This window comes from Dermacentor andersoni, chromosome 1, assembly GCF_023375885.2.
Source record: "Dermacentor andersoni chromosome 1, qqDerAnde1_hic_scaffold, whole genome shotgun sequence".
NCBI lineage: Eukaryota > Metazoa > Arthropoda > Arachnida > Ixodida > Ixodidae > Dermacentor > Dermacentor andersoni.
This window is the reverse complement of record NC_092814.1, coordinates 154,318,100-154,390,188: the sequence shown is the minus strand read 5'-3', so window position 1 is coordinate 154,390,188 and position 72,089 is coordinate 154,318,100. Positions and strand designations below refer to the sequence as shown.

Sequence of the window (72,089 nt, the reverse complement as noted above, 5' to 3'; positions counted from 1 at the left end):
TCTATCAGTCAGGAGTGTCTAAAGGTCCGTTGTGCGGCCCTGGGAGATGGTCGCCATTGGAACCGCCCCTACGCCGATTGGAATAGGGTAGCCATGCAACACGCGGACTTCCTATGGAGGATGAAACTACCGGAGCTTCAACAAAGTAAGAGGAAACACCTTTCTAATTATTCACCGTCAAATAGCGTACTGGTTCTTGGAGACGCCATCGTAAGTGATACCCATAGAAAAACCTTTCTTTTAGGTCCTAAGCACTGTTTTAAGCCTAACGTAAAGCCCGTTGACGTTTTAAGCGTACCGCGCTGCATAACCAGGTTCGCCCCGGAAGAAGAACGTTCGCGCTGTATTTCACATTGCACTGCAAGCATTAAACAATCAAATTCTCATTTTAAGACGTCTGACCCTGTACCACCGTTGATTAATTACCTTGTGGAGCTTAAACTTAGACCAGTAATATCTGACAAGGAAGGTTATTTCGTAATTATGCCAGATGACATGTTTTCAGAAAAAGCGATTTCAGCCATAGAAAAGAATTTACAGCCAGTAAAACTCAAGCCCTCGGCAGTTAAGCAACGTGCGGTTGACCTCCTGTCAAGACATAATCTTGATAGGGTTGTCTCTAATGTCAAGAAAGCAAAATCCCTCACCTTAGAACTATTTTTCTCGGCGAAGACCCATAAGCAAGAAATTCCTTTTCGTGCTATTGTGTCAGAGAAAGGGACGTGGCAGGTCTGTGTCGCTAGTTACCTACAGAACTGCTTAGCTTCACTAGCTTTTTCAGACCCCTTTTGCTTGCGTAATTCTCAGGCGCTAGTTCAGTATTTGAGAGAGGAGAATCCTGGTGATTGTACAGCTTTTAGTATGGATATCGAAGAACTGTATTATTCCTTGCCGCATGACGGGTTGCTAAATTCCGTAAATGAGTGCATTAAAGAACAAGTGCAAGAGTCGGCTTTAATGACAGATGCGGTGTTTCAACCGGAGCTTTTCTAGAAATCATTTCAATGTACCTGAAGTCGACGCTGATTGGGTGGAGAAATGGCGTTTTTCTGCAGAAATCAGGCATTTGTATTGGCTCAAAGTTTGCCCCTATTCTTAGCAATATTTACCTGAGTAAGGTTGACAGCTGCTTAGAGAAAGCCTTAGGTGATAGCGTTATCAAGATATCTCGTTACGTTGATGATTACCTGATTTTCTGCAATAGGGACGAATTCGATTCCGCTGCTACCTCAGTAAGTGACCAATTTAATCTTTATGGAGGAGGATTAAAGGTTACCAAGGAATTTCTTCAGTGACGCGTAATTCAGTTTCTTGACATTTCCTTGATCTTCGAACAAAATCACATTTGTTGGCAGTACTCTCCAAGATCTTCGAAGCCGTTGCTAAACTTTCAATCCAAGCATTCCAAAGTAGTAAAAAAACGGAATTGCCGTGGCGTGCCTTAAGTCTTCCTTCACCAGATCCTGCATGCACAAAATGAGCGCAAGTTTTAATGCGCAGGTCCGGCGCTTATTAGAAGTAGGTTATGCTAGTGTAGCAGTGGCCACTGTGGCTGAGCGCCTAAAGAAGTCGGTTTCGAGGGGGACGGACGTGATTACAGAAGCCAGTAATAGTAAAAAAAAGAGTAATGGCTATTCCGTACATTCATTCAGTGTCGCACAGGCTTAAAAAAAGAAGGTTGCAAGTAGATATGATGTTGCTTTCACTGCTCCCAATAAGCTAGGTAAGATATGCGCTGTCGTATAGAGGAAAGAGGAGCAGGTAAAAGGCAAGAAAAGAACAGATATTTGTCCAGTGAAGTACAATAAGAACAACAGTTTTACTGACTGTCGTATGGGTGTGGTTTATAATATTCCCCTTAGCTGGGGTCAGTTCTACGTAGGACAAACGGGAAGGTGTATCAATCAGAGGCTAATGGAACATAAAAGGTCGTTGACCGGTGGATCGCCTTCTAATATTTCCCCACATTGCCAAGATTGTAACTGCACGCCAGAGTTAGATGAATGCGCGATATTGTACAGACAAAAGAATGAAGATACGCGTCTTGTGGTAGAGACATGGCATATCTATAATGGTGGAAGTGCATGCATGAGTCAGGCTTCGATTACTTTACATAAAGAAGAGATTAAGTGCCCTAACAGTTATCACTCACGTAGACCGGCACATCTACCCGACCGACACGTGGTGATACCATTCCTGAGCTTGCGCAGATGAGTTTTGTGTCTTCTTTCTTTTTTCGCCTCAGTGCTCCCTTCAGTTGATAGTCGGCGTTCGTGTTGTCCACTTGTCTACTCTTGTGTCCTGTCTGCACGCCTCACCTCTTTTTTGCATTATGTATAAACTGTGTCGCGGTAGATAACCCGCGACGAAATCCAGGTTGAGCTTCAGAAAAAAAATTATTGTCTTCCAAGAATGAGGCAATGTGTTTAAAAAGAAAGTGTTCCATCACTTCCATCACACAACAAGCTAATTGGCCTGTAATTAGCAACATGAAACTTGGTACCATATTTGTTCACCGGAATAACCTCAGCCAGTTTACAATCACTGGGGACGTCACCTTCTCGTAAACTAGAACGGAAGTTAAAAGAATGCAATGTTGATTGACCAATGTTGTTGAACCAAAATGTGTTTCGTAATAACTTCTTAGGTGTGGTGCTTACTTTATAACCTATAAAATATATCTATTCCTGAGTGACTCCTGGAAGAAAGGCGTTCACGTTGTATGAGTAGCAATGCTGTGCACTCTTGTTGTCTTCGCAAAGGCACGCTCGGAAACTTCGTCCACTACAATATGCCGCCTCGGATGTTTTCGTGTTTTGGTGCTCCATGTGTTCTCTGAATTCTGGTGGTGCCAGTTTAACAATTGAGAAGTGCAACAACTGAGCTGGTGTCTGCGAGGGTGGTTTCATTGCGGTCCACGAGTTCAGTTAAGGCTAATGAGGTATGAAAGTCGAACAAATGTCCACTTTAACTTCATTCGTGCGGCTGCGTTGTTGTCGACAAGCTGAGTGTCCCTCGTGGCGATACGCCCAGAACCAAACACGGAATACTTTCGTCGTTACTGAATGAAGCGGTGCTTTAGAGAAGGATGTGATAGGATGCCACACGCGTACGCTTGGTGTTTCGAGGCACCGCTTTTCCTGCTAAACAAGTGATCTCTACTCAACCGCTCATCAAATAGTGCGCGCAGTTACCATGCACTGCCTTGTGGAAAGCCTAATCGCGTCGAGTTGCCGGACATATTAAATATACTGCCTTAATCGCAATCCTATATGACGCCATTGAAAACAAAAAGTGACGTATCATTTTTAAACTTTTTTTGGCATTGCTCTTGACGCCGAACGCCCCATCGTTAAGGAGCCATGATAGCGCAAACAACACACATCCTTCCTTGTAGCTTCGCATTTATGGTCGTTAAGGCTTCACGCTTTGAAGTTGTGCCGCTTGCCGCTTTGAAGCTTTGCCACTTCACAAACGCCTGATTTCTTATTTTATCATTCTTTATTGAAGTACTGCAGGCCTTTAGTTCAAGCCTTAGGCAGGAGTGGGTATTAACTACAATTCACAGTAGTGGTTCAGAACATGCGCCAAACTACGTAATAGAACATGTGTGAAAATCCAATACAAGCATAAGCATACAAGAATTTCCCGTCACGTAAACTGTGAATAATATACATGTTATATACAAAGAAGAGGAGCACAACCTTTAAATTACTATCTTTAAAGAAGGATGACCACACATTTGAGTACAAGTTTTACAACACAAAACCTGAAAAAATGCTAATTGCTGTAATACTATTGATTGGACTATGTAGGTAAAATAAAAGTAGAGGTATGAAGAACGTGAGTACCACATATAGGAATGATCAAATGAAGTAATGCAAGAACATTTGGAAGACCACGAAGATGTGTAGCAATAGATTTTACTTGATGTCATGTGAAAAAGTATTAGCAGAAAGTTCACAGTGAAACTCTTCTAAGTGCTTTCAAAAATACGGTAATTGTTCGACTCGTGACCACATTTGCAGGCAGTGCATACTAGTCGGAGATAGTGCGAAGGAGGAATGAGTTTTCAACAGTTCTTGTTTTGCATGGTACTCGGCAATTTTTTCGGGTTGGTAAGAACGCGTAGTGTGACAAGTTACACGTTGGATGAGCGTGTTCTGGTCAATTTGTAACATGTCATTGTATAACAAGTGGAGAAGTTTTAGCCTCTCGGGATACCGCCGCGTTTTCCGTTTCTCTATATAGCTGGGCAGTTTGCAAAAGCGCGGATGGTGATATCTGCCAGCTGTAGCGATTGAATATAAACCTTTCTGACTTCCTTTCCACTTTCGCTATGTTACTGTCTGTCCAAGGGTCCCATACAGATGTCGCATATTCTAAAATTGGTCGGATAAATGTTCTTTACGCTATAAGTCTTATCTCAGGCGTAGAATTGCCCCATGATTGTCTAGGAAAACCTAATTGTTTCAATGCCCATTTTTCGACATAGGCTACATACTCGTTCCAACGCGTCGGACGTGATAATTACTCCTAAATACTTATAGCTGTGTACAAGACTCAAGGCTTGACCGGCTAGGTTGTATGCGAACTTGAGGGGTTATTTTCTTCGGGTTACTGTCATCGCCACAGATTTTTGCTTATTCAGAGATATTTGTTACGCGGAGCACCACTCTTTTATTTTGGTCAACGTAACGTTCAACAAGGTCTGACCCTGTTCGCAAGGAATCTCTTGGTATAATACGCAGTCATCTGCGAAAAGCCGGATCTTAACAGGGATGTTCTCGGCAATGTCATTTATGAAAAGCAAAAACAAAAGAGGCCCCTGAACACCCTTGAGGAATACTGGACTGCACTGGAGTGGAATCAGAGCTAGTTGGTTGGTAAATTTATAGTCCTGCAGAGCTTTCGCTGACGGGGCCCTAGATCTCCCACGTGGGCGCGTCGAGATGTGGCCTCGCCGCCGCCTCGCGGGCCTACTGGACGGCCCAAAGTTGGTCCCCGAGGCTGGGGCTGCGCAAGGCAGCGGCCCACCGTGGCGGAAGGGTTTCGGAGTTAGCACAGTGCGGGTTTTTGTTACAGTCCCAGAGCATATTAGTTAAAGTGGCTATATCAGTGTGGCAGACCTTTCACATATTTGTCGGGTATGTACCGGGGGTATACCAGTCGGAGATAGTGCGAAGGAGGAATGAGTTTTTAACAGTTTTTGTTTTGCATGGTACTCGGGGGAGCCTGTGGTATTGTGCCGGGTTGGGGTACGTGAGCGTCTGCAGTTGCCTGAGGGCCGCCGCCTGCGCCCTGTCCAGCTTGTCACTGGGCGAAGGGAAAGTTCGGCGGGCCAGGCAGAGGGCCTTGGCAATTTCGTTGGAGCTCGCCAATCAGTCTTTGGTGCTGTCCCATGAACGACGGTAGCCGGCGCGGTTCGCGAGATCATGCGGCTTGGTGTGTGGCGTCTCGTTTCGGTTGCGATGTGTCTGCGATACTTTTCCCATGTGCGCCGGTAACCACTGAATTTTGGTTTGAAATTTTCCTCCCATTGGTCTTGGCGATTGCTCAGGACTCCGGCCGCTCTCCGTGAGACCCATCCTTTGGCGAAGTTTCTGACCGCTTGTGTCGAGTCCCATACAACCGTCGTGCATGTCGGATCCGTGAGGGCGAGTGCCACCGCCGCTTTCTCCGCTTCTTCTGCGCGCTCGCACGCTGCACTTGCCGATATGCGTGTTTGGCCTCTCGAATCGACGACCACAACCGCGAATCGCGAGCGTTCGGCGTATTACGCGACGTCAAGAACCGTGTCCCCGTTTCGTCTCCGTGGGTGTGGAGAAGAGCTCTGGCCCTGGCCACTCTTCTTCCACGGTTGTGCTCCGGGCGGACGTTCCGTGGAATCGGGTCGACTCTTAGCGTTTGTCTCATGCGTCCGCAACGGCTACTTTCTAGCCTTGTTGTGTGGGGTAACGGATGCCGAGACCTTCCATGATCTGGCATCCCGCTCTCGTGCCCGCTAATTTTTCCATAGTTGTGGAGTGCGCTGTGCCTCGCCGACTTCGCTCAGCGTGTTGTGAAGCCCGAGCTGGAGCAAGCGGTGCGTGCTGGTGGACTCGGGTAGACCCAGAGTGCTATCTTGTACACCCTGCGGATGAGGAAGTTGATCTTGGCTTCTCCCTTGTACCAGTTGTGGAATGCAGCGACGTACGCATTAACGCACATGAAGAAAGAGTATGAGTCGTGTGGGACTCACCTCCCTAATTCCGTTTCTTCTGCTAGTGACCCTCTTGAGGATTGTCGTAGCGTTAGCCGTCTTGCGCTTTAGTTTAGTAATCGCTTTGCCGTTGGCGCCGAGGTCCCTAATTCTCTGCACTATCGGGATGGTTGCTCCGTTGCTCGTGCGTAGTCTGATCTCTTCGTATTCTCGCCTGGTCGTCGCCGCATTCCTGCTACCCCCAGGATTTCTACCACTTTGCGTGGGGCGGTAGAGTAGGAGTTCCGACTTTTTCGGCGAACATCGTAACTCCGTACCCGCGAGGTATTCCTCTATTGTGTCGATTTCTAGTTGCAGTGCTGTTTCAATGTGACCGTCACTGTCTGCGTACACCCAGATGGTAATGTAGTCGGCGTATATGGTGTGCCGAACGTCTTCGAGTTCTGGCAGTTTTTTCCGCTCGCCCGATCATGACCAGGCTTAAGAGCGTGGGCGAGATGACCGAGCCCTGCGGGGTGCTGATACTTTCCAGCGTTTGCTCTTCTAGCTGGAGGTCCCCTGCCACTAAAACAGTTCGTCTGTCCGTCAAGAAATCTTTTACGTAGTTATACATGCGTACACTGAGGTTTTGCCGTGATGTCTGAGGTAAGATAGCCGAGTGCGCGATTCTATCGAGCGCGCTCCGAAGGTCCAGGCCCAGAATTGCCCTGGTGCCTCTCGTCTTGCCGTCGAGCAACTGATATTTCAGTTGTATCATCGCGTCTTGTACGGGCAGGTGTGGGCAAAATCCTATGATGGTGCTGAGTATGGCCCTTTCTGCTATAAGTGGGCTTGCCAGCGGTTAAGCAGTGCGTGCTCCATGGTGTTGCCGACGCATGACGTTAGCGATATGGGGCGAAGGTTGTAGAGGCTCGGCGCTTTTGCGGGTTTTGAGATTAGTATCGCTCTCGCAGTTTTCCACTGTTGTGGGAGGCTGCCGCGCTGCCAGCAGTCATTGATGAATTCCGTCACCTGTTCCACGGATCGGTCGTCGAGATTCTTCCGGGCTCGATAAGACACCCCGCGGGGCTCGGCGCCGATCTGCTAAGGAGGTTGTGCAGCGCCGTCCTGATCTATTCTGCGCTAAAGTCCTTATCCCATTCTGCGTTCGTATCCCCCTCATACGGGCCGCGTTGTACGGTCGAAGTTTCCGGCAGGTGCTTCGCTCGTAACCGGGCGGTCACTGCATCTTCACCGTGCTTCTCGAGCTCCCTGTGTAACAGACGTGCGAGGCAATTCCTCTGGTGGGAGTTGCTCTTCGTTTCGTCCAACAGGTACCTGAGCAGGTTACACGATTTCCCGTTGTGTAGTTGGCCGCCAACTACATTGCATAACGCGTCCCATTGCTGGCGGTTGAGCGTTCGGCAGTGTTCCTCGATGTTGCGGTTGATCTCCACTATTTAATTTCTTTCTAAGTCTCCGATTGAGTCTCTGTCCCAATCCATCTGGCCAGGACCGAATTCTTTGCCTCGATGAGATGCGCCAGGCGGCTGTCGGTATTTTCCGTTTCGACATCGGTTTGGAGAGCCTTGGTTGACGCTTTGGCGTCCGCGACCAGCGAGTGGGTCCAGGCTTCGATGTCCGTGATCGTGTCTCCTGAAGACTGTTGTTGATCTCGCTTCTTTTTGAAATCTTCACAGTCGGTCCATTTGAATTTGCACTTACTGCCCTGCGCCTTGTCCGGCGTCGGGACGCGTATTTCGACCATCATGTGGTCGTTCCCTAGGACGGTCGACGTGTTTTTCCACGTGGTGGCTGTCGCCCAGACATTTGTAACGAATGTCCGGTCCGGGGTCGTGTCCCTGGTGGTGGAGTTGCCGATTCTCATCGGGTGCGGTGATCCGTAATTAACACGAAGTCGAGTTCCTGCGCGTCTGCCCGAGTTGTCTTCCTTTGGCCGTGCTGAATTCGTAACCCCACGCCGTGTCTGCCGCGTTGAAATCGCTCCCTGCAATCAGTGTCCACGACCCGGCAATCTTGAGCGTCTTGTGAAACAGCAATCGGAAGCGTTGGCGGTGTTTGGACGGGCTGCTGTATACGTTCAGTATGAATACGCTTTGTTTCCTCCACTTGGTGGGTATCAGTTCGATGAGAGCGTGTTCCATCTGGACGCCGGTTAGTTCGTGGTCAACGAATGTGAGACGCTTCCTAACAAGCGTGCATACACCCCTCCCCTCGATTTGGCTGACGTGCGTTTTGTAGCCTGTTAAAGTAGCCGCGTTGGTGAGTGTTTCTTGGAGCATTATTACGTCCGGTTTGCGTGTTGCATGCCTTATGTGTTGCTGTAGAACCTCCTTTTTGCCGGCGAAGTCACGGCAGTTCCGCTGCCGTATTACTATCTGTTTGATTATCGTTGGCCATGTTGATGCGGATGTGAGTTACCCGGCTGCCCTTTATGGTTGTTCGGTCCCGCGTCGCTGGTCGCCGGTACGTGTCCGTATTGCGTGAATAGGGGTGATTCATTATTATCTGCCTGTTTCCATCGAGGTTAGTGGTCCGGTTTGCGAGCCCGAGGACTGTTGCGTGTAGGGTCTCAATTGTGCTTTGCATGGTGCAGAGCATTTTCTCGATGTCTGTAATTTCCACTCGTACCTGGCTCTCGAAACCGCCCTCGTTCGGTTGTTGTGTCGCCCGTTTTTTCGGGGCCGGCGCGTCTGCGTCAAGAACGTTCGCCGGCGCCTGCTGTTGTACGTTCTGTTCGTTTTGTTACGCCGTGGCGCGTTCGCGTCTTTGTTCTCGCATCTCTTGCATAAGCTCTTGGACTAGTTCGCCCATTACCGCATTCTCTTTCCTTAGCGCCCCTAAGATACCATTATCGGCCTTTTGATTTTGCGCTGGGACTTCAAGTGCTTTTTCGACCCCCTCGCGCGCGGTGCTGCGGACAGTGTCCGCCCAGCTCACCTTGTCTCCGGGAGCTGCAGGGTGTCCTGGATGTAGATCTCGTCGGAGAGCGGCTGTGCCTTTGCCTGCTGCGGGACCGGGACCGGCCATGCGATCGCGACCTGGATCTGGGTCTGGGCGGCTAGATGGACGGGAACTCTTGATGTGTCAGTTGGTCATTTGCATTTTGGCGTTCCCATCGTCGTCTGCGAATCACGTACGGAGTCTTGTACCTTGCTTTGCAGGCCTTGTCGGCGGTCATGTGAGCGCCGCCGCACAGGTTACACTTTACACTTGAGTGAGCATTCGTGTCCTTGGTCGGGGTTGCGGAGGACGCTATACCGACAAATGCGGTTGGCGGGATTTGGGCGAATGTCAGTGCGGTGGCCGAGGCGTCCGCACTGGTAACGGATGTCAATTTTCTTACGATACAAGGTGCGAGGGACGAGTTTTGCGCCGTACCTGACGAGCTTGGGTACCTTGAGTCCGTCGAACGCAATGACTACTGTGGTCGTAGTGCCTATGCGTTTGGCCGCCAGTACCAGCGGGTTTCTCGGGTTTACGATGTTCTCCTCCATCGCTCGGGGTTTGTCCTCAATGTGGATGCCTCGAATCACTCCCTTAGTGTTATTATCTGGTGCCGTTTCGTGCGTGTTGACTTCATAAGTTTCCCTTGGATGTGAATTTGCCGCATTTTGGTGGCATAGCGGCCCGCGTTCGTTCGTTTCGGAGTGCTAACGACGACGATGTTCTGATGTGAATTCGTACAGACCGTTTCTTCCGCACTTTCTTCTCCCGTTATGCCGGCGGCCGCGAAGATGGCGGCGGTGACCGTCGGGGCGCCGACCTTAACGATGTCGAGGCAGCCCTGCGGTCGAACCACGATTTTGATTTCCTCCTTCGGTAGTCTGGGCATGCGTCCCGCCTTCATAACCTTTCCTTTGACATGCTTGGGTTTCTACCTTGCTGGCCGTTGCCGGGCGCGTTCGTTCTTGCATCGATGTCGTGCGTCGGGTTCGCACCGCGGTCTCGGGGTCTCGCATGCCGCGCTCCGACTATCTTCCATCCGTGGATATTTACACTTTGGCATCTGCACGAAAGGTATGACTCAATCCATGAAACTAAAGACGTTTTACTATTGCATATAGTTTAATCAATAGTTTTGTGTGAGATACCCCGTCAAACACTTTTTCGTCGTCGAGAAAAATAACATCAACTTGATTATTTCTGTCTAAGGCTGCAGCGAGATCATGAATTGTTAGAAGGAGTTGCGTTACTGTAGATTTACTGCGACGGAAACCATGTTGCAGGTTGTTACTTCTTCCCACGAACTTTGATATACGCTTGGATACGATATGCTCTAGCATTTTTACTGAACTGCTGAGAATAGATATCGACCTGTAAGACGATGGAGCTGAACGCTTAACTGCTTTAGGTATTGGTGTGATTGTTGCATGTTTCCAATTGCTTGCGATCTCGGCGCGAGACAGTGACTTAGTAAATAATAAACAGAGGGATCTTGAACACCATCATGCGTACCTTACTAAAAAAGCACTTGGTATTTTACCAATTCCCGCTGACTTCTTTACATTAAGGTTCAACAAAAGTGCTGTTACACCTTCTCCATGAACATGTATATCGTCAATGGGCGGTAATCCATCCAAGGAGGCAAAACCAGGGGTAATAAGGTCATCTTGAGTAAACACCGAGCTAAAATACTCGTCTAGCGCCTGCGCGACTACGAAGTTGTCATCTATGAGTGAATCGTTTATGCAAAGACGAGGCACTGATTTTTTTCTGTGGTTTTAGATAACGCCAAAATTTATCTGGTGATGACATCAAACATTTTTTCATGCGCACATTTCGAAAGTGGTCTTTTGCTTGGTTTATGCCCATGGACCTCATATAGGTTGACTTGTTCCAATTGCATTGTGTGAAATGCAAATTGCCAATCTGATGTCGCGTGGAACGGTGCGAAGAATTATATGTGCCGCCCATCTAACAAGAAAAGAATAAAATACGAAGGCGAACATGGAAAGGGAATACAAGTTAGTATAGGGTGAAAGAACATATTTATTATCTTAATCATCAAAAAAGTAGAAATCTTAGAATTTCTTTATATGTAACGATCAAATAAAGGACAAAATACACACAAAACACGTAATCTGGCCGCACGCGAAGCGTAGCGACCCACATCTGGGGGTGTCGCGTCCACGTGTCTGCAATCAGTCTCTGCTCATGTGGCCTTCCTCGCCACACCTGAGGCATCCTCGTCGTCCTCCACAGTGAGCAGTGGGACAGTCTCGGCTCATGTGGCCTTCTTGGTTGCACTCGTCTGTTCGGCCGGTGGTGCTTCTCGCTGATCTGCCACGCTCCCTATGGCCGACGTCCCCGTAGATGGTAGGGAGCTCCCCCTCATGTGGGTTTGCCTCACGCAAGCAGACCGCCCCAGCCACCAAGGCGCCTCCGTTGAGAAACTCCTTGCGCCAGGCAAATCCCACGGCGCCCCAACCTGCGCCTTTATAGTCGCCGTTGTCAGAGCAGCCATCCGCACAGCAGCCCAGCAAGAGACACCAGAAATTGTGATGGTAATGGAGGCCCATCTGTTGCCTGACTACTTACTACAAGGCCGCCGGGCGGTTGCTGCTTCCATTCCAACGTTGGCACCGCGCCCACAGCTTAGTCCCGAGAAACCGGCTGTGAAACTGATCCGAATGTCAGCCATGACCAAGTGTTCTTCACGTCGAAGGCTTCTTCTTCTTCTTTCCCTACTTGCGAGCACCACGTGCTTCTATAACTGCTCTAGTTTCTCCTGCAAGTATTACGAAATTAACGCCTAGAGCTGTGGAATTTTGTGAGCTATTGGTGGCCATTTTCCGTGTTGGAAGTTTCTGAAGCTGATGGTGAACGCTATTCTGTTCGTATGTGGTCTCTAAAAGAAATATATCTACTTATATTTTTGGTACTTAGCTCGTCCGGTTACCTTCAAAATGCAACAGAAGTAGCGATTTACTGCTGAAGGCCGAAGGTTCTTGTTACCACGCATAATTTACGAGATAATTTTGAATAACCAACCCTTCCTTAGCCGGAAGTTACGTTGCGCATCAAATTATTGACTTTCCTCAGCAACGACGAAGAAAAAGAAACTTGAGACGAGAGGGAGCTGTAAATGTGCAAAAAATGTGTAAAAATGTGTAAAAAGAAAAAGCGGCGCGTGCAAGAGAGAAGCAAAGCGGAATACGCAAGTATCTCAGCACGAGGCACGTGCTGCCCTCACGCGCTTGGCGAACGCCAACCAAAGGCGGTGCACTTGCTGAAATTAGACGAAAACGTAAATGCACGCTGTGGAATCGGCGTGGCATACCGCCCACTTAATTTATCACTTGATCAGGAAACAACGATGCCTGTGTTCAATACCATTGTGAAGATGTTATCATCCACGACTGTAAATGCGCGAGTCCTCGTAACAAAATTGCCAGGCTTCAGTGAATCCTTCATCCACCTGAATGAATTACTGCGAGTAACAGTTAAAGCCCCGACTTCTGGATGCGTTCATCGAATATGACGTGCTATCTACAAAGAGAGGAAGTCTCAGTAATTATAGAAAGCGTTCAGGGAACTCCAACTTGACATGAATTCCGAGAAATCACTTCAGAATGCTAATAGGCACTGTCACTGGTTAGAAGGCGCATATTCAGAAACACGACGCCACATGCAGAAATATACGGGGTGATCATATTCATATCTTACGGAATTTTTTTTAAAAATTGCCTGATGCAGAAACAAATACATTTCAAATGTAATTCAAACATAAATGCAGTCGTTCAGCTGGATTATTCAAAGGCGGGCATTGCTTGCAAGAGAAATCGAAGCACATATACAACTAATTAACAAAAAAATTATCAATTAACTTCTTAATTAATTTCTTTATTGGACAGGTAACTTCTATGCAAGTGAGAAGGGGGGGGGGGCACTTTTACTAGTACATATTGGACAGGTAACTTCTATGCAAATGAGAAGGGGGGGGGCACTTTTACTAGTACATATGTGAATAACGTCCACCATTTGCCATAAAATTGGTAAACCCACAAAAGAAATGAAATAAGGTGTATTTTACAGGTACGCCTGTGCGATACATCTCTTTACTTGGCAAACAAGGAACTACGCCAAATGGACTTGCGCAGGAAAGAAGCGCAGGAAGAACACTCCAAGAACAAGTAAAGAAGCCAAAGTGTAAAAGTAGTAGAATACAGTAGTAGAGTAGTAGAATATGGTAGTAGTAGCAGTTAGTAGAATACAACTTAAAAAGAACAGCAGTTGGCAACTAAGGCACACAAACTGCGCGGAGTGGTGTTACTTCCCCAGCCAATCACAGAAGCTAACAAAATCTTCGTCATGCGGCCCTTTCAAAATGGCTTCGTACTTGATACCTCTGGAGCGTCTGGTGTTCTTGAAGGGTCTTTTCATCGGCGGAAGCAATGAGGTGTTCAACAGACATGGACAAAATGTATGGAGTCTGAGCATTTCACTCTTCAAAAGTCTGCGGTGCCGTTCATTTCACTGCTGAACCCGTTTTACTCATGAAACTTCAGTGCGAACTTAAGTGAAACTTTACAATAAATAGTTGCAGCAAAGCAAGCATGTTATTTCAGTTCAATAAAGAGTTAGGCTTTGGCTATTCCACTATAATAGGCGAGGGAAAAGGTATAAAATAACGCGCTAATAGTTTTATTTTTGTGGTTACCGCCTTATTTGGGTAACAGGAAAAGCTTGAAGTACCAATTACTTGCAGCCTCGCGGAAGAACAGTGGCTGGCGGTTATGAGTGCGTGGACGAGGCTTCACTGCAGACTTAATTTGTATCCGACTATAGCAGCGTTTTTTTTTTAATTAGCTCTGGAAGAATTATACAGAAAGATATATTTGCGGGACATCACAGTTTTTTTGGATCCCTCGTTTATGCTCTACCAAGTGCCAGAACCTACTCGTATTGTTATTTGGGAAGTTACATAACGATGCGTGGCTGCCAGTCCCGTACAACCGCGTAGGGCGTAGTACGCTGCGATTCTAGACGTACTACGCCCACCGCGGAAGGTTAGAAGAATATCTACATAAGCACAGCATAGAAGTGGCTACGTTAGACGGCTCGCCGCAAGCCGTTAATTCGAGGAAATAATGAAGCAAAAGGAAAAGTTAAACGCAATGGGCGTTTCCTTCGGCCTCAACTCGTTCTACGTGCATACAGACCAGCTGACAACGAACCGAATCCCTTTCCTGGTCCCTGGGTCAATCTAAACAAACAAGGTTGGACTAACGAAGCAACGGCGATGCGCGTCGAAAAGACGGTGGCAACTGAATGCATCTCGAGTTAATCGCGCGGGCATCGAATCGATGAGAAAACTGGCCTTCACACCCCAGGAGATGCCGATATAACTACCGCCATCTAAAAGGAGTGAAAAAGGCAGCAAAATGTTGACCGCCGAATAGCTGTTAAGTTTCAACATCGATTTGGCCGTGCTTTATGAATGTGTGTGAGAAGCGGTGGCGTGGGCGGGGAGGTAGGGGCGATGCATGCGTCTTAATTTCGAGGGGGAGCCGGGGCCCCCGTTGGGTGCCTGCTACAATATATATACAGGATGAGTCAGAATAGCTAAGATGGCTGACCACCAACAACACGCAACAGCCAGCGTCGCCAATCTTCTTCCTCTCTCTTCTCTCGTCCTTCCGTAACAGGACCCCCGAGTGGCGAAGCACCGTGTCGGTGCATGACAGGCGAAGAATTGCCAGCGAAGTATGGCTTCAGCCGCGAAACGTACATGACGTCCACAGGCGTCTGACGTGAGGATGCATCAAAGTGTAGCGGCGAAATCTCGTAATTGACGTCGTTAATTTGGCGTAGGACTTCATAAGGCCCTGTGTAGCGAGAGAGAAGCTTCAGTGAGAGGCCAACCCTACGATATGGTGACCAGAGGAGCACCCAAGCACCTGGTGCGAACTTAACATCGCGATGGCAGCGGTCGTAACGCTCTTTCTGTAAATTCTGTGAGGCGAACAAATGAGATTGGGCGACTTGACGTGCCATGCGAGCGCGATCGCTGACTTCATGAGTGTACTCAGTTGCAACACGTGGCACAGAAGGGAGGATGGTATCAAACGGTAGTGTGGGGTCGCGACCACACAAGAGATAAAAGAGTGAACATCCTGGGAAGTCATGTCGGGACGAGTTATACGCGAACGTCACCTAAGCCAGCGTGGCGTTCCGGTCGCGGTGATCGTTGGAGACGTACATCTACAGCATCTCTGTGATTGTTTGGTTGAGACGGTTCGTTTGTGGGTAGGTAGGCGGTGGACAGCTTGTGCTCAGTGGCACACGAGCGGAGGAGGTCGTCCACAACTCGAGATAAGAACGAACGGCCGTGGTCTGTAAGTAACTGTCGAGGTGCACCGTGTTGGAGGATGAAGTCGTGAAGGAGAAAATGGCGACGTCAGTTGCGCAACTAGTCCGCAACGCCTTTGTTATCGCGTAGCGTGTCGCGTAATCAGAAGCGACGGCGATCCACTTGTTCCCTCCAGTCGTTGTCGGAAAAAGGCATAGCAGGTCAAGGGCAACGCGAATGGAATGGAATGGAAAACTTTATTGACTCTTTTGAGGTTTTAGCGGGTCGAGGCCGAAGTCTTCATTCTTGAAGCTTGGGTCCTCTTCAGCCATGGATGGGCCCCTAGTCCAGGGCTCCACTGAGCCGGGCCGCCTCGCACGCGTGCGCTATTAGAGCTCTTTGAGTCTCTAGCTCGCGGCTGGTGAGCCAGCTCTCCCATTGCTCCGCACTTGGTGTTTTGTGTTTGTGGAATGCCTGGTTTCTTGTACACTCCCATGTAATGTGGTATAATGTTGGTTTAGCTCCACACCACGGACAGGTTGCGCTATACTGCGTGGGGAACATCCTACTTAGTATGTGTAAGTTTGGGAAGGAGCCCGTTTGCAGTCTCCGCCATCCTGCGGCCTCCTCCTTTGTTAATGCTTTATGTGGTGGGGGATATTGATATCTTAGCCCCTTATAGAGGTTTAATAGCTCCGAATAGCTGTTCCCGCAGTTGATCTGTGGCCCCTCTGGGGCGGTTGACGTTCCTGCTCGGCTGGTCATCCCTCGAGCTAGGCTGCCTGCCCCTTCGTTGCCCCTGATCCCTGCGTGGCTTGGTATCCAGATAATGTTATGTGTGGGTTGTCCCTCAGCGATTGGAACTCTGCTGAGGATCACAAGCACACAAAAACAACGCAGCGGCGGTAGTAGTAAATAATCAAGGAGAATTAATCACAGGACTCACGGCCGAGGTGGCTAACATAACCGAGGCAGAGGAAATTGCTGTCGCACTGGCAGCGGAAGAAGGTTGTAGAACAGGAATATCCCTCAATATTCTAACAGATTCACAAGAGGTGTGCCGGAGCTATATAAGAGGCAGAATTAGTAACAAGGCCTACGCGAAAGAACGTTTCAGAGGGAACTTCAATGGGATGGAGTCGCCCGACAGGTGCCAGGGGAGGTTTCTTCCGGCGCTGACACAATTCGCAAGTTGCGACATAGCGACGCATAGAGCGGTAGAGACCCGGTCAGAAGAACCAGTGTCGTACGCGGTCGTATGTACGCCAAACTCCAAGGTGTCCCGCCGTCGGTGCATCGTGAACTTATTCGACAACGTCGGGTCGCAGATGAAGAGAGAGGACAAGCAACAACTCAGGGCCGTCAGGGTTGATATTGCGGCGGTAGACGATGCCGTCATGCAGCACGAACAAGCGGCACGTCCCGTCGGTGCGGCCAGATTTCACTACGGCGATGATGGACTGTAAGGATGCGTCGCGTTGTTGTTCAGCGCGCATGTCGGTCATGTCAGTCAACGCCATCACGCAGGTCACCAGATCATGCGCTACAGGATCGGGAGGATCCACGGAGTGACGCGAGAGGCAGTCAGCATCCTTGTGGAGGCGTCCAGTCTTGTAATGGACACTAAATGAAAATTCCTGGAGGCGCAAAGTCCAGCGACCAAGCCGTCCAGTCGGTTCCCGAAGGGAAGACAGCCAGCAGAGTGCGTGGTGGTCTTTGACAACCGAAAACGTGCGGCCGTACAAATATGACCGGAACTTGGCGACAGCCCAAACTAAAGCCAAGCACTCCGGCTCACTGATGGAGTAATTTCTCTCGGCAGGTGACAGCAGGCGGTTGCCGTAAGCTATCACGCACTCGGTAGCATGCTGGTGTTGGGCGAGAACAGCGCCGATGCCCTAGCTGCTTGCGTCAGTGTGGACTTCGGTCGGTGCAGACGGATCAAAGCTGGCAAGTATGGGAGGGGTGGTGAGCAACCCGATGAGAGCGGCGAACACGTGAGCCTGCTCCGAGCCCCATGAAAATGGCGTGTTCTTCTTTAGAAGATCTGTCAAAGGCCGAGCAACGTCGGCGAAGTTTTTGAAGAAACGACGAAAGCAAGAACACAGGCCGACGAAGCAGCGTATGCCAGAGGCAGAACGCGGCACAGGGAAACTGCGTACGGCGGGACATTTTTCCGGATCTGGTGGGACACCGGATGCGTCAACGAGGTGTCCCAACACGCTGATCTGACGGCGCCCGAATTGACACTTCGTGGAGTTCAGTTGAAGGCCGGCTTTTGGGAAGACCGCAAGAATTACAGCGAGTCGGGTAAGGTGGCTGCCGAACGTCGGAGAAAAAACAATGACGTCGTCAAGGTAACAAAGACAGGTGGTCCATTGTAGCCCCGTAGAAGAGAGTCCATCATACATTCAAATGTCGCAGGAGCATTGCATAGTCCAAAGGGCATGACTTTGAACTGATATAAGCCATCCGGCGTGATGAAGGCCGTCTTCTTGCGGTACATTTCATCAACTGAAATTTGCCAGTAGCCGGATCGAAGATCGATGGACGAGAAGTATTTAGCTCCGTGCAAGCAGTCCGAGGCGTCATCGATGCGTGGTAGTGGGTAGACGTCTTTTCGCGTGATCTTGTTTAAGTGGCGATAATCGACGCAAAAACGCCAGGTACCATCTTTATTTTTCACAAGGACGACAGGCGAAGGCCAACGACTGGCTGATGGCTAGATGACGCCTTTGCAGAGCGTTTTGTCCACTTCTAATTGGATGACTCGACGTTCAGCATGCGATACACGATTGGGACGCCGACGAATAGGATACGTATCTCCAGTGTTTATACGGTGGTGAACAACAGATGTTTGGCCTAATGGCCTGTCGCCGAAATCAAAGACGTCTCTGTACGATTCAAGCAGGAGTTGTATGTCCGTGGCCTGCGCAGGGGTGAGGTCAGATGCAATCATTTTCACGAAGTCATCCGTTAAGGAAACAGAGCTGTCAGCAGCAATTCGCCTTAAAAGTGCAGTGTTGGTCCACTTCTTTTTAACAAACGGCTCTTTAATGCCCAATATCTCGGAAGTAACTGAATGCTCATGTATGTTGGCTCACACTATGGAACATGATATCTCGAACATGGTGTCCTGGAAACGTGTTTCCAATCGATGCGTCTTGCAATCCCACCAGCTAAAATCGACAAACTGCAATATGTTCGGTAAAGTAAAAATTAAGAAAATAATTAGCGATTCTTTTGTTAATAATTTGAATATGTGTTTCGATTTCCCATACTAGTTATGTCCGCCTTGTCGAGAAATCCAACTCAAGGAGAAGAATTGTGCTACTTGCCACAGGTGATTGTTAAAAATTCCGTGGAACTAGATATACGTAGACATAGGCTACTTACGGTAAACACCGAATTACCCGCCGTGGTTGCTCTGTGGCTATGGTGTTGGGCTGCTAAGCACGAGGTCACGGGATCGAATCCCGGCCACGGCAGCCACATTTCGATGGGGGCGGAATGCGAAAACACCCGCGTACTTAGATTTAGGTGCACGTTAAAGGACCCCAGGTGGTCGAAATTTACAGAGTCCTCCACTACGGCGTGCCTCATAATCAGAAAGTGGTTTTGGCAGGTAAAACCCCATAATTAAGAAAAAAACGCTGCGACCCAAGCGCCATTTGCAGAGTGCATGACAGGGTTTTTGCAAGCAAGCGCAGCTTACGCAGCGAGCCATCATTTGCTTCTGGCAATCGTGACATTCACAATAGATTCACATGGGTCGCGAGGAAAGCGATCCAGAACCAATTGTCATCGACATCCACAAGGAGGGTGGTCGGCGTTTTGATTAAAGCATGACTAAGGCGAGAGTAGTTAAGAGAGCCAGTTTAAGGGCGGAGAAGAAGGAAGGAAAGGAAAGTCCCTGAAGCAAAATTGCAGCGCCGTGGTTTTAAAGCGCACCCGTGGTAGAGAAACGGAAGGCGATATATAAGCGTGCGTGGCCATGATACGCACACGACAAACTGCCTTAAAATATTTAGACTTTACGGAAAGCTTCGTTAACAAACGATAACATGGCAATCAGCACTCGAATATAATTATAACCCTAATAATAATTGTAAATATTCATCTCATCTATGGGATCTAATGCGCGCGCTGTTGCTTTGTCTCTGCGTGTAGTAGTTAAGAGAGCCACTTTAAGGGCGGAGAAGAAGGAAGGAAAGGAAAGTCTCTGAAGCAAAATTGCAGCGCCGTGGTTTTAAAGGGCACCCGTGGTAGAGAAACGGAAGGCGATATATAAGCGTGCGTGGCCGTGATACGCACACGACAAACTGCCTTAAAATATTTAGACTTGAGGGAAAGCTTCGTTAGCAAACTATAACATGGCAATCAGCACTCCAATACGACGAGAGAAATTATTGAGACGTGGAAAATTCCCTTAAAATAAGTATGGTTTGCGAGACAAATGCTTGTAAGTATTGAACCTCTTAAAAGATGAGGGGGAATATGCGCTCACCGAGAGGGCATCGTCCACACGAGACCACCACCAGGCACCTTACTGAGACGTAGAGGGCTCTGCGGCCGGAACAAAGCCTCCCTTCTCCGCCGGCCAAGAGGAGAAAACGCGCTTTCCGATCGCTCAAGGTTGCGCGGACATAGTATAACTCTAGCGTCTAGGAAAAGCTTAAACAGGTGCGAGGGCAGCACGCATAGCGTGGGAAGCTAGCCGTCAGAATAACTATCTCAAGGACTGCTGCTGACGAGGTCGAAATACCTTCGTGTAATTATAATAACCTTAATAGGACTACTTTCGAAAGAAAAAAAATGCAAGCGGCCCAGAGGGCTATACTACGAGAGCTATGACTGATAATTTTCAATATATATATATATATATATATATATATATATATATATATATATATATATATATATATATATATATATATATATATATATATATATATATATATATATATATATATGTATATATATATATGCCTCATAATCAGAAAGTGGTTTTGTCACGTAAAACCCCATCATTTAATTTTTAATTTAACTGCTGCGGGGACGGTAGAGTATCCGCCTCCCGTGCAAGAGAACCGTGATTCAAATCCCGGTGCCGCACAATTCTCCAACGGAAAATACCAAAAAAAAAAACCGTGTGTTGAGAAAATTGCACAAACAGGCCTGGAGTGCGGCCTGATCCCGGTGACCAGAACCGGTAACGCACTCTCTCACCAGAGCAGGATTGGCCACCCTGGTGCAGTACTTGGCCACAACCTCCTATATGAATACAACAATCAAACCCCGGCCCTCAGTCTCCAGCAGCCGCGAAGCAACTGACCACGGCGGCGGTCAGATCTGTGACGCAGCAGAGGGTGCTAAGAATACCTGGCTCAGGACAGGCCGCCATTGGAATCTGAACCTGGCAGCGTTTAACGTTAGAACGTTATCTAGTGAGGCGAGTCTAGCAGTGTTATTGGAGGAATTAGAGGGTAGTAAATGGGATATAATAGGGCTCAGTGAGGTTAGGAGGACAAAAGAAGCATATACAGTGCTAAAAAGCGGGCACGTACTGTGCTACCGGGGCTTAGCGGAGAGACGAGAACTAGGAGTCGGATTCCTGATTAATAAGGAAATAGCTGGTAACATACAGGAATTCTATAGCATTAACGAGAGGGTGGCAGGTCTTGTTATGAAACTTAATAACAGGTACAAATTGAAGGTAGTACAATTCTACGCCCCTACACCCAGTCATGATGACCAGGAAGTCGAAAGCTTTTATGAAGACGTGGAATCGGCGATGGGTAAAGTCAAAACAAAATACACTATACTGATGGGCGACTTCAATGCCAGGGTAGGCAAGAAGCAGGCCGGAGACAAGTCAGTGGGGGAATATGGCATAGGCTCTAGGAATAGCAGAGGTGAGTTATTAGTAGAGTTTGCAGAACAGAATAATATGCGGATAATGAATACCTTTTTCCGCAAGCGGGTTAGCCGAAAGTGGACGTGGAGGAGCCCGAATGGTGAGACTAGAAATGAAATCGACTTCATACTCTGCGCGAACCCTGGCATCATACAAGATGTAGACGTGCTCGGCAAGGTGCGCTGCAGTGACCACAGGATGGTAAGAACTCGAATTAGCCTTGACTTGAGGAGGGAACGGAAGAAACTGGTACATAAGAAGCCAATCAATGAGTTAGCGGTAAGAGGGAAACTAGAGGAATTCCGGATCAAGCTACAGAACAGGTATTTGGCTTTAACCCAGGAAGAGCACCATAGTGTTGAAGCAATGAACGACAATCTTATGGGCATCATTAAGGAGTGCGCAATAGAAGTCGGTGGTAACGCCGCTAAACAGGAAACCAGTAAGCTATCGCAGGAGACGAGAGATCTGATCAAGAAACGCCAATGTATGAAAGCCTCTAACCCTACAGCTGGAATAGAACTGGCAGAACTTTCTAAGTTAATCAACAAGCGTAAGACAGCGGACATAAGGAACTTTAATATGGATAGAATTGAACAGGCTCTCAGGAACGGAGGAAGCCTAAAAGCAGTGAAGAAGAAACTAGGAATAGGCAAGAATCAGATGTGTGCGTTAAGAGACAAAGCCGGCAATATCGTTACTAATATGGATGAGATAGTTCAAGTGGCTGAAGAGTTTTATAGAGATTTATACAGTACCAGTAACACCCACGACGATAAGGTGAGAGAGAATAGTCTAGAGGAACTTGAAATCCCACAAGTAACGCCGGAAGAGGTAAAGAACACCTTGGGAGCTATGCAAAGGGGGAAGGCAGCTGGGGAGGATCAGGTAACAGCAGATTTGTTGAAGGATGATGGGAACATTGTCCAAGAAAGATTGGCCGCCCTATATACACAATGCCTCATGATCTCGAACGTACCGGAATCTTGGAAGAACGCTAACATAATCCTAATCCATAAGAAAGGGGACGCCAAAGACTTGAAAAATTATAGACCGATCAGCTTACTGTCCGTTGCCTACAAAGTATTTACTAAGGTAATCGCAAATAGAATCAGGAATTCATTAGACTTCTGTCAACCAAAGGACCAGGCAGGATTCCGTAATGGCTACTCAACAATAGACCATATTCACACTATCAATCAGGTGATAGAGAAATGTGCGGAATATAACCAACCCTTATATATAGCCTTCATTGATTACGAAAAAGCATTTGATTCAGTCGAAACCTCAGCAGTCATGAAGGCACTACGGAATCAGGTTCTAGATGAGCCATATGTAAAGATACTGGAAGATATCTATAGCGGTTCCACAGCCACCGTAGTCCTCCACAAAGAAAGCGACAAAATCCCAATAAAGTAAGGCGTCAGACAGGGAGATACGATCTCTCCAATGCTATTCACAGCATGTTTACAGGAGGTATTCAGAGACCTGGAGTGGGAAGAATTGGGGATAAAAGTTGATGGAGAATACCTTAGCAACTTGCGATTCGCTGATGATATTGCCTTGCTTAGTAACTCAGGAGACCAATTGCAATGCATGCTCACTGACCTGGAGAGGCAAAGCACAAGGGTGGGTCTGAAAATTAATCTACAGAAAACTAAAGTAATGTTTAACAGTCTCGGAAGAGAACAGCAGTTTACGATAGGTAGCGAGGCACTGGAAGTGGTAAGGGAATACATCTACTTAGGGCAGGTAGTGACCACGGATCCGGATCATGAGACTCAAATAACCAGAAGAATAAGAATGGGCTGGGGTGCGTTTGGCAGGCATTCTCAAATCATGAACAGCAGGTTGCCACTATCCCTCAAGAGGAAAGTGTATAACAGCTGTGTCTTACCAGTACTCACCTATGGGGCAGAAACCTGAAGGCTTACGAAAAGGGTTCTGCTGAAATTGAGGACGACGCAACGAGCTATGGAAAGAAGAATGATAGGTGTAACGTTAAGGGATAAGAAAAGAGCAGATTGGGTGAGGGAACAAACGCGGGTAAATGACATCTTAGTTGAAATCAAGAAAAAGAAATGGGCATTGGCCGGACATGTAATGATGAGGGAAGATAACCGATGGTCATTAAGGGTTACGGATTGGATTCCAAGGGAAGGGAAGCCTAGTAGGGGGCGGCAGAAAGTTAGGTGGGCGGATGACATTAAGACGTTTGCAGGGACAACATGGCCACAATTAGTACATGACCGGGGTAGTTGGAGAAGTATGGGAGAGGCCTTTGCCCTGCAGTGGGCGTAAATAGGCTGATGATGATGAAGGCGAGAACAAACACTGTCAATAAAAATACGTTTTAATTAAAAGAAAGCAATGTTGATTTCATGCAAACAAAATGTGTTTCGTAATCAGTTCTCTTAGGTCAGGTGCTGAATTTATCAGTTATAAAATGCATCTATTCGTTAGTGCGTCCTGGATAAAAGGCGTTTGTGTTGTATGAGTAGCAATGCTGTGCACTCTTGTGGTGTTCGCAAAGGCACGCTCGCAAACTTCGTCTACTACAATATGCCGCCTCCCATGTTTTCGTGTTCTGGTCCTCCATGTGCTCTGTCAATTCTGGTTGTGCCAGTCTACCGATTGATAAGTGGAAAATTTGAGGTGGTGTTTGCGAGGTTGCTTTCATTGCTCTTCACTTGTTGGGTTAAGGCTAACGAGGTGTGGAGGCTGAACAAGTGTCCACTTTCGCTTCCTTCGTGCGGCAGCGCTGGTCGACGGGCTAAGCGGCCCTTGCGGCGATGCGGCCAAACCCAAACACCGAATGCTCTCATCCTTACGGAAAGAAGTGGTGCTTTGTAGAAGGACGCGATAGGATGCGACAACCGTATGGTCGGTGTTTCGATGCATCGATTTTTCTGTTCAACAGGGGCTCTCCACTCAATCGTTAATCACAATGAGGATGCAGTTACCATGCACTGCCTAGTGGAAAGCCAAATCGCGTCGACTTCTATGACATATTGATTAAACTGCGTTAATCGCAGGCCTATATCGCGCCATTGACAACAAAATGTGACGTCATATTTTTCTACTTTTCTTCTTGCGTTGCTCTTGACGCCCAGTGCTCCATTCTTAACGACCAATAATTCTGGGAACAAAGCACAAACTTTCTTGTAACTTCGCATTTGTGTGCTCAGGCGCTTGACAAGCATAAGATTTCTTGCTGTATCCCAAGTACTTTCATTTGTTGTGATTGCGTGTCGTGCAATGTAAAATACCCATTTGATGTCGCATGGAACGATGCGAAGTATTATATGTACCGCACATCGACACACGAGAACAATAACACTACGAAGGCTTAGGCGCACAAGGAATACAAGTTAGTAGAAGGTGGAAGAATTTATTTATTATCTTAATCATCAAAAAAGTGGAAATTTTTGAATTTCTTTATATGTAACGATCTAATAAACGACAAAATACACACAAAACACGTAATCTGGCCGCACGCGAAGCGTAGCGACCCACATCTGGGGGTGTCGCGCCCACGTGTCTGCAATCAGTCTCTGCTCATGTGGCCTTCCTCGCCACACCTGAGGCATCCTCGTCGTCCTCCACAGTGAGCAGTGGGACAGTCTCGGCTCATGTGGCCTTCTCGGTTGCACTCGTCTGTTCGGCCGGTGGTGCTTCTCGCTGATCTGCCATGCTCCCTATGGCCGACGTCCCCGTAGATGGTAGGGAGCTCCCCCTCATGTGGGTTTGCCTCACGCAAGCAGACCGCCCCAGCCACCAAGGCGCCTCCGCTGGGAAGCTCCTTGCGCCAGGAAAATCCCACGGCGCCCCAACCTGCGCCTTTATAGTCGCCGTTGTCAGAGCAGCCATCCGCACAGCAGCCCAGCAAGAGACACCAGAAATTGTGATGGTAATGGAGGCCCATCCGTTGGCTGACTACTTACCGCAAGGCCGCCGGGCGGTTGCTGCTTTCATTCCAACGTTGGCACCGCGCCCACAGCTTAGTCCCGAGAAACCGGCTGTGAAACTGATCCGAATGTCAGCCATGACCAAGTGTTCTTCACGTGGAAGCCTTCTTCTTCTTCTTTCCCTACTTGCGAGCACCACATGCTTCTATAACTGCTCTAGTTTCTCCTGCAAGTATTACGAAATTAACGCCTAGAGTTGTGGAATTTTGTGAGCTTTTTGTGGCCATTTTCTGTGTTGGAAGTTTCTGAAGCTGATGGTGAACGCTATTCTGGTCGTATGTGGTCTCTAAAACAAATATATCTACTTAGATTTTTGGTACTTAGCTTGTCCGGTTACTTTCAAAATGCAACAGAAGTAGTGATTTACTGCTGAAGGCCGAAGGTTCTTGTTACCACGCATAATTTACGAGATAATTCTTGAATAACCAACCCTTCCTTAGCCGAAAGTTACGTTGCGCATCAAATTATTGACTTTCCTCAGCAACGACGACGAAAAAGAAACTTGAGACGAGCGGGAGCTGCAAATGCGTAAAAAATAGAAATAAAAAGCTGCGCGTGCAGGAGAAAAGCAAAGCGCAATACGCTAATATCTCAGCACGAGGCACGTGCTGCCCTCACGCGCTTGGCGAACGCCAACCAAAGGCGGTGCACTCGCTCAAATGTGTGTGATAACTTTATTTGGAATCCGGCGATTGGGAGGACCGGGCCTGGGGCCGCCTAGATGGCGACTGGGAGATGCTGCTCCCGTGCGGCCTCCATGGCTCGCTGGACGGCCCAAAGTTGGTCTGTGAGTTCGTAGATCAGCAGCGCGGTCGACCACCGCGGCCGTAGATTTTCCGGGGAGACTTCCCTTTTATCTTAATATATTTCACATCCCCACAACATGTGTTGAAGGGCGGCTCTAACAGACTTGCATAGCTTGCACATATCGCTCGCGTATATATCGGGGTAGAAAGTTTTAGGTTGCGTGGGACTCGTATAAGTTTCTGTTTGTATCCGCATCCAAATAATGGACTCAGCTCTGTTCAGTTTAGTGTGAGGCGGTAGTAATACTCGCCTCCGATTTTGATAGAATTTGGTAATATCGCTAAATCTTGTTATTGTATCTTTTTCTCTCCAGATCTCCTCTTCCGCGTTCTCCTGACCGATGGAAGTCACTCTTTTCTCAGCTCGGGGAGTAAGACCTCGAGCTTCGCGGTGTGCTACCTCGTTAAGGTTAATTGCGGGAATGCCTGGAGTCGTTTGCATTGGGAACCAGAGCAATATCCTGCCGTTCTTCTCTGCGTTGGAGAATTTAGCTTCATTGATTCTGATTAGGTGTTATGCCTCAGAAGAGATCCTGCCTTTTGCATAATTTCTAATGGTCGCTTGAGAATCGTTAATGATGTACTGAGCATTCATGGAGACCAATGATAGTACAATGGCTACCTCCTCTGCTGTCTCGAAATGTTTGGTGTTAACTGATGCGCCTGTAAGGGGTTTTTGGGTGCGATCTACGATTACTGCTACATAGCTATTTCTATGTGGATATTCAGCCGCGTCTACGAAGTTTGCTCTGTCGTCTGACCCAAAGCTGCGGATCATTTTCTCTCCTCTACTCTTGCCTCTGCCATCGTTGTAACCTGGATGGATGTTGTAGGGTATATTTGATAATAGGAGTTTGTCACGAATTTCTCTTGTTATCGTCCTCTTTTCCCCGTAAAGATTGTGGTAATTCATTCCTAGTTTGCTTAGTATGTGGCGTCCCGTTTTTTTTTCGTTAGTCGTTCTGCCTGAGATGTTTTTGTGCTTGTATGAGTTCGTCCAGTGTGTTGTGGAGTCCTAACTTTAGCAAGAGATCCGTGCTTGTACTGAGGGGAATCCCTAGTGCTAGTTTGTATGCCTTTTTATCAAGTTGTTAATTTTAGTACTTTCAGCTGCAAACCAATTGTGGGAGGCTGCTATGTATGTTATCTGACTGATTACGAATGATTGTATCAGCCGTAGGATACTTTCTTCCTTCTTACCCTGGTGCTTGTTAGTAATTCGTTTTTTAACCTCATGGTCTTTGTCACCTTTGTGTCTACCTTCTTTATGGTTTCCCCATTTCTGCCTTTGTTCTCTATTACTAGACCTAGTAGCGTGAGTTGGTTTACTATTGGGATATTCCGCGCGTTGTTGGCGTGTAGCTTGATTTCCTCATGAGCCTTGTTTCTGTCGTATCCGTTGGGAGGCCTGTCCCTAAGTGTGGGGCGGTACAAGAGAAGTTCAGATTTATCCGCAGAGCATGTGAGGCCTGTTCCTATGAGGTGTTCCTCTACTGGGTGAATTGCAGTCTGGAGTCGTTGTTCTATTGATCCGTCGCTGCCATCAAAGGTCCAGATACTAATATCGTCCGCATAGATTTTGTCATTGAGGGACTATATGTGATTTCATTTTTCGGGGAGTCCCATCAAGACGAAACTAAACAGCATCGGGGAGATGACAGCGCCTTGCGGGGTGCCACCCCCCCCCCCACCCCCCCTATGTCGATTTCGTGCGACGTGAGCCCTCCGAAGGGGATGACTGCTTTCCTATCTGATAGGAAGCTCTTGATGTACTTATACGTCCGTTGCACTAGTCCTATTCGTTCGATGTTTTTCAATATGTTTGCATCCTTGGCATTACCGTCAGCCTTTTTAAGATCAACGCCCACGATGGCCCTTGTAGAGCGCGTTTTATAATCGATTATCTGATGCTTAAGTTGAAGCATCGCATCTTGTGTCGAAAGGTTCTTGCGAAATCCTATCATTGTATATGGGTATGTGTTATTATCCTCTAAGAAGTTATCTACTCTGCTTAAAATTACTTGCTCCATTAATTTTCCGACGCAGGATGCTAGGGAGATTGGTCTGAGGTTGTCGATCTAAAGCTTCTTACCAGGTTTTGGAATGAGCGTTATCGTCGCTTTCATCCATTGAGCCGACACTTCTCCCTTTACCCAACACTCGTTTATGTATTCTGTTAGTTTGCGATCGATTCATCATCGAAGTTCCTGACAGACTTTTGGTCATACCATCCGGGCCTGGGGTAAATTCGACGAAAACATAAATGCACGGGGTGGAATCGGCGTTGCATACCGCCCACTTAATTTATGACTTGATTAGGAAACATAGATGCATGTGATCAATACCGTTGTGATGCTGTTATAAAACCACGACTGTGAATGCGCGAGTTCTCGAAACGAAATTGCCAGGCTTTCATTCCTTCATTCACCTGAATGAATTACTGCGAGTAAAAGTTTGAGCCCCGACTTCTGGATGCGTTCATCGAATATGATGCGCTATCTGCAAAAAGCGCAAGCCTCGGTAATTGTAGAAAGAGTTGACGGAACTCCAACTCCACATGAATTCCGAGAAATCACCTCAGAATGCTAATAGGCACTGTCACTGGTTAGAAGGCGAATTTTCGGAAACGCGACCCCACATACCGAAATATACGGGGTGATGATTTTCATATTCTACGGAATTTTCTTTAATTGCCTTTTGCAGAAACAATTACATTTGAAATGTAATTCAGACATAATTGTATTCGTTCAGCTGGATTATTCAGAGAGGCGGACATTGCTTGCAAGAAAAATCGAAGCACATATACAACTAATTAACGAAAAGTCATCAATTAACTTCTTAATTAATTTCTTTATTGGACATAATGCAATCTACAAATTGTAGCCGGTGAGCTTGCAAGGCGTCAACCTGAAATGAAATTCGAGAGTGTCACCAGTGGGGAAATAGGCGCGCTAAAGTTCGCCTTAAAAGTGCACTGTTGGTCCACTTCTTTTTAACAAACTACTCTTTTATGCGCAAAATCTCGGAAGTGACCGAACGCTGGAGATGCACTTATCCACCACCCCATCCACAACTCGGTAGATCGCAAGCGGTCCAGTGGCGACAACTACAAACCAAATCATACAAGAGTGCGATACTAATGCACGCTATTTATCCAGACATATACACAGCAGATAGAGGCAAAAGTGTGTGGCACCAGGGCCACGCTAGAACACATGGTATGGGAATGCCAGGGACTAATACAGGACAATGAGAGCGAAGCCTCTATCGATAGCCTCCGCGCGCGATGGCAGTCCGCACTGCTCAGCTCGAACTTGGAAGACCAACTCTGGGCAGTCCAGCGGGCCAAGGAAGCCGCCGAGAGGCAAGAACACTTCGCCATAATCTCAGCCGGTGCCCCAGCCCACTAAGTCGCCGCACGCGAATCGTTCGGATTCGAAATAAACTTTTCTCACTCACTCGATCATGTATGTTGTTTCACACTTTGGAACATAATATCTCGGAACTGGTGCCCTGAAAATTTATTTCGAATCGGTGGGTCTTGCAATCCCACCGGCTACCATTCTCAAATTGTAATATGTGGGCTAAAGTAAAAATAAGAAAATAATTAGCGCTATTTTTGTATATAATTTAATATGTGTTTCGATTTCCCGTACTAGTTATGTCCGCCTCTTCGAGTAATCCAACTCAAGGAGAAGAATTGTGCTACTTCTCAGAGGCGATTTTTAAATATTCCCTGGAATTAGATATAGGTAGACATATACGCTACTTACGGTAAACACTGAATTGTAGCTGTTGCCATAGTATACACACATACACGCAATACCGCTAGATTTTGAAGTTTTTATTGCGCATTTCATCTTGCACATGTGCAGCAGATTTATCTCCATACAAACCAACCCTAAAATTCAGAACGCAAACGCACGCATATAAAAAGTCAACGCTGTGACCCAAGCGCCATTTGCAGAGTGCAGGACAGGGCTTTTGCAAGCAAGCGCAGCTTACGCCGCGAGCCATCATTTGCTTCTGGCAATCGCCCCATTCAAGATAGTTTCACGTGGGTCGCGAAGAAAGCGGTCCAGAACCAATTGTCATCGACATCCACAAGGAGGGTGGTCGGCGTTTTGATTAAAGCATGACTAAGGCGAGAACGAACACTGTCAATAAAAAGACATTCTTTAATTAAAAGAATGCAATGTTGATTTCATGCAAACAAAATGTGTTTCGTAATCATTTTTCTTATGTGAGGTGCTTAATTTATCATTTATCAAATGTACCTATGTCAATGCATCCTGGAAAGAAGGCCTTTACGTCTTATGAGTAGCAATGCTCTGCACTCTTGTGACGTTCGCAAAGGCACGCTCGCAAACTTCGTCTACTACAATACGCCGCCTCCCATGTTTTCGTGTTTTTGGTCCTCCATGTGTTCTGTGAATTGTGGTGGTGCCAGTTTTCCTTATGAGAAGTGCAACATTTCAGGTAGAGTTTGCGACGTTGCTTTCATTGCTCTTCTCGTGTTCAGTTAAAGCTAATCAGGTATGAAGGCCGGACAAATGTCCACTTTCGCTTCCTTCGTGCGGCAGCGCTGGTCGATGGGCTGAGCGGCCCTTGCGACGATGCGGCCAAACCCAAACACCGAATGCTCTCGTCCATACGGAAAGAAGCGGTGCTTTGTAGAAGGACGCGATAGGATGCGACAGCCTTAGGGTCTGTGTTTCGATGCATCGATTTTCCTGTTGAACAGGTGATCTCCACTCAACCGTTCATCACAATGAGTATGCATTTACCATGCACTGCTTAGTGGAAAGCCTAATCGTGTCGTGTTGTCGGACCTGTTAAATATATTGCAATTATTGTAGAGTCTAAATCGCGTCGTTGACAACAAAAAGTGACCTCACATTTTTCAACTTTTTTTTTTTTTTGGTGTTGCTCATGACGCCCTTATTCAAGAAAAGGTGAGGCGTGCAGACAGGACACAAGAGAAGTGGACAACACGAACGCCGACTATCAACTGAAGAGAGCACAGGGGCGAAAAAAAGAAAGAAGGCACAAAACTAATCTGCGCAAGCTCTGGAATGATATCACCGCGTGTCAATTGGGTACACAGTTAACAGTTATCTCTCACGTAGGCCGGCACATGTACCCGATTGACACGTGGTAATGCCATTCAAGAGCTTGCACAGATGAGTTCTCTTGTGTCCTGTCTGCACGCCTCACGTTTTTTTGCATAATGAATTCTTACCAACTAGTTCAGCTTTCTGTCGTTCTAAGCTTCATGACGCCCAATGCCCCATTGTTAACGAGCCATAAATGTGCGTACAAGACAAATACTTCTGTTTAAATTCGCATTTGTGGGCTTTGACGCTTGACGCTTTCAAGCTTTGACGCTTGACAAGCGCACGATTTCTTGTTGGATCCCATGTACTTTCACTTGTTCCGACTGCGTTCCATGAAATGTAAATTACCCCTTCGATACCGTACGGAACGGTGCTAAGAATTATACGTGCCGCACATATACGCACGAAAATAATAAAACCAGAAAAGTGAACACAGCAAAGGAATACAAGTTAGTAGGAGGAATCACAATATATTTATCATCCTCAATAGGGGGAAAAACGTACAAATTTAAATTCTTTTTTTTAAATTTAGCGAGCTATTAAAGCACAAAATATACACAAAGCACCTAATTTTCCCACACACGAAGCGTAGCGGCCCACATCTGGGTGTGTCCAGCCCAAGTGTCTGCAAATCAATCTCTGCTCGTGTGGCCGTCCATGAGGCATCCTCGTCATCCTCCACAGTGAGCAGTGGGACAGTCTCGGCTCATGTGCCCTTCTTGGTTGCACTCGTCTGTCCGGCGGGTGATGCTTCTCGCTGATTTGCCACGCGCCCAATGGCCGACGTCCCCGCAGATGATAGGGAGCTCCCTCTTCTGTGGGGTTGCCTCACCCCAGCAGTCCGCTCCTTCCTCCAAGACACCTCCACTGTTAAGGTTCTTGCGCCAGGTAAATCCCATGGCGCCCTAACCTGCACCTTTATAGTCACCATTGTCAGAGCAGCAATCCGCACGGCACCTGAGGAGGAGACACCTGAAATTGGGATTGTAACGCAGGCCCATCTCTTGCCTGGCTACTTACCACAAGGCCGCCGGGGAGTTGCTGCTTCTATTCTCACTTTGGCTCCTCGCCCACGATCTAGCCCAAAGAAACTGGCCGTGAAACTACTCGGGACTTCAGCCGTGATCAAGCTTGTTTCCATGATTCCTATACCTCGGCGTGTACGCACTACGGGGAATTGGCCAAGAAGCCGGCAGTTACACGGAAAATGGTTATAGGTAAACGTGTGTTTTTGAAAGGAGAGCAAACTGGATGGCAATAAATTTTAATCAATTTAATTAAAATTATGTGAAATAATAAGTAATAAATCAGTAAAAGTCAAGGAACTCGCCTACGGCCATGCATACGTTCCTGTGGCTGAATCCCAGTGTGAATTCCCCAAACGAGAGAATGTTTTCAGTGTTTATTGCAATGTCTAATCTTTTTAATGGAATCTTGAAGTAGTTCTTTTTCTGTATTGCGAATCGGCGGCAGGTTAATAAAAATGATCAATTGTTTCAGGTTCTTTGCAGAAATGACATAGAGGGGACAGCGCCAGACCAGACCTGTGTATACAGATATCTAGTGGTGGAATTCGGCATCGTAATTTTGTGAGAGATATTTACACTTTACGTGTGGGACACCGTTGATTGTCGCAAGGGTACAGCAAATGGTTTAAGTTCTTTATTTGGAGTGTCTGTTTTGCAGAGTATCTTAAAAGAGATAATTTTATCATTCTAACCGCGGTGATATAAACAGAAGCCGGCAGAACACACATGGCTAGTCCATCTAGGGATGTACGTCAAAGTGTGTCGGCCATTTTATTTAAGAACAAACGACAGTTATCTGAGGGGGGGGGGGGGGGGGGGGGCATTCTGTCACAGTCCATCTAGTGGACTGTGCATTTCGGCCGCTGCTGATTGGATGCAACTGTTCGAGTGAGGAGTATACGAGCGGCCTTAACCAATCAGGCACGGCCGCAATGGACAATCCACTAGGTGGACTCTTACAGAATACCTCCCCTGGTACCCATATCAAGCGTACCAGACGTCAGGTCGACGGGATTACTGCTTCTAGTTCATTCAAAACATTACTGCCTGAGGGTGAGGTGGGTGCTGTTGCACACTGACAACGAATCGGTCAATATTACAGCTGTAGAAGAACTTACAGGAAGTTTTCAAAGGGCTATAGTAATTGCTAATAATTCTGCTTGAAATATGTGTGTTCTTCTCATAAAAGTCTTGTTCTTTCCCTACTTGCGAACCCCACGTGCTTCTATGATTGCGCTAGTTTCTCCTACAAGGATTACAAAAATAATGCCTAGAGTTGTGGAATTCTATGGGCTTTTGGTGGCCATTTTCGATGCTATGTTCGTTACCGAAAGGAAACGATGCCGAGAAATTAGGAAAGCGAATAATAATTGGTTGGCACCACATACGAGCTGTATGCAAAACCTAATGCTGAATTGTGGGGTTTTACGTGCCAAAACTACGATTTCATTATGAGGCATGCCGAAGTGGGGGACTCCGGATTATTTTTGACCACCAGGGGATATTCAGCGTGCCCCCAATGCACGGGACATGGGTGTTTTTGCCTTTCGACCCCTTCGAAATGCGGTTGCCTCGGCCGTGATTTTATCCCGCAACCTCGTGCATAGCTGCGCAAGGCCACAGCCGCTAAGCCACCACGGCGGGTGCAAAACCAAGTGTGCGTCTTTCTTGGCCATCCATTGGGTGCTGTTTACAGTAGAATCCATAATTAGGCATTGCATGCTCGAGCAGCTATTTTAAGCATGCTTGTTGAACAAACCTCGACTGCTACCTCATCTGTCTCCGTTGTCACTGTTGGGAATACCCCGTCTCATGGACGCTCTCTCTCTCTCTCTCTCTCTCTCTCTCTATATATATATATATATATATATATATATGGAGCTGCAGGCTGTCCATGGGCCCCTCTCCGACCGCATGAAGCCGGCCCTCCGTCAGAATTCTTTCGTCTGCTTGGGGCTGCAGCGTCTGCCGAGTCACACCCGTCCGTTGTGGTCGCCACCTGCACCCATGCATTTTCAGGAAGACATTGCGGCGCCGTCGGTGGTTCCCTATCCTAAAGCCTGTCACCGCACTGTGGAGCGCCCCCTGTTCCCCAGCTGAAATGGTGGTGTTTTTGCTGACCCAACCGCTGCTCGAAAACTCTGCAGCAGGACTACAGCCGCTGGGTACACTCTTCTTATACTGAGAATATCAATTATGAGCTATAGGAGATATGTGACGAATTTGTCCGTGCGTTCCGAAGAACTTCGAGCGATTCACGTACAATGCGAAAAAATTCTATGGTGGTGTGGGAAACCGAACCAGCGCTTATCGGTCTTTAAGTCGAGCGCTCTAAGGACCGCTCTACGTCCTCCTTCTGCTATCAACCGTTAAAGCTAGGAAATGGGCTAACCGTGTCCGTCCCCGGCTGATAATGTTTTCCGGGATGCGTAGAACGCACCGTTCTACCCAGTAAAGGGCTTCGGCATGGTGGGTACGAACACAGAGGGAATTGAAAAATAAAACGAAAAGCTTCACCCTGGCTCTCGCTATCCCTAATGCTGCCGCGGAAAAAGAAGGCGCTCGCCATCGGACCGAAGGATGGAAATCCGCATCTGGAGCCTTCGCACGGATTTACCGAGGCCGAAAAGGCAGAACCCCGAGAAGAAGCAACCGGGGAGCGGAAATGCGTGCTCTTCGAAAACGCCAGGTAGATGGTGCAATAGCTGGAAAAGAAGCACACCGAGAAAGAAAGGGGCGTGAGAGATCGCCTCATAACGCAGCACTCAGTTAAAGGAGTCGAAAAGTGACTGAAGTCTGCTTTTCTTGAGGAAGTGTTCTTTTTTTTTTCTTAGAAAGGCTTGTCATAAAGCTTTATGTTGGGTGTTACAGGGAAATGTCATAAAAATTCAGTTCAGTATTTCCACATTGCAGGATGACCATGCAGACCGGAATAAGGTGTCAAAATATTCGTTCAATTTACCTGATTACGCACATGGCACAGCCAACGTCACTTCCATGTTCCTACAAGTGAATACCGATTGAAACTTTGTGTGGCCCTTGATTGAACGCATAGTTACCTCAGCAGCAGGAACGAGACCGGCTTCTTTATAACACGGAACGGCGAAGGCCCATATAATTGAGCGGTAGTCGAATATACGAACTTTTGAATACGAATCAAATATTACACACTGATCATTCGTATTCGCAAACTATTAGATATTCACTAAGTGGGATAGGCCATTCGAGAAAACAAACATAAATACCAGTACTATTCAATGGTTTTTACTAAAACGGAGACATACTTCTATCGGAAGCCACGTTTGTTCGGCCTCTAATTTCCTAGTCCTCATTCTTCGAATGTGCTCCTTCTCCTCTTCTGATGGTGGGATGGTTACATCTTCTCCGGCCTTATTACAGCCCTCCTGGGATGAAAATTTCCAATTGTTGTCATTTCTGTTTCTCCATTGCTCCTTTGATAGTAGATGGTTTTTAGAATTCCTGGTTGTCCTGATGTCTTGGTGACCGTGTAAGGGCCTTTAAAGGCTGCTTTGTATCCTTCCATCCTTTTTCGCACAAGTATCATGGCCCCTGCTTGAATATCTGGCATAGGACTTCCGTGACGTACGTCGAAACCGTTCTTCACTGCATTGCGGTATCGATGCTGCTGGTTTGGTTATCTTGCTTTTTCTTGAAGGACTATAAGTTCAGGTAACCCCAGTGCAACATCAACTGGACGGCACTGGTTTTTTCCATAGGCTGCAAAGTGTGTACAACAGCCTAGAATGGCAGTATGAGAAGTGGTGTCATGCGTTACGACGTCTTCTGAAGTGCATCTCCACCCACCCTTGTTTTCGGGGTACATCGACTTGGAACGCTGTTGAAATAAGGAGTCACATAAAAGAAGGCGTCATTTTGCTGGCGGCATGCTTTCGTTATAAATAAGCCGCGCGCTTAACGATGTCTCGCCCATGGGTACTCTGCGACCGCTGAAGTTACGTGCAGCACCAGTGCTAGTTAGAAACTTTGCCGCAGGCATTAAGCTGCATGCTGTAAAAGGTCAATTGGGCGCGTTATCTTGAACTTTCTGAAAACGCATGAGGAATCCATGTTTTATGCTGAATAAAGTATAAACCCCATATAAGCGATCTCGCGCGCCAGCTACAAGCGATGCGATGGAGATGGGTGTCGCGTTTGCTCGTCGCCTACAAGTCGTACTCCGTGCGAGCGACGATTTTGAGCGACGCCTCCCCGTTGTTGCCGCTATGAGGGCTGCAAATACGTGTCGAAACTAGCGTGACGTGTGCTTTAGGAACCTAATTTGATGTATTTTACTGTAAAAAGTAGCATAAAATATTTCCGAAGGTCTTGCAGTAGGTTCCTATCCTTGCAGGTATAAAAATTGAATCGTTTGCTCGTTTCGCGCGACAATCGGTAGTATTTGAGTGATGTACATACATCCAGTTCCGGCTTCGCGCTATTAGCTAGTCGCTCATAGCACTTCCGGAAGACGAGCGACGATTTCTAAATTTCCAGAACCGAACGAGCTGTTCAAGCGACGGCCCGTTTTGTCGCTCGAAGCCGTCGCTCGTAGCCATCGCGCACTAAATCGCTCTCATGGTATTGAGCCCTAAGACTGAACTGTTTTTGCTCATGTATGGAAATGGTGTGATTATATGTCTGATTTTATGTCTCCTGTTACGGTTATCGAGCCCGGTGCGAATCTTAAAGGGTGCTTATGCCCACAAACTCGGCGAATTGTCAAGCAGCGAGCTATGCATCGGCATCGAATATAACGGCTACTGTGTGGAATTACAATTGCAGTGGCGCTTTGCATACGCTTATTGTTTTGGACATGCCTGTGCATTTGTTAATGTGAGTTGGTGTTTCAGTTATGTCATATGAACAGCTAAAGCACCCTTCATCTGGGGGTTACAAGCGTAATGTGTGCATCTTGCTACTGCATGGCAGATCAAACTATGTTTATCGCTTTAATATTTTTAGTAGAGAAATAAAGTATCAAAATAAGACGTTGCTTTAATTCCGTGTTACCAGTCGTGTGTCGTGCACAAAACAAAGAGTTTGTCTAATAAACTAACAACTGCGGTCTAACTGCAACTTTTACGTGCATTCAAGAATGTAAAATGCTAAATTTCAAACTGCAGCAGTAGTCGAGTGTGTCAAAAATGAACTCCACTGCGCACCTCATAAATGAAAATAAGTTCATGCCTTTTAGTAAGCTTAGATGCAGGCCGCAGTGAACTTTCAAGTTATTATTCAAATGTGGGTAAGCTTGCCATAACAAGCCTTGTTGTCCTTTCTTATAGGCACATCCAGTCATATTCATTGAACTCGAGGACCATAATTTCATCCCTATTGAGCATCATGTTTGCGAATATGATCCTCAAATTATGGCTTGAGCAGTGGCACAACCAGAGAAGGTGCGGGGGGCACACTGGGCACGTGCTTAGGATGCGTCACAAGTGGTGTTTGCGACACACCAGACTAATGACAGAATTATGACATCTGACAATGACCAATATTTTATTTATTACCAGGAGTATTTTAACATTGGTGCCGAACGAGGATGAACTGTCGGTTATTTCTTTTTTGTTTAAATCTAAAAATTGAAGTTAATTTAGCAGTTGTCTGTTGCAGTCATTTAGATGTTTCACATGCATTTCAGTAGAGAGACAAAGAGCTAATGCGTTCTTTTCGTGCCATGACCGTGACTGTCTTGATGTTGTTTTACACCATGTCCTCGTGTTGACTTTTTCACTCGATATTTTTCAGGCGCCCGCTTTATATAACGCAAGAAGGCAGCTGCAAGGACACAAGGATGTCAAAGAGCCAGCCCAGCGCGACTTCACGTAGTGCAGAGGAGCGCACGCCAAAGCATCAAAATACATTGCCATGCAATTTGGACAAGAAAACTAGAATGCGGGTATATTGGGTGTACCATTTGCCTAAATGTCAACAAAATCAATATACAGTATGCCACACCAAGATGAAAGTTCTCACGTGCTCTAGGCAGTCGTCTTAACATGATATATTTATGTAATGTCTCTGATGGGAAAGTCAAAATCAAGTATATGCTCTCTGCAGACAAACACATAGCAGCAAGTATCATTGAAAAGTTAGAAATGTGTTTAAAAAGAAGCTGATTAGTTGTGAGAAGTGACTGCTTTTTTTTTCTTGCTTCTCAACGGATATATCCATGTGATAAAGAAATAGTGGTACAATGAAATTTCATATTTGTTGAGTGACATGATACATACTTGCAATGAGCCTGGTGCCTGTGTTCACTATAAAAAGCAACAGCTCATGCTTGGTAAGGTGCTTACATACATCTAACAGCTTTAATAGCTTACATTTAACAGCGCGTGAATGCAAGGGTCCATATACAAGCCACTGTAATTCTGTATTTTAAATGCTGACATGAAGCAGGCAGATTTTCATGTCTTCTTTTCATCTATTTTTTACATCAAATTTTAAAATTATGGCTTCCTTTTAGGTTCCAGAAAGGGGAAGCATTGGGGGAAGAGAATCACATGTTTAAGAAGTCATTATCGTTTACGTGCATGCTCACGAAACCAGTTCATTAGAACCGCTCGTGCCTCCCGATGCGAAAGCAAGGAGCAATTAAAACATCTGTGTACACAGTGGTGCAAACCTTACGTCTTAGAAGCCGGAGAGTCACTTATAATTGAAAATTATTTTAAAAATGTAAGATTGTTGTTTCTCCAATCTACTTGCCAACCAAGTATGCTAGTGGAGGTAGAGATGCATTCAATTCAAAGAACTGAGAGCATCTGAGTAGAACACTTGTTTATCAATTGGCGGATGTGAACATATAGTGTTAAGCAAAAGCCCCTTAGTTTCACGCCTTTTGCAGACATATTTCTTGTGGACTTAAGATAGAGTGCACAATGAGGTGATGTATCAATCTTCCTAGACACATATGTACTTGTTTTGAGATGAAGATTCTGCGAAGTGCAATAATTTTTCTTACTTTAGCGCATCTTAACCACTTCAGTAGGAAAAAAGCTTTGGTTTCAGGTAGTTGGTTCATTGTGCAAGTATATATGCATAGTCGCATGCAAAATCCACGTGCATGGAAGGGATATGTGAAGCAGGATGCTGCCATTATCAATTCATGTTTTGCTTCTTTGTTTATCTTTTTCATGCACTTCCCTGTCTGTATTTATGATTACGTCGCCTATGATGCATCATATTCATCACATATGATTTTTGGTTCACATCTGAAGCCATGGTACGCTTTAGTTAGATTGCATATTCAACGGGTCACAATAATTGATCATGTAATTATGCAAGCTGCTCCTCAGAAGTATGGCATTCTTACCCTAACGGGAATGAAAAGCTACCATATATGACAAGAAATTTGATGCGCAAGATTTTAATGCCGATGCTCCTCGCAGTTTTATACTCATCTGCTACACACTAGGTATTATTGCAAATTTAATTAAATTTTTTTGTGAGAACGTGTAACGGATGAATCCCAATAGCCCCAGGAAACTACTTTAGTCAGGAGGCCAACCGAATAGGAAATTTAATACGCCACTGTACCGGTTTGATACCAAGCAGGATATTGCTGCAGAACCACGACAGGACACACTTAGAAACAACGGGGTGCAGCCCATACATGAATAACTTTGTGCTAAATATAAGCAAAGCTAGCTAGACCTGCGGCCTCACATGAGAATATACAACACATTTCTAAATGCATTGTACTCTCAGTCAGAAACATCCATACGCTGTACAACATGTTATCAGGTTAGCTGCTGTCTTAGAATATGGCACACAAAAACGTTTCTTGCACAATATGTCAAAATTATCAGCTCCATGCTTAGCAGCTCAATTGGTAACCTCTGCCATATAAGTGCACGCGTTTTGTGCCAGAAATGCGTTTGCTGGCCAGTAATGTGGCGCATATCTCTCTTCCATCATAGTGTCAATACTTTGCGAGCTTGCACACTTTTGTTCTGTGTTTAAATTTCCATTGTATACATTATTTTTGAAAAGAAGGAGCCAATTGAGATTAAAGAATATTTCTATACTGTAATACTGATGAAACTTTGAAGAATATACTTATGTTTTACTACAAGATGTGTTCTAAAGTTCATGGGAATCATTTTATTCTGATTTTATGTGTTTGTCAGTATGTTTGTCAAATTATTATTCAGTTTGTCTTGTGACTGACCAATAAAGATTTTGACCTTTTAAGAGAGAAAATGTTTCATTTGAGTAACTCGGCGACAACATATCTCACCAAGCATAAGTGCAGCAGCTGCTTATGAAGGAATAAAATATTCCCCACATGTGAGTATTGCGAATCCCTTCAAACGTGACCATGGATCTACATCGTGCTTTCACACGATTGGGAAGAGTACTAGCACTTTGTTCGGAAGGAGTACAAGCACTCTGTGGGAGTAGAAGCACTCGGTATGAGGGAGTACTATTACCCCTGTAGGGAGAGTATTAGCACTCTGCGGAAGAGTATTAGCACTCTCTTGCGGTGGAGTAACAAAACTCTGTCGGGAGGATTTGACCTACTCTCTCTCAAAGAGGGTCAATCTACTCTCGAAAAGAGAGTGAAATATGGGACAAGCAGATACTCCCTCAAAGAGAGTGCCCGGAACTCTGTTTTTAGAGTGTAAGGTCTTGCAATACTGCGCACATCTGATTCAGTAGCATGAAGTTTCCCATTCCGCGGCTGCATTTCTTCAGTGCCTTCCCCAAAAGCCAAGTGATTTATGCTCTCGTGCCGGTCTTTTACCTGTTTGTGGAGTCTCGAGAGGGCGTGTGCATCTGGGAGTTTTTCCCCAGGACGGTGAGCGACGTCGAAAGTTTATTGCTGTATTTCAGCTATCGATCTAGCAAGTCGTCCTTTCAGTTGTGCTTAAATGAAGAGGTAGCTCAGTGCTTGATTGTCGGTGAATAACTTGAATCGACGCCCTTCCAAATAGGAGCGGAAATAACCAAGAGCCATTACCACAACTAGGGCGTTTATTTTTTTCCGGTAGGCTAATATTCTTCAGCCTTGGAAAATGTTTAAGGATTATGTCCGATAGCTTTCAGTTTACGATGAGATGGCTCTGTCAGATCTCTCTGGCACAGTACAGCGCCGGTTCCAATTTGTGAAGCATCCCTGCAGAGTCGGAACGGAAGGGTAAAATCAGAGAGAACGAGAACAGGATCCGATGAAATGGTTTGTACCAAGTAATTATAGGTCTCATCGCATTTCCTTGACTATACGAAGGGCACTTCCTTCTTCAGTAGGACTATCAGGCATTAGTATTTGTGGCATACCCTGGAATGAAACTTCTGAAATGTTCCGCTAATCACTGCGTGAGTGCACGTCATGGGGTTTCACCAGCTGACTTATGTGTTCAAGAGACTCGTCTTTTGTACTCTTGGTGCGACCGTAAAACATTATTCCTAAGAATACAACGTTTCTTCGCAAAAAAAAAAATAACTTTTCCTTGTGTTTAACTTTGCCTTGCTCAGACCCGTGATTACCTTCGTGAGGAGCTTCTCATGATGTTGTTTTGTTCGTTAATAAATGGGCATGCCGTCTATACACGCTGCAAAATAAGTCTAGGAATTTATGTAATATTTCATTCATGCTTTTCTGAAACCAGCCTCCGGAGTTTTTCCAACCGAAATGGAGCCTATTATATTCGTAGACTCTGAAGAGCGTCGTAAAATAGGAGAACTGTTTCGTCTCTTCTGTAAGAGGCACCTGCCAATACCCGTTGCATAGATCAATTCTTGAGAACCATGTACGTCCATCGGTTTCATTAATGGTCTCGTCGATACGGGGCATGGGAAATGAAAAAAGTTCTGTTTGTCGATTTACCAAACGACACTCAGTACAAAGACGAAATAGCCCGTCTTCTTCTGGAGCTATTGTTATGGGAGACGCGGAAGCTGATGTCAATGACCTCGTTATCTCGGCGTCTAACATTTTTTGCAGTTATTTTTTTAGACCTGTCTTGTTCTCACTTATTATGCTGTATGATTTTCTTCTGACCGGCGTCTGACGTCTCGAAGAAAAAATGGCACTTTCATGGAAATAGTTGCGGATGCGTACTCATCGATGCAAAGAAGTTCAGGATACAAATATGGTATATTACTTGGTTCCGTAACCGTTCTGGGCAACTGAGAAACAGCGTCCTTAAGCTCAGTTGTCACTTTCTCTTTCCACTTCCCATGTAAAGGTTCTTGCGGAAACGCTTCAGGTCTGTTCGGGATAATACAAACATAAATTCCGCTCCTTCCATGATCAAAGCGTACATCTCAATGCTTCTCGTCCGAAACATCACATTTACGCCGAACCCATTTCCGCATCATTCTAACAGTTCCAGCATAACTGTGAATTTGTAGAATAGTACCGATACGAACATCTTCGCTCTTTACCAAACACTTCTTTACTATGGTAACATAAGCTCCTGTGTCTTTTAATGCTTTGACGCTCTGTCCGTTGATCATCAGCGTTGCGTGCAGTATATCGGAGATTATCAAATGCAAAGTCACACATATTATCGAAAAGTCTTGTTGCTTACCCTGGCTCGTTTAACTCTTAGTGATATCCGTTGGGGAGTAGGGAGCCAAGGATTGTGTCAGCTGAGGTGTGGCCAAAAGTTGTTGTATGCTCATCACTGAATGACGCTTGACTTGTTCTTGTGTCCCGGTATGGTCATTTCAACGTTGATTCTCTGCATAAACATACCATAACATACCATACACTACCTCTTAGACTAAATCCAGTGCTCTCGCTTGAACTTACTTTCGCTCTTCTCGCGTGATGCCATAGAGAATTAAGGTCGCGACCGGTGGTTCTGGACGATCGGAATCTGCAATTTCTAATAGTCTTCTCTTTTCGAGGAAGTACTCTAGCAAACTGCCTGATTAGTGTTTATAGAAGGCCTCGTCCCGGTGCTCTACAGCGTCGGTTTCAAATGCCTTCGTGAAACTTAGGCGCCTTGCATTCCAAGGATCGTCTGCGTGGTCAACTGTAACCGGACCGCTTCCCTGCATTTCCTTCTAAGTACAATCGCAACTTTTCCACGCGATCTTTGTCATTGTTTGATGCATTATTTTCTCAAGCATACTCGTAAAGCCTTATCGAAGATATGGCCGAGGTCGACTCTCCATCAATAAAGATATACGCCACTAAAGCAACAGTAATGCGTAATCGAACTAAATCTAAACAAAGGAAAGATGGTTAAAGAAACAGAGAACTGTCGCTTTCAATGACTCGGAGTAAAAAGGTGTTGAAACGTTGTTTTCTACCAGTCTCTGCTCTGCGTATCTTTAACCCTTATACAGTCAACGCGGCATATATTATATCCATAAGAAAAGATACGAGCTATGAAATTTCTGGAAAGTAAAGGTCAGCGTGAGGCCAGCGTTCGATTCATTACGCGATAATCCTTGCCACGTTGCTCACATGTGGGACGAAATAGAAAAAATTATAAGGTTTAACGTGCCAAAACCACTTTCTGATTATGAGGCACGCCGTAAGGGAGCACTCCGGAATGGGACGAATTGCTGCTACTGCTAACGAAGACGAGGCCGCGGGCTCAATTCCCAGCAGCGGCGGCCACACTCTAGTGGGGATAACAAGCTAGAGCGCCCGTGCAACAAGTTTTTTTAAATAGAGCTAGTTGATAATTCGAAACTTCGAATGCGAATAAACTATTACACATTAACTATTTGTAGTCGTACTTGAAAATAAACTATGTGGTGTTGTATATTCGCACATTCCAAACTGTCCAAGTATTTCGTAATAACCGTCTGTTAACGTCTTGTTACTGTTATCTGTCTGCAAATAAAAGTATCGCAATTTATCAGAAGTGAAATGAGGAAACAAGTCTCCGGAGAAATGCGGAAACAGAAGGGATAATGAAAGTGTTGTTTTTGGTTTCACGGCAAGAGCCTACATGACAACCCGTTAGCTTTGCTTGTTGTCTGTCATTTAGTGCTTTGGCAGTCTAGTCACGTAGCATTCTTATCCTTTACACTACAGCCAGTGATGTTCTTTTTTTTTTCTGGAAACCGGCCCTTTTAGTTGTGTTTATAGCTGACAAGTCCTTAAGCAGCTTTTTTTTCCCACAACATCTGATTGTTTTTCGGCAACCATTTCTTTAGCGTTCTTGTAGAGCTACATTACACACGTTAGGCCTTAATTCCTGAGAAGCTTGTTTGCAACCAGGTTCTAATAATGCTGATAGACCCTTCGCGCAGCTTTTAATGAGAATTCGTGATCTTATGTTTAAAATAGACATTTTTTGTCGTAGATAGGTAGCTGCCTCATTTGGACAAGCCAGCACAGGCGCGGTACCTAATTATAGAAAAATACTAATTCTTCCTGTGTGTACGTATATGCGTCTGCGTTTGACTATTCGATATTCCTTTCGATATTTGATATTTAGTATTCCTATTCTATTCGTATTCGGAAAACTTAGTATTCGCCCACTTCTTGTTTAAATGCCGGTGTTAATCAACCCCTGGTGGCGGAAATTAATTGGACACACTTTACTAGCAAAAAGCAGTGCAGCTGTCACTGCGCTCGTATTTGACGTCGGCATATATTTCTCTAGCGAGCCATTCCACAGTAACGGTGTCGGAACACTCTTTATTTTACCGCAAAGGTGATTTGTCTTCCTTCGATAAACAAGAGGCTTGAATTTCATGAAAAGGGTGTGCGCCTTTATGAAATCCTCATCGCGAGCAGTATGAAACAACTGCCAAGGTAAGCGCCCTGGTTTGGAAAAAGCACAACCTTAACCGTGATTGCACTCGCTCATTGTTGGAAAGCACATTGACCGGATCTCTTATAGTATAAGGATTATACCCAGAACTTTCATCAGCATTTGGATTGCATGTTCTCCTCCAAAAGGTCGACGCTGATGAGAAATTATTCGGACACATATTAATCACTCTTGACATTAGAAGATGATACGTTGGAAAATTCGCGCACGTCGGTTTGCTTGTATTTTTTTTTCTTCCTCTATGTATATTTGTCTTTCCGTATCTCTCACTCTCTCTCTTTCTTCTCTGCGTGTTGATAAGCGTGCCTGGGCGCAATGTGCACGCAATGTGTTAAAACTCACTAAGCCGACTCTTTAACCACCCTGTGATGAAAAAGGGCAGCTTATTACCACTAAGAATTCGCATTACAATTGTGTACGTCCTCTAGTACTGATCACATAGCTTTGGAATATGGAAACTCATTCGATTCTAACAAGTCCGCGTAAGAGAATAAAATAGTTCCATATCTCTCAAAGTACTCTCATATGTCTTTCAATTCCTTAGTCAGGTAAGACGCTCAGATTTTCTTTCGATGTATAATATATTTTTCTTTGCAGCTACACTAATTTAACCCAGCAGAAAAATGGAAGTCTCCATCTAGCCAGAAAAACGATCTGGAAACTAAGGTGTTGTGGCTGATGCGGTTCAACGCCCCGAAGCGATACAAAGGCTATAAGAGACACCGCATGTATAGCGGAAGCCTTCGGAGTCATTATGATTTGATTTGATTCATGGGGTTTAACGCCTTCAAGCAAACCTGGGATTATGAGAGACGCCGTAGGGAAGGCCTGCGGAATTTTTTCGACCACCTGGGATTCTTTAACGTGCACGCACTGCTCGTTACAACAGCGTGTTTGCATTCCATCCCCATTGAAATAGGCAGCGCTTTAGCAGGCAACTTCAGTCGCAAGGTCCTGGCCAACAGCAAAATGCGGTGGCCAATGCGCCACTGCGGCAGGTGAATCAAGTTTAATTGAGACTACGATAAAAAAAAAAAAAAACCTTCTGGGGTTTGCACGCCAAAACCATGATGTGATTACGAGGCACATCGTATCGGGAAACTCCGGATTAATTTTGACCACCTGTGGTTGGTTGTTTAGCGTGCAGCCAATGCACGGTACACGGGCGTTTTTTTTTTTTTTTTTTTTTTTTTCATTTAACCCCCATCGAAATGCGGCCGCAGTGGCGGGGATTTCATCCGGCGATCGCGGGCTCAGCAGCGCAACGCCAAAGCCACTAAGCCACCTCGGTGGGTGCGACTATGTAGCAGACTCGCATTTGAGTAGTGTAAAACAAAAGATTAGAGCATGCTTTACATCGCGTAGCACTTCGATTTCTTTCTTATCAAAACCAGCAGACCCGACTTGTGCGCGCTACAACATGCGAGTGTCCAGCTGCTGCTAAGCATTGTAATCCTGCGCCTATGAACACTTTCTCAGAAAGTTTAATTAGTAACTCTGTACATTGCAACAACAAAACTTCGCTATTCCAACTGCTACGAATCACTCGAAGTTATTCGACACTACCGGCGGAAGACTCAGCAACAGTCCGGCTTTCCCCAACGCATCATCGTCGGTCCAGATCACTTGAACTTGCGCTTTCCACACTCATTAGGACTTCAGATGCTTGGTCTTGACCACCACTCCATTTCCGACGCCGCCGAGTCCACCCCCGAGTCCGCCTCCATAACCCAGACCCCCAGCACCGTATCCGAGGCCTCCGAGGCCTGCGCCTCCGAGACCGACGCCACCGAGACCGACGCCTCCGAGGCCGGCACCCCCGAAGCCTGAGCCCGCTAGGCCCACGCCTCCAAGGCCCCCGGGGCCACCAAATCCGCCGACGAACGCTGGTCCGCCGAACCCGCCTAGCACGAGCGGTGCAGCAGCCACAGCTGGGGTGGCCGCGATGGCCGGTGCAGCCACGGCGTGCGTGACGTGCACCACAGGTCTGATGGCGTGGTGGACGGTGGCCACCGGATGGCGTACGTAGCTCACCACTGGCTTGGTGACGTACTTAAGGTGTATCACGGGCTGCTTCAGGAAAGATACAGTAGCCACGGGTGTCGCCACTGGCGCTGGAATGGACACGGTCTGGCTTACGGCAACTGGGGCGCCTACGGACACCGGACCTGTGGCTACTGCAGGGCCTGCTAAGCCGCCCACGCCACCACCCAGTGCGGCGCCAAGAACTCCCGCAAGGCCGCCTCCGAGACCTCCTCCGAGACCATCACCGAGGCCGCCGCCGGCACCGCCAAGGCCAGGACCCAGACCACCACCGCCTCCATTGAGCCCTGGGCCGCCAGGCCCTGCTGCACCCGGTCCCAGGCCACCGGCACCACCGCCTAAGTTACCGGCGTAGGCGCTGGCGACCAGGAAGGCCATTAAAACCACCTGCACCAGAATCGAACATTAGTGATAAATTGCGAATAATCATCCCGGATTCTCATGTGTGCTCTTTAGCAGTGGAAAAAAAAAAGGAATTTGTGTGCCTGAAAGTTAGTCTTCGCAAGAGGTATGTCCTAAAAAGGCAGCCAATCAGGCACAAAATATTCTGTAGATCCTGCACTTTTATATCTAATTTGGATCTGCTTGTTCTTTTTTCGACACATGACTTCGTCGATATCAGCGAGGCGGCAAAGCTGCTTTTCAGCACTATCACAGCAATGTCACACACACCCACACGCACACAGACACACCGAGATTTTAAATATTACCATGTTGGTGAGTAATCACTTAGCGTACTAGAAAAATGTCCATAGTATTATGGCATGTGTATCGCTGAACATACGAATTGCTCACACATTGGTGCTTATGTGCCCGCCACGTTACCTTCGAGGGTAATTTCGGAAAATGAGTTGTTTTACATGACCGCACCTTCCTGTTGTTTTGCGCAAAAAAAAAAGAGATAGTTAATGGGTTAGTGAGACAACATCGCAGTCCTGAAGGCGGCAAAAAGAAAGGGTCAGCTCCTGTTTTACTGCCTTCGGACGCCGACTTCGTTACGGGGTTGGCAGTAGCCCTGGAAAGAAGTGTAAGTACTATACGAGATCGTATAGACAACAAAGCAGCATGTTCGCATTGTCTGCTTACGAGTGCATTCATGGCTGGTGACTCCTTGTAGCCACAGCTGTCGACTGACTCGTGCTCCCGCGCTTGTCGACTACATATTTATACTGTCGCCTGGTGAGGAGAAATTCTCTCGCCTGCACCCAAGTCCCGAGCCACATCTGACGACAGTTCTACGGTAGTATTTTTTTTTTTTTTCAATTTCTTGCTTCGAACGTTTTCGACAGGGGCAGCGCAGAGGTTCCGATAGCGTACGGAGACAAGTGTTTTACGTGTTTTGAATAACAGTCGCCGTGGCCCGGGCTAGTTCCTGCAAAGTGAAACGCTTTGTGCGCCGCTCAAAGCCTATAGTGGCCGACGCTTGCCCAGCGGCACTGACGGTGTCGATATCCGATGACTTCGGCGTGGCTCCCCGCTTGTATACAGCTATAAACTCTGCCGGGCAGGAGAAACAAGAGAGGGTGAATTACACGAAGGCGGGGGAGAGGAGCACACGGAACGAGGAAGGTCCACTGGCCGCGCTCCTCTTCGAGACGTCCCGGCACTTCTCCGCGCGGGCATGCGATTTCATCGGCGCTCAGGGAAGCGCTGGGAGGCCGCCGCAGGCGCGAAGCCTCAAGCTGTGGCAGTGGCACGAGCTCGGCTGGGTACAAGGCACTTGCCACGTCGTTTCTGCGATTTTAGCCGACAAATCTGGCGCCTGGCGGAAGGTACCCGCACTCAAACGAGCGCCGGTGTTACAAAAATAAAACCTCCTGTTACCCTGGATGGTGTTGAACAGTGCACCGAGTGCGTCCGCCATGCTGTGCAGCGGTTCGTTTTGATAAGACTAGAGAGTGAACGCGTCCTCCCTGTCTGCTCTTGAATATCAGTACTGCGAGTGTTTTAAATGCGCAGCGGATAAAAGAAATATGAGACAGAATGCAGGGCCCCAAATACGCCAGAACGTGGGAAAAGAAAGAGTCGCAGCGTTGGGGGACTGAGATTGTGTTTCGTGGTATCAAGCCCTTGACGTGTGTCTGTCTCTGTTTGCTTTTATGCCCGGAACGTAGACGAAACGGGACAGGAACCACACTAGGTACTATCACGGAAATTCCGAAGCGGTCGCCTTCCTGGGACGATTGTTCCGTCGCCATATAATCGGCCCTTTTCAGTTTTGTGTGTTACTTATGCGTCCAAAGGTCTAGGTAGACTGCTCTCACGGGTGTTCGCTTCGGTACTCAGCGAAAACAGATGGCGCGGGCTGATAGACAAACACGAAACTTTTACTTCCGCATCCTGCGTCGTTTGACGGTCTGTGTCCCAAAACCGCGTTGAATTCGCACAGAATTGAGGCCCCAGTAGTAATATAATTATTTAGTCTTCGACCAAGCGAAGAAAAGGAATGTTGGCCGTTTTGTGAAAGCCATTGCGCTACCCGCCGTGGTGGTGCAGTGGTTTTGGCGTTGCGCTGCTAAGCCAGAGGGCGCGGTTTCAAATCCCGGCCATGGCGGCCGCGTTTTGATGGGGGGCGAAATGCAAAAACGCTGGTCTAGCGTGAATTGCGTGCACGTTAAAGAACCCCAGGTGATTCAAATTAATCCGGGGTCTCTCACTATGGCGCGTTTCATAATGAAATCGTTGTTTTAGCACATAAAATACCAGGATTAGATGGAGTCATGATGATCGACAATACATCCTTCCTGGTAGGACATACCATGTTTGCCTTCCGCCCAAACAATTTCTGGCCTCCGCCCAAATAATGAGGTTCAAGATTCATGCGCAGTCACAAATTATTCCGCCTATTTCTATGCAGGCGTCACTAACCCACATCGAGAATTACTGTTATTTTAACTAGTAACTTCTTTCATAATTTCTCTTAAATACTTATAGAGAGAGCAGTGTAATCTTATAGAAGCAAAGAAATATTGAGGACATAAATCTCGCCCATTAATATTGAAATGCCAGCTGACTAATATGCAGATGCTGTGAAATTTCGGTCCATCATTGTTCCAAATAATATCACAGCAACTGTGCGTGACTGGAACATTTATCATCACTTTGTGGGCCGCTTGTTGGCAAGTCTCGTTTCCTTGCTGATAATGTAGGGATTAGCAACAGAATGCGATTTTTCACTTCAAGTGCTAATCCTCTCTTTGCGGGAGGCCCAATAGATCGGTATCGTTTTCCACCACGTACTACCGGAACACTCCCTGCACACTTACACGACTGAGCTATCAGCAAATGAAAGATAAAAAGATGTGCTACTGGCACACTGCCTCGCTCAGCTAGACTGTAAAGCAGCGAGAAGAATTTTCTGGATTACTTGTCCCACTTACATACCACACGCCGCTGGTGTTTACATCTCCGAAATAGATTTTCGCATCTTCACAAATAAACAACGAGCGAAAGCCGACGGAAAACGAAGCTTATCAGCATATACTCGTAGTTTTCCAACTTTCTTAATGTTCATGCATACTCTTAACTAGAGTACTCCTGTCTTAGGAGAACGACATCCAGTCCCTTGAGTCTGACCGTGCACATGTGTGACCCCGAATTTATTTTTTGCATCGAAAGTATCAGACAGTGACTCCTTCATGCTTGTTGTTATCTCAATAACATTGTTCAGGACTATTGAATAAGCAACTGTTGCAATGTTGACATACACGCCTATTTCGAAAACTTCAATTTATGAGGACGTTCTCAGGAGGAAGGCATGGGAGGTAGCTGGCACTGCATGGTGGGCGATGTACAGCGCTATCAGGACAGGCAACGCGACAATCGAAATAAATGACAGTTCGATGGGTCTTCGACATTTGTTTCCTCGCGTGCCTTGTTTGAAGTGCACTGTACACAATCTAATATGTGGTTCGCAAAGATCTTTAGCTTGTAGCACGTTTGCGCAGTTTCACATAACATTAGGTCAAGAAACTCTTAGTGATGAATTAAATAGCAGCTACTGTTCATTTATTAGTTCTGTAAGTGATTGTTCAAACTTCATCCGCGGATGGCAACAAATTGCGGATTAATTAGTGGAGGTTTTCTTTCCACGTCAGCATTCATTCTACATCGAACAGCAGTTAAGAGCCAGGAAATGAGCTGATCATCTTTCGTTCTTTTGTTTTTTCATCACGATTTCGTTCAGGCACCAGCATAGCTTAGAATTTACAACAAAAAAAAAGAAAAAGAAAACATACGAGCAAGTATGCCTGTGGTCGAACCAACGATCTTGGGAATTCCAGGCCGACATGATAACCACAGCATTAAAACACGTTTCGCAGTCGCTGAGCTAAGGGGGTCACCGGAGTCAGGTTTTAGAGTGAAGCTGTTAAGGTGGGTTGCGCAACGGCTTTTGTGTGGCGAAAACCGCCGGGCGACGTTGTGATCAATGTAAACGCAATGCAACGTGCATCAGAGCCCTAAATTTGCTTTGAAGCGTAATGATCAATTATTGTAAAATAAAAGTTACAAGTTACAACACATTCTTTGCGCGTTTTTCTAGCGAGTAATCCGTATTCTAGCGTCGCGTTGTACCGACTCCACGTTGGACGTCAGCTACGAGCTCGTACTGCTGCGGCAGTGAAAGCGCTGATGGCGTGTGAGAGTCGTCACTAAGAAGAGTGAGACAACCCGACCGCTTATATACATTCACTGTCTTTGCTGTATCAGATTGACATGCATCTGTGAACGATTTTTAAAGCGAATATCTTTGTTTGGCTCTTTCACTTGTTTTCGTGGTTGGTCACCGTTGTTCGCCGTGGTGCTGCACCGCCGCCTGCATGGGGGGCCTTCACTAAGAACAGCCATTCATGACCGCACTCGAACGCAGCTGCTGTGGGCCAGCAAACAGACCCTTGGTACATAGTATCCGAAGGGTGTGAAAAGTCGCTTATACCGCTTCGCGGTCTTTGATGTATCTGTTGCTCAGATTGACATACGTCTGTGAAGGATTTTTTCTGTGTGCCAAAAACTCGACCTCACTACGGAAATATGCAACAACTGAAAATCCCACAGAACATAATCTAATGCAGCGTAGAAAAGTGACGGCAACACGTGCCTAATTGACTTGAATTCCTATTTAGTATAAACAGTTTAGTTTCATTATCCTATTGTGGAAGGTGTAAATCTGTACGTTGGGGCATGCAGCCGTGACGAAAACTTTTGTTTACCTATGCCGCTGTAAGTACTAAGCTTAAGAATAATTTTGCTTAAATAGGCTTCAGCAGAACTATCTTTAAAAACATGATGTACATGGACGTTTCCCATGGGGTTTTCATTCATGCGATGACGTTTTTTAATGGCGTCTCATCTTTCCTATCGACTTGCAAATTGATTTATTTGCACTTATCGGGTGACGTTACAGACAACTGCGTATGCGACGTAAGAGGATATGATGTGAGAAATCATCTAAAAGTACTTGATTGCATACTTCAAGCCCTACTGTAAATTGGAAGTGTACATAATAATTATATAATGATAATAACATAACAGACTGGGAGGGCAGTCGCGGGTTGCCCGCTCCTGGAACAGGCGACTGCCCTCCCTGAAACGCTACTTTCTACAGATGACGACAGGTGGCGACACAAGTTTATGCCTGCGCCGTCGCGGCCTCAGCTCGCATCCCCATAAGTGCAGTTAAATTCGTACATAAAAAAAAAAAAAAACATGGGCAATTAACTGTGCCAAGTGTTGTACTAAACGGCGTAGAACCAAAAATGCGATCTTTCTGCTGAATTTGAGCAAGAACAGTGCCGCGGTGAGCGCAAAATAGTTTTTCGAACAGGCGCAGCGACATATGCAGGACCCTTATAGTTAATTCCACGCACGTCAAGGGCTACTTGTGATGCGCCACAGATACGCATGCTCGCACTCCACGAGGGAACACGCCGCAGTATGAATGCATGGTTCATTAATTTCTCCGCACCAGTAGCCGAAGAATTAAAATCGGTCAAGGGAAGCAGGCTGCTAGGATATACCACAGTGATCACCAACATACTCGAAGCGATCAATGCAACACTAGAATTTTGCAGCTAGAGCCTTCCTTACCCCAGTAATCAGCAAGCAGAATTCACTATTCATTGTCAGCTTTACCGTTCAGGAATGTAACTCGACCCTATGCACTTCTGCAGTACTCACTCAGTCACGTCTCAATTTGATGCGGATGGTAAATCATTGCACAATCATTAAGAAACACAGTCATCGCTTGGTAACATATTACGCCTAGATTTGCTCTCTGTGAGGAAAATTTTCAGTTATTAAAGCTTTATAATACTAAATTCGACGATATGACTTGAAGTGCTTTCTTTTTTTTTTCTTTTTTTGCCCTTGTCATTTCACGTGAACAAGAAGAAGCCGCTCAGACTACTTAACGCAAAGTACGAATGTTTTCTATAAATGTGTCTCACTACGGGGCATTGTTGTAAAAGTGCAAGATGCTAAGCAGGAAGTAATTTCAACACATTTAATTGTCGCTACGCATTCAAATGAACATAGTTTATCTTAGCACTATCGCTCAAACACTTCGCTAGTGAGCCATCGTGTGACGCCACCATCACATGGAGTGGCAATGTCCCGCTCTATGCTCGTACCAAGCAACATGTGAGCAAATTAGACGCAGTGCAAGGGACTGCAGTAAAAGTTACCTTTAATAAATGGAATTTTTCATATTCAGCAGCCGATATATAATTCATAAGAGTGTATCCTAACTCTACAGAACCTAACCAAGCTGGCACGATCAAAGCTAATGTTGGACTGAATTGAATCATAGGGTTTTACGTGCCAAAACCACCATTTGATTAGGAGGCATGCCGTAGTGGGGGATTTCGGATTAATTCTGACCAACCGGGGATGTTTTAACGAGGCCCCAATGCATGGAACACGGGTGTTCTTGCATTTCGTCCCCATCAAAATTTGCCGCCGTGGCCTCAATTTGATCCCGTGACCTCGTGCTTAGCAGCACGACACTATATCCGGTAAGCCACCGCGGCGGGTAAAGGCAATGTTCCAAGTGCTTGATAGCATCACAAAAAATGGTACTTCCAGACACTTATCATATTACCACCCAAGATCAACTCGCCACAATCATTTTAGAGACTAATCGATTGTTTTTTGAACGCTCACCTATTGAAATGCTAATTTTTGGGCTTGCGATCCGAGACTGGAACAGGCTGGACCACACTATTGCTAACAAATCGTCACTAAGCAGGTTCATTACCTTAAAGTAGCCTACTAGCTTTACAGAATGTCTGATTTAGATTATAGCACAACTGCTTTTTTTCTAACCTCATTGCCTGGTGTTCCATCAAATTTCTGTTTTGATCTCGTTTGTCGCTTTTTAAATAAGTGTTCAGAAACTTCTGCCACACTGCTTTGAGGATGTATTTTATGCCCTAATGGTGTCCGCCACCTCTTATGATTATATAAGGGCACATCGGGATATATATATATATATATATATATATATATATATATATATATATATATATATATATATATATATATATATATATATATATATTGTTTTTGCTGTGTATGCATTTTTTTTTCTCGCAAGCCGGCGCCAGCTGCTAGCGAGGGCCGTTGACGCGGTGAAAGCCTATGGTTTCCTGAATAGCGGAGACGAAGCCGAAGACAACGCTTAAAGAGTCCCTGAATAAAGATGTTTATTCTCTCTGTGTGTGTCTGTTCCTAGTCAAAACTCTACGAAAAGGCAAATACGAAGGACCTCTGGCAAAGCCTACGCATTTCTTTATTAAAAATGTATTCTTTCAGCAGCAATTTCTTGGATAACACGTGTTTCTGTAATGATGACGCCTGGAAGTAAACCCCAATGCGACCCACAATTTATTTCCCTCTCTACTTTCACAGCATCCCTGTGGCCTATGGTACGTGAGGGAATGATATGCCTTAGAAATGATCGCACATTCGGAACAACTTGCGCATTGAGAGGGAGAGCGTCGGCCGGAGGGTATATCCAAGGTAGCCTTTTTACGCGTCCCATACTTGGCGCACCTGCTTGTTTTCATTTTATTTTGCAAGCGGCTTTATTTACGTCAGCATTTTATTCTCCTTCTTGCGTGACCAATGTTGTACGGCGCGATCTTCCGCCTCTATCCGGATGAATGCAGCGAAGACCACACCAATTTTTATATTTAACGTGTCTCATCATCTGTCATGAACGTTACTCTTTCGATTTAGCTCTTTCCTTTTAATAATCGGGATTTTATGAGGCAACCTAGGTGTTCTACTTCAAGCGAGTCTTGAAAACGTGTGCGTAGCACCGTATATTCAAAATAAACACCCGGACGCCGCAGAAGGTAGTCCAGAACAGATACGAATCCGGGCTGAAATTCACAAAGTCATTCTGCATGCAAGAAAGATCGATAAAGAAAGGATCACTCGCCAGAGAAGTGCGGTGCACAATGAGATGATAACCAAGTTGCCCGACAGGCGAAAAAGAAAACAGTTCTTACGTGCAGAAAATTTAGGGGTTATAGTCGTTATATACAGGTCGTAAACGGGCCTTCAGCTGATGTCGTACACGCCGCGGTGGCTTAGCGGCTATGGCGTTGCGCTGCTGAGTACGAGGGTGCAGGTTCGATTCCCGCGCCACGACGGCCTCATTTCTATGGGGGCGAAAGGCAAAAACGCTCGTGTACCGTATTCTGTGCAGGTTAAAGAACCCCAGGTGATTGAAATTAATCCGGAGTCCCCCCCTACGGCGTGCCTCACTATTATAACCTATGTCGTGCTTGTGACATGTAAGACCGAATAATTGTTTTAAAGACATATGCCAAGTGCTGCTTAACAGAAAAAAAGGAAAAAACTTGTACCCTCGTGGGGCTCGAACTCAACCGTTTTCGGTCTAGAGGCAGGTGTTTTAACCATTGTGCACTGCAGTATTTAGGGACGGAATAGTAAGAGGCAGAATAGTAGCGTATTCTCCAGTTCATGACATGCTCTGTGACGATTTGGAAGGTTACGTTTTGGGACGGAAACCAATATTTCTAGTGTGCACTCTCCGGGTGACGGATAACCTCATGGATGTTGTTGCTGATGCTGCGTCCTTAAATGATGGCACGCATCCGTGAGAAGGATTGGTCACACGGCGAGGATCTCAGTAAGGCTTCAAAATTTGTAAACAAACAGCAAATAAAAATAACAATAAATTTTGAGTGTAATAGCAAACTTATATAAGAGCAACGAATAAAAGATCTTGTGACAAAAAATATTGCAGCAAAGATGCTGCCCCCAGAAACGCAAGTTACTAGTTTCGTCAATGAACTTGCGGTGTGCAGGCCAGAGAATACCGCTTCTGCGCCGGTACGTCCACAGCACGTAGTATTAAAGGAGCAAGTATTCTCTTATGCAATACACTATCTGCCTCTGTGCATTGCCATTTGAGCGACGAAGAAGCAATTGGTGCCCATCGGTGCACGCTCTCCCTTTCTTTGTGTCGAGAGTGAGATGCTTGCAGGCTATTTACTTTCTCATCAGGCAAGCGCTTGCACCTCACAGGCGCACCCTTTGTTTACTAGCCGGTATTGTGAACACACAAACTCGCGCGTACAGCAGGACTGTCAATATTAGTAACCAATCTTCACTACGATACCTACATAGCATAAGTAACAATAATCCCCCTTGAACGTAAACGCTCATTGTCATACATAACAAAACGCTATCTTGGTAGCAATATGGCTTCTGGGTGTTTGCAAGAGCTGAAGCCCGCAATATATATTGTTGGTGTCACAACCTCTTTAAATTCAGCAAGTTTTACATTGCTCGACCCATGCACTTAATATCCTTGCGTTTCAGGTAATATTTTCATAATCTATTAGGTGCTCGTTGAGGACGCCGCGATAAGAGATAATAGAGATATCGTTTGTCGACTTATGAAGAAAGGCTTCTGTCTTGAACATTTATGAGCTCTTTCACCTTGGAATGTCTATCGTTGCATTCGTTCGCGCCTGCTATGCGAAGTTGTCTTCCTTCACACATCTCGCCGTTTCTCTTTGTGCCTGCTCAAGAATCGCCGCTATGGCACTATGGGTTTTCTCAAATGAAACTGCAGACCGTGTTTGATACATGAAAGCTGAGTACTCGCCAACATGCTTGGTCAGTGTCCGCCTAAAGTCGCCTCTTTGCTGTGTCGGGAAACCGAAAACTGCATCGGCCGCTACAGTCAAAGTGTATTTGTCTGCTTCTGCAGCAAGTGTCTACTCACCGCAGTGAGAGAGCATTTCGTTAGGCGTCGCACTACATGTTGCCTGTGAAAATAGGACTTGATGAAAATGGGGTTTATGCAGGTTATGTGTTCTGGGTAATCGTGTGTGCAACCGATTCGAAATTATTGCGCACGGTTTCATTCTCTTCCGTGCCATGATAGACACATTAGCAACAGGCAATACAAAATGCATGCAGCATTGCCGGACAAACGAAAATTTGCAGAGGACGAAGAATAGATTCAGCGGAAGGTCTCCGCGGTCGTGTGGGTCGCGCTTTGGATGTGGTTGATCGATCCCGTCTTCGTCGGCGGTGTTGAAGCGTTAAACATGCGTGCCTGTGTTTCATATATACTTCTCTGTACGCATACCTCTGCTCACAATACTTCGGTCACCACTTGCGAAACATCGCTTAGCCTGGAAGTCATCGCTGCAGCCACGTCACATACCATGAGGCCATGTGGACTTGCGTTTGTATTTAAGAAGAAGGTGTGTACAATTGCTTAAGTGGGAAATAAAACACAAGTACGTGCATCATTGTCTTTTGAAGCCAAGCTTTCTTTGGAAACTCCACCCAGACTTTCCTGGCCGCGGCTGCTGGGTGCTGCTGCTGTCTTTCCGAATAGTTCACACTTAAAAATAAATATTTAAAAATTGAATTACGGGCCCCGTGGTGGGCTCGAACCTCGGTCCCCCCGCACAGCCGCCCAATGCTGTAACCATAAGGGCCCAGACACTTTTTTTTTCATGGTATTTATTAAATTAACGTACGTACATCAGTTTTATACATAACGTCCAAAACAGCCATAGCCGCGCCTGCAAGCTCAAAGCAAACACATCACGTGCAAGTAATACAGTAAACATTTTTCTCAAGGGGAGGCAAAAGGTCTCCTACATCCATCGTATACCAAAGCCAACTAGCTCTTTGAGATGATCGCCGCGTGTGTCACGTGGCGTATAGCACGGGGGCGCGAGAGCACACGCGAGCGCCCCAGTCTTCCTTCACGCCAAAGACGCAGGAATGAAATGAGCGTATTTATAGTATTTGATTAGCAGCTTCACAGAAGCTTCGCTTCACATAGATTCCGGCATGTGCGTTGGTTCTGCATACTTCTTTTGCATAGGCTTTCATTGCAACGATTCAAAAAAATTAATTTAGATTCCAACGAGTGCCTTGAATATGCCGCATTTCTCTCTCCCTCTCTCTCTTACCTTCTGGCTGACCTCCTCGAGCCAAATAGTTTTGTACTCAGCGTACGCGGTGGAGGAATTCGGATTGTGGTTTGCGCACGAGGATAGTTTCTCGTACGTTTTTCTTTCTTTCTGAAAGAAACGCCGGTATGAACAAAAAATATTTTGCAGTTCTTCTTTGTGGGAACGTTTCTGAAAAAGACGCTTGTGATGGAACAGCGCCATCAGTTACTCAATGACAAAGTTATTTCCGTCTGGTGGTGATTCCTGCGACATTTTCTTTCTCTCTTTCTCCTCTGTGTGGAAGAGAGTAGCACAACATATTTCCAATTGAGGCAGTTTCGTTTTAATTTTTCTTCTCGCACGACAGCCGCATTTCCTTGAACGAACCATCAAATGATTGCTAATAGCGATGAATACTTTGGTAAGCCTAGACAAATAAAATAATAAATACCGGTGGAGCCGGCACAGTGTCAGAAAATATACACCAGACGCCTCATTTCCTGAGAGGAAGCGGTTGTCTGGGTGGTGTTTTTCCCCATTCTAAAGAAAGTGCGCGAACCGTAGTAGCAGATGCTCTCAATTCTCGCTGCTTGCGAGGGCGGATTACGCCGAAGCCAGAGAGGCCAGAGAGGCCAACGGCTATTTGCGCATGTCCGCAGGCTCACATCCTAAATTCCGGGTAACTGAAGTTCTGTCCGTGAAACTTGCTCCTCGGGAAACACCAACAAGGGAACTTATTACTTCATTGCAAGATATGACGCTACCTCGAAATTTCTTCTTTATTTTTTTTTATTTTTCAAATGCTCCTACTGCTGAACGTATTAACAAGGCCTCATAGTATTTCCTGTAGCTGAGCATGAGGTCTCGGCCACTGCTGCTGCAATACACCGGAGACCGCTGGATGCAAAAACTCCCGTCTAGCTAGATTTTGGCGTAGTTTAACCAGCTCTATGTAGGCCGCCCGAACCTCGTTCTCTTGACTGAGGTATGCTCGATTCGAGGTATAGCTTTGGGATGCGAAATGAGTTTATCGTTCAATCAATTAAATATCTCTAATAGGCGTGAGCTTGTTTATTCAATAATCGGAGCGTAATTCGAGCGCGAAGAATTGTCAACAACAAAAAAATGATGCTCCTACAGAAAGAAATCCAACCCAATAAATCGGCATATTGCGTGCCCCAACTTTCAGTTGGCCAGATCCGGTGCCATTCGTTTCGCTATTGTAACCGCAGGCGTCTCTATACGATATCGCTGGGCTCATGTTAAATTTCTCTTAACGTGTATTTTTCTTTAAAAGAAAAATTGTTATTCCACCGAGCGTAGCAGAAATTCAATAAGGAGAATCATACAGGTTTCTCAAGAAGCTTCGCGTTTGGTCGGAGATGGTACCCGGGACCAATTTCTTTCCGGGGTGGTAGCTCTGCCATTTCAATTAACTAAGAAGCTTGATTCCGAAACCGGGCAAACCACTGGACATCGGCAACCTGCGTCCCATCTCGCTGACGTCCTGCGTGGGCAAGGTGCTGGAGCACGTGGTCGCCAACCGGTGGCAGGAATACCTAGAGAAGGAAGGCCTCTATCCTGACACGATGATCGGCTCCCGGCGCAGACTCAGCACACAAGATGCCATGTTACAACTCAAACAAGAAATCATCGACAACAAGACACAAGACAGCAAAGTAATTCTGGGTCTCGATTTACAAAGTGCATTCGACAAAGTCAAACACTCAGCCATAATATTAGGACAAGTATCAAGACTCAACATGGGGGTAACGAGCTACAATTATATTCAAGACTTCTTGACCAACCGCACGGTAGAACTGCACGCCGGAGACCTCAAGCTCCCCGAACACAAGCTCGGCAGTACGGGTACTCCACAGGGTTCGGTCATATCGCCGTTGCTCTTTAACCTCGTCATGATCGGGGTAGCGAGGGCAGTAACGGGGACCGGCGTCCGGCATACGATCTACGCCGACGACATTACCCTGTGGGCGGCCGGCGGCACCGACGCCAGCATCGAGCAACAGCTGCAAGCGGCGGTTACCGCCATCGAGCAGCACCTTGATGGCACAGGCCTAATGTGCTCGCCCGCCAAATCCTAGCTGTTCGTCGTCACACCGCTTCGACCGGGACGGAAGCGCGCTCCTCTTCGGGCGTGTGATCACATCAAAATTGTGACTGCATCGGGGCAACACATCCCCGAAGTTCCCAAGATCAGGGTCCTGGGCCTGCTGCTCAACAAGAGCGGCCGCAACGACGAGACCATCAACAAGCTTACCACCAAGGCAGTGGACGCCATCCGGCTCATACATCGAGTCTCTACACGACGGGCGGGCATGCGTGAAGACAGTCTCGTGCGCCTTGTCCAGTCGTTCGTGATCAGTCACATCGCCTACGTTGCGCCCTACCTTAACTGGCACGTCACTGACAGGACCAAGATCAACACGCTGATCAGACGGGCTTACAAGACAGCGCTGGGTTTAATGGAGACCACGAGTACGGCTCGGCTCTTGCAGCTCGGTGTCCATAACACCCTAGAAGAAATAGCCGAGGCGCAGCTCACCGCGCAATTCGAGCGCCTCTCTACCACCAAGACGGGCCGCTGTATACTGACGTCCTTGGGTTACAACCCCCAAGCTCCCAGCCGGCAACCATGCGAGATCACAGATGAGGCACGGGCCCACATTTACGTGGACCCCATCCCGAAGAACATGCACCCAGAATACAACCAAGAACGGCGGCAGGCGCGGGCCAAGGCCCTCACCGAGAAACACGCCCAAGACCCGCACGCCCGGTACGTGGACGCCGCGGAATACAAGCGGGAAGGCTTCGCGGCAGTGGTCGTTGCGGCGGCTACCGGCACCAAGACAACGGCAGCGAGCGTGCGGTGCACGAACGCCACAGACGCCGAGGAGGTTGCCATCGCTCTAGCGATCACCGAGGCCGAGTGTCGCACCGTGCTCAGCGACTCGAGGAATGCCGTGCGCAACTTTGCCAAGGGGCGAATATGCGCGCCGGCGGCCGCCATCATCGGCAAGCTCCAACTTCAAGACCACGGCAGCACCGTCCGTATCAAGTGGTTCCCGGCGCACGCCGGCGAGTGTGCATCCTCGCCGAACCACAACGAGACGGCCCATTCGGCGGCGCGAGCGCTTACCTTCCGCACCCCCGAGAGTGACCGTTCCGTGTGGTGGTTCGAAACCAAGGACAGGTTGACTAGTTATGCCGAAGTAACCAAGTGTTACCGCTTAGCTCGACGGACAATGCCGCCTCCCCACCCGGCACTCAGTCGGGAGGAGGGCGTAATCCTAAGACAAATACAGACCGCGTCACTCCTCGCCCCCGCAATGCTGCACGTGCTTCACCCAGAGCTCTATCCGAGTGGGCTGTGCGGTGTTTGTGCAGCGGGTCCGGCGGACCAATGGCACATCATGTGGGACTGCGCCAGGTTCCCGACGGCAGCTACCTCCAGGACTTACCCGCCAGAACTTCAAAGTGCACTGCAGTCAGCAGACAAGGACTCACAACTATGGGCCGTCCAGCAGGCCCGGGGTGCACTCGAAAAGCACAAGCCTCATGACCCACTACAAACGGGCCCAACTGGGCTAGTGCAGAGTAGGGTATAACCCCGGGTCGACGCTTGGCCAGCGTCACGACTCGTTAAATCGTCGTTTGCCAGCGCTTTATTAAAGTTATTCCTATCCTATCCTAACTAAGAAGCTAGCAGATCACATAGCGTGCCGAATTAACCGACAACTCGAAGCAAGAGGACACTGAATGTGGCAAATTAGTTCTGCGGACGCCCGCAACTTGAGGAATGGCTCATGGGAGGAAAAATTGTCAGACATCCGAGTGTATCACAAAGCTACAAAGGAAACCCATATAGGTTTTCTTTGTTGCTACAAAGTGCGTAGCACACTTCGTGAAAGACATATATAGCAAGTTATGCCATTTTTCCTTCCAGACTGTTTCTTTTCTGACGTTAAACGTCTTTCCTTTCAGCGAACATAGGGGGTGGAAGGCCACTTGTTCCGCCACATGTAACTTTACAGTAGCGAAAAAATGTAATACTAATATCGTTTATATATTAACAACTGTACTACCTATGCGCCTTTGTTTGGTATCATTGTGTAGTGGCAAGAATCCATTATTCGATCATGCATGTGCCGCGTGCACAGATGGGCACGCTGTCTCGCCACGGATGACGCAATTGGAGCTAAACTTAGTTTCTCGCTCGGCGTTCAGGGAGGCGAGCGAGAGTGGTCGCGTTTGAGAGAGCTCACTCTGCCATAGTAAGTACAATTAATCAAACTCAAACATGTGTTCATCACTAGTGATAAGACTTACAAGTCTGCAGTCTGTTGCAGAAATTTGACAGTTGCTCGGCTATGGCACCCTTGCTTTCGACACGTATAAAGTCCAGAAGTGGTGTAAGGAGACTCGGGCTGCAATACGGAGCGATGCCAATTCATGCCCACCACCTTTGACCACGGTGGGCGCACAACGAATCGGGAGCGAGCCCGACTGCAAGATTAAATCACCCCCACTAGCAACGTGTATCATAAGTCAAGCATGTATATAACGTCATGCGTGAGTCAACGTGGCTTTTGTATTTGGTTATGTCATTTCTGTATACCTAGGGCCCTACAACGTAAAACTATTCCGATATGTTTTTATTTCAATCTCTTGACGTCAGATTTGCGTAACCGCAAATCATCCCAAACACCCAAAGCATCGGGCGGTCACCCGCCAGAGTTGTCTCAACAGACCAATCAAACGCTCTCCTCGTTCACAGGAGGTCACTTTTGTTGGCTTGAAAAACGAATAACATGGCCTGCACTGAGTGGCTTGTCTTATCTAATCGGCTGACAAGAGGCAAGGAGCACTCTCAAGTGGAGAGGGTTTCGATGAGGCCGAGCCAGTGCACTGAAAATCGATAACCAGATGAAGAGGGTGGTGCCGGCGTGTGCGATTGGTCCGGTTTCCCCTACTTCGCTTGCGGTGGCTGGTCGAAAATCGCGGCAAAGAATAGTTGGTAAAACGGGGTCGTGAACGTGACGAAGGTGCTCGAAAACGTTACACAGCCACGCAGAACGGTTTATTATACGCAAATAAACCCATGCTCTCCGGCAGGTGGGAGTACCCAGGGCCTGAGTGACCGGCGGCAGCCATCTTTTATTCTATGCATCTTTAACGTGTACACGTCACTTTGACGCGGTGAGTTTTCGCCGTTTTGTGACGTCGCGTGACAGGCAGGTAAAGTGGGTGCAGCCCGAAAACTTTTGACCAATAGCCGATGGCTAATGGCGAAAAGGCGTCGAATCAGAAATAACTATTTTTCTTTTGCTAGGTCCAATCATGCATAATCAGTGTGTACACGTCATATCAGATGGGGAACTAGCGCGGTTTTCGTGACGTCGCGTGACAGACAGGCGAAGTGGGGGTGGTCCAAAAAAGTTTTTGACCTATTGCGGAGGGCTGATTGCAGAACTGGAATAGAAAAGTTAGGAATAGCTTTACGTTATAGCACCCCAAGTGCCATACACCGTCAACTACAGGCACAAGACGTTTCGCGTACCCCATTGCGGTTGCGTATACCCGATATAACCTACCCGATAACTTTTCTCGCATTCTGTTCGCTGAACGTTTTTTGCGTTATGATTGGGAAAAATAGAGACAAACGGAACAGGAAACGTGGAGAGGTCAGCCAGGCAGACCTTGAGTTTGCTACGCTACGCGGCAGTAAGGAAAAAAATGTGTAGAAAGAAGAGAGAGTGAACATTTTGCTCATATAAGAAGAATCACAGCCCAACTATACACAATAAAGCTTCTTGGGCGACTTGGTTGATATGTATTGAAGCCATTGTAGCGCAAATAAACATGGACAAAGAAGAGGACAGGACACCATGGGCACTAAACTCACAAGTGGTTTGTTGGGACACCCCAGAAAAACAGGAAGAATAGATATACAGAGTATAGCGCATGCGTGCGCGTTCTTCGAGGCAAAGAAAAAAAAATTCGAAAAGGCGCGTCTAACTACCAAATAAGCATGGTAGACGTATCCCTAACGCAATCTGTGCCTCTTTTTCTAATGTGACAAGCTTCCAAAACATGCCCATCAGTGGTATCCTTACTTTTGCCTAGAATCTTAAGCTTAAGCAACCGTAGTTTACACTTGCAGAACAGGCAATGCGCAGGCACATGCGTATTGCCTTTATTAGCAATTGACCGTTCGTGCTCCCGTACTCGGTCGTTATCGCACCTCCTGGTTTGACCTATATAAGCTTTCCCACATGACAGAGGTATCATATAGGCGACACCGGTGGCGCATTTAACATACAGCCTGGTGTACTTCTTCTGGCAATCAAGCCTTCTTTGTCTATGGTGCGGCGCTGCTAAGCACAAAGTCGCGGGATCGATTCGCGGCAATGGCGGCCGCATTTAGATGGGGGCGAAATGCGAAAACACCCGTGTACTTCGATTTAAATGCAGGTGAAAGAAACCAAGGTGGTCCGAATTTCCGGAGTCCCCCACTAAGGCGTGCTTCGTAATGAGATCGTCCTGTTGGCACGTAAAACCCCATAATTTATTTTTTTTAAAGCCTTCTTTGTTCGCAAAGAATGTGTGGGTACAGGCCTGCTAGTTTGCGCGGCGTCGGAAAAACTACTGGTACATTGTAACTACTGGCGACACGATATATTAAGATTCCAGGCAGAAAAGCAAGGGTACTACTGCTGGTGAACTTTTCGTAGCTTATCACATTATAAAAAGAGGCACAGATTGCGTTAGCGACACATCGATCTGCTTATTTGGTATCGAGACACATCCCTTTCGAATTTTCTTTTTCTTTGCCACGACGAACGCGCACGCATGCGCTATACTCTGTATATTTATTCTCCCTGTTCTTCTGGGGTGACCCATTAAACCAGTTGTGAGTTTAGCGCCCGTGGTGTCCTGTCCTCTTCTTTGTCCGTGTTTCTTTGCGCTACAATGGCTCCAACCATACACGTTTGCCTAGACTGGTATGCATGAACAGCATGCGAGAGCCTTCTGCGCCAGCAATCTACAGGATTAAGGAACGTTTTGCACAGTGGCAGCGCCCTGTCCCACTGCGTGGCTTTCGAATGGACAGTATCTGCACGTCTATCTGGTTGTTGCAACTGGATACATTCTTGCAAAACGCTGGAGGCGAGAGCTTCCCGAATTGATCAGCAACCGCCCGCTTACCATCATCATCAATTCAGAGCACGTAGACAGTTTCCACAGAAGCTAGCTAGACGACCGACAGCTCATTTGTTAGCATCCCAGTTAGGCCATTCTTTTACTGCCTTGCACATACTGCGCATCATCCTGATGGGATATCGAGTCGGTATAGGTCAGCGTACCTGTTCTCTTTAGCGTGCCTAACGCCGCGAAGATCCTCGGCTTCAGTTTTGCCGCTAGTTTAGAGCTGCAGCTACTTGGCTGGTTGCGCCTTTAAACACTGCGTATTTTTCTCATCACTTCCTTCTGTCTAATAGCGATCGCACGAGCGCATATGAACGGATGGTAGTCGTGGCTGGTTGCTATTCCTGTGCGAGCAGTTTCTCTCGCTTAGCGAAGGTGGAGGCACACACCCACAACCGCCGTGCATCGGCAGGCCCTTCGTATGCGGTCATTTACATGTGCTCTCATATAACAAAGAGAGAGAATGGAAAGAGTTCGATCGTCTCCATTCCAACTCGTATGTCCGCGTCTATTCCCTTTTGCTCATGGCTACCACTCACCGTTGGCGAAGTAAGTGTGATGTAACATTGCGTGCGTTAATTAGAAACCAACCTCTTTCCTAGGACTTAACTGATTATCGAAGTAATATATTTTCCCGCGACCTAATGGCAAATTCCCAATGACTTTCGCTTCAATTTTAGAGGATCATAGTGTATCAAGAGATGTCAAGCGTCGACTTGACGCGTGGGGTGGGAAACCGGGAGGCAAGGTCTGGACAAAACGAACTCTCCCTCCTCCTTCACCTAGAAATGTCGTCAGACGTATGCAAAAAACAAAAAGCTTCGTCTAGCGCTAGCCCATCTACTAGTATCGGTACGGTTTGTGCCCTTTGCCACTATCCCAGAAAGAGGGCATCACTTTATAGCAACGCCTACACGTACACGCAAGTTTTCTTTCTAAAGGTCTCTTAGCCTGCTAAGTTCCGTTTCTTAGTGCAAAGGACATGAAAAACATGTTTTAAATCACTATCTAATTCACAGCTAAGCAGTTTTATATAAATATTATATGTCAGCGTCAAATAGACAACGTTGTTAGATGTCTCGTCTTCAATGTAGCTGCAAACGTGCGCATACCGGTTTTGATGTCACTGAGTGGCGCTACTACAACTGGCAGCTTCTAACACACGGATGTAGTAATGCAGCGTTGTTGTTGAGCGCTTACGTATTATCACCTCCTTCTCTTCATCACACCTTTTCTTTTTTGTCCGAATTCGTCACCGCAGAGTGGCATGGATGATCCTCACGACCTTTTTGCAAACAAATGATCTCTTTTTCTCTCGGGCTACATACGCTCGAAACAGTTTTGCTGCTCTAAAAGTCACGGAATCGTTATGGCCTTCGAAACTGAATCCAATGAACTCGTCATGCCTACAATCATTGTTTGCCAAAACGGCAGTTGACGTGCGCTGTGCATGTAAGAGATGTGCAAGTCCAAGTACAAAACTGGCTAATTTCTTGTGAATAACGCTAATAAACAATGTCGGTACAATATCAACGTCGTAATAGAAGAGCGCCAACTTTAACTTCTTGAAACAGGGCAGGGTAGGCGAATATTCAGACTTTGCCTTCGACTGGTTGTCGTTTAAACAATATGAACCAGGGTTTGCGCACGGGCTAATAGTTGGTATTCAATTGTAAACATCACTTACAGCGCATACATAGACAAAGGAACCGAAATGATCGACGAAGACGTTCTTCGTCGTTCTTTTCGGTCTCTTTGTCTATGTACGCGCTGTAAGTGAAGTTTGAACAATGTTTACGCAGTTTTATATATAAACCTCTCTTTCTGCATACATACATACATACATACATACATGCATGCATGCATACGCACCCGCCGTGGTTGCTCAGTGGCTATGGTGTTGGGCTGCTGAGCACGAGGTCGCGGGATCGAATCCCGGCCACGGCGGCCGCATTTCGATGGGGGCGAAATGCGAAAACACCCGTATACTTAGATTTAGGTGCACGTTAAAGAACACCAGGTGGTCGAAATTTCCGGAGTCCTCCACTACGACGTGCCTCATAATCAGAAAGTGGTTTTGGCGCGTAAAACCCCATAATTTAATTTAATTTTTTACATACATACATACACAGCGGCAAGCCAGGGCAAACTTACTCAGGCTGATCCTCATGGCTTTTTTGAAAATAATTCTCTTTCTTAAAAAAGAAAGAGAATTATTCTCTTTCTCTCTCTCTATATATATATATATATACGCAGTTGTCGAACGACAGCGTCAAAATAATTTCACTTGATGTCATTCCTATGTCACTAGGTAACTCGGTCGTTCACAAAAAAATTTGGCTCGTGGAAAAATTTGCACAATCACAGAAGTGCATTGTGCAAGCGTCAAAGGAATGCATATTTGACGAACCGAAAGCTCGGTTTGAATGCGCCGCAACAAACTATTTAAAGTGTTAGACATCATCAGCGCAGTACAAGCTTTCCAGTCTCAAAGCCAGAAATTCTGGCGGTTTGCCGAACTTGACTCATGCGCAATTCTCAGCAAATACATAGGCTCGATACATAGGCATAGCTACGCGAGCAGTGCAGACACGCGATGTGCGCTAGAGCGAGAATTATTTGCGTTACCTTCAAGGCGCTTGCATTTAATAATAATAATAATAATAATAATAATAATAATAATAATAATAATAATAATAATAATAATAATAATAATAATAAAAGTAATAATAATAATAATAATAATAATAAAACTGCGCTCTAAAGACAAAAGAAACAAAAGGAGCGCATACATACAACACGAGCGCAGTATTCAATCACTGAGCTATACTGTTTGGACATATGGCGCCGATACAAATGCACACTGTTCATTAACATGAGTCGCGTGAACCCGTTTCACAGTTCCTGCGACCCGTATGGGTTTGCGAACATCAGAATAGTGAGGATCGCTGTCGGAAATAATATCTAAACCTTTGTAACAATGAAATATCGACGAACGGATGTACAGGTTGTACACGGATGTACACGGATGTACACGGATGTACAGGTCCAGTCATAAGTGCAGTTACTTCGAAGCTATTGGTAAACACCGCACTTAAGGTTCCAACATCTCCTAAGTTCAACCTTCTCCGCAAAGCCTGAAACGCTGTCACCGCGGTTCTAAAGTCACAAGTCTGCCCGTTTTGGCAAGAAAAGTTAGCGATACGCGAGTGCTTCGAGAACGATTCGACAAATGTTGGTGCAGGTCAGTCTCTTGCCTGGGGGTGCGTGTAATCCGGTTACAGCAGTTCACAAACGACTCGAGCGATTTGTACGGTGGCCTTACAATTACACCCCTGGCGGACAAAATTAGCGAGCCCCTGTCGGCTAAAATTTAAGTGCGGAAGCGAATGAAGCATCGCCCCGTGCCATCGACGGCGATACTTTTTGCTGGAAGAGGCTCTCGAAAGGCGAAGCTCTGCAAGCGGCGCACGGAATGTCCCGATCAAATAAGCTCAGACGGTGGCCACATGCACGCTCTTTTTATACACGCCACCAGGAACTGGGCCCCACTTGTATAATGCAGTCCACGCGACGCCACCGGCGCTTTATCAAGATCGTGACGGCGAGCGCCTCCAATCGGCGTGCGACGTCACTGATCGGTACGCGGCGCACGCAGCAAATGCCTCGACGCGTCCGCCAACGGAGCCCCGGCGGGCCGCCTGCGGGGCACTGTGCGCACTGCATTCGTGCGCCATGCATTGCACTGCTCAGATGGGTGCTGGAGAAGCGTAGTTCCGTTATGACCATGGCTGTCTTCTCAACAGCAGCACCGAAAAAAACAAAAGCACGATAGCTCGGCGTGTTGGACCTTACGCAGAAAATATAAGGGAAAACCTGAGCACGCTCCCTGTAGCTACTTGCAAAGTTACTGCATAGAGAAGTCAAGAGTTGGAAGAGACTAAAGAAGGCTAACGTACGTGCATTCACATTTAATAGGGGTCACAGGTCTCGAAACGATTCTGAAATATTGATAACATATGTCGGATTATCGGTGTACGGGGGTCATCTTTTGTAACGCACATGTTCATTGTGTGTTTTTACGTTGAGATGCAGATTTAAAGTACTCAAGTACTTGATGATCACGCTAATATAACGGCAAATTTTTATCAGCTTCATCGGGAAAAAGGGCGTTTACCACACTTTATCCAGGCACCTCTGGGCAGTGGCGTAACCAGAAATTTCGTTCGGGGGGGCCTGACGTTGCAGCTCGGCCTCCTCCTTATAGAATTTGTCGAGGAATGAAATACACGAATAATAACTACATTGCCATTGCCAAAGATGCTGCAAACGAATTCTTGAACACTGTGCACCGTCAAGACAAATAAAATATGTATTTTTAATAAAAGAGTATACTCGTACGTCTCAAATATTGTGCTCGAAATAACTAATATGAATGCTTACATATTTTCTGTCTATTTAATAAGTAGAGAAAATGAGACACGAACTTTAGAACTATATCAGTTTAAAACCAGCAAATCAGCAAAAATATTTTAATGAAACTTTGTCATTCAAGAACTTTCTTTACATTTTTTTACATATGCAACGGCCAGGGAAAAATCTCAATGACGCTGTCCTTTGTTCCAATGTATTGCGCAGGAGCAGCTGTCACCGGTCGCGTATTGTAATTGCACCGGAATTATAGTCGTAACAAAGAGCACATATAAAAAGCAGGAGTTCGGAAAAATATACGAGGGCGAGTCAAATGAAAGTGAGCCAATGCGAATATATAACAAACGGGGTACTTTATTAAAAAGTAGTCCCCATGAGCATTTAGACATTTGTCCCACTGACTAACGACTCGCCTGGTTCCCGTCTGATAAAACTCCTTGGATTGCTGATTCGAAAATTCTGTAGCTGACTTTTTCGCGTCATCGTCCGAGACGAAGTTGGTTCCATTGAGCTGTTTTTTCATATGCCCAAAAATGTGAAATTCCCAAGGCAACAGGTCTGGGCTGTATAGCGTATGTTGCAACGTTTCCCTCTTGAACTTTGCCAGTTTGTATTAACCACATCAGCGATGTGGGGACGGGCATTGTTATGGAGCAAGATGACCCCATTCATGAATTTTCCACTTCGTTTGTTCTTGATTTTGACACGCAGCCGATCCGACGTTTCAAAATATCGGAAACGATTGATAGACTCCAGGTTTAGCAAATTCGAGGAGCAATGGCCCTTGATGATCGAAAAAAGTCTACAACACCTGTCCGGCAGAAATGACGGCCTTTGCTTTCTTTGGGGGCGGTGAATTGGAATGTTTCCACTGTAAGCTTTGCCGTCGTGTTTCAGGCCTATAGTAGTGGCACCATGATTAGTACCCGGTCACAATTGCAGACAAGAAGTCCTTACCCACATTGTGATACCAGATTAGATGAGTCCAGGAAGCGCCGAACCTCTCCGTCTTCTGGCGGTGGTTCAAAATCTTGGGCATCCATTGCGCACACAAGAGCCGATACCCGAGATGTCCATGAATTATACTGTGACCCGAACTGTGACTGATGTTCACAGAACCTGCCATTTCGTCGATGCTTATCCTCCGTTCTTGTCTAATCAGCTCATGAACCTTTGCAACTGTGTTGGGGGCGATTGCATGCTGGCTTTGGCCCGGTCTTGGATCGTCTTTGCAACTTTCACGTCCTTTGAACCGTTTGCTCCAACGCTTCGCAGTGGCGAATGAAATGCAATGTTCAACGTATACGGCAGCCATACGGCGACTAACTTCTTTTTGGGAAACACCTTCAGTTGTCAAAAACCTCACGACACCATGGTGTTCAACTTTTGGAGTGTCCATTATGTCACGAAATGATGTTCAACCCAGTGTATGAGAGCACTAAAGAACATTTATCCTCACACCTGCATGTCACTTTTGTAAATGAGAGATGCCTGTGTGTTACGCGCATGCCTCGGACATAATGAACCGAACCATTATTGCGCAGGGTGGGTTAGCTCATTTTCATCTGACTCCCCTTTGTACATTAGAAGTTACACTAGAATATACAAATGCGAAGATACAGCTTGATAAAGGGCAAACGAGTGTCACTGGCAACAATGTTCACTGTATGTATGCACAAAACCTCGTAACAAGATATTTAATTATACGTATAAGTCTCCAATAAATCCGTGAACCTAAGCAAAAGTCACTGATATAATGCGTCAAACAAGGCGAATAAACATGTTGCGGAACCACAGATTCACGGATCACAGCACCCCCTTCC

At 46.5% G+C, this 72,089-nt stretch overlaps 1 protein-coding gene and 1 long non-coding RNA gene across 2 annotated transcripts; both read right to left on the bottom strand.

Moving 5' to 3' along the window:
* Positions 1-24,833: 24,833 nt before the first annotated feature.
* Positions 24,834-25,467, bottom strand: LOC126546256 (uncharacterized). Its single transcript, XR_011892217.1, has 2 exons — positions 25,359-25,467; positions 24,834-25,254 (listed from the first exon to the last, which is right to left on the bottom strand). It is a non-coding gene; the product is annotated as an uncharacterized lncRNA (long non-coding RNA).
* Positions 25,468-46,575: 21,108 nt separating this feature from the next.
* On the bottom strand, positions 46,576-48,300 carry LOC126543382 (uncharacterized). Its single transcript, XM_050190505.2, has 2 exons — positions 48,239-48,300; positions 46,576-47,539 (listed from the first exon to the last, which is right to left on the bottom strand). The coding sequence occupies exons 1-2, from the start codon at positions 48,248-48,250 to the stop codon at positions 46,760-46,762; spliced, it is 792 nt and encodes a 263-aa protein (XP_050046462.2). The 5' UTR covers positions 48,251-48,300; the 3' UTR covers positions 46,576-46,759.
* Positions 48,301-72,089: the final 23,789 nt, after the last annotated feature.